The sequence below is a fragment of the Musa acuminata genome, chromosome BXJ1-10, assembly GCF_036884655.1.
Source record: "Musa acuminata AAA Group cultivar baxijiao chromosome BXJ1-10, Cavendish_Baxijiao_AAA, whole genome shotgun sequence".
Classification (NCBI taxonomy): domain Eukaryota; kingdom Viridiplantae; phylum Streptophyta; class Magnoliopsida; order Zingiberales; family Musaceae; genus Musa; species Musa acuminata.
Genome location: NC_088336.1, coordinates 16,650,371 through 16,722,459, shown reverse-complemented (window position 1 = coordinate 16,722,459; position 72,089 = coordinate 16,650,371). Strand labels below are relative to the sequence as shown.

The 72,089-nt window shown below is 39.6% G+C and overlaps 4 protein-coding genes and 1 non-coding gene across 6 annotated transcripts; 2 read left to right on the top strand and 3 right to left on the bottom strand.

Annotated features, from left to right (window-relative positions):
* Positions 1-45,848: 45,848 nt before the first annotated feature.
* Positions 45,849-47,384, top strand: LOC135595117 (protein PHYTOCHROME KINASE SUBSTRATE 4-like). The gene has a single exon (XM_065085639.1). The coding sequence runs from the start codon at positions 45,849-45,851 to the stop codon at positions 47,382-47,384; it is 1,536 nt and encodes a 511-aa protein (XP_064941711.1).
* A 1,696-nt stretch (positions 47,385-49,080) lies between these two features.
* Positions 49,081-51,996, bottom strand: LOC135594896 (uncharacterized). 2 transcript variants are annotated; one of them, XM_065085403.1, is made up of 6 exons: positions 51,859-51,996; positions 51,476-51,546; positions 51,215-51,391; positions 50,785-50,883; positions 50,454-50,696; positions 49,082-49,680 (listed from the first exon to the last, which is right to left on the bottom strand). In XM_065085403.1, the coding sequence occupies exons 2-6, from the start codon at positions 51,542-51,544 to the stop codon at positions 49,216-49,218; spliced, it is 1,053 nt and encodes a 350-aa protein (XP_064941475.1). In that variant the 5' UTR covers positions 51,545-51,546; positions 51,859-51,996; the 3' UTR covers positions 49,082-49,215. The 2 variants fall into 2 exon arrangements, with proteins under 2 accessions (XP_064941476.1, XP_064941475.1); XM_065085404.1 differs by lacking the exon at positions 51,859-51,996 and having other exon boundaries at positions 49,081-49,680; positions 51,476-51,544.
* Positions 51,997-53,163: 1,167 nt separating this feature from the next.
* LOC135586563 (non-specific lipid transfer protein GPI-anchored 11-like) lies at positions 53,164-54,154 on the bottom strand. The gene is made up of 3 exons (XM_065085909.1): positions 53,677-54,154; positions 53,537-53,593; positions 53,164-53,470 (listed from the first exon to the last, which is right to left on the bottom strand). The coding sequence occupies exons 1-3, from the start codon at positions 54,020-54,022 to the stop codon at positions 53,325-53,327; spliced, it is 549 nt and encodes a 182-aa protein (XP_064941981.1). The 5' UTR covers positions 54,023-54,154; the 3' UTR covers positions 53,164-53,324.
* A 333-nt stretch (positions 54,155-54,487) lies between these two features.
* LOC104000036 (mitochondrial import receptor subunit TOM40-1) lies at positions 54,488-66,277 on the bottom strand. The gene is made up of 11 exons (XM_009421975.3): positions 65,874-66,277; positions 64,781-64,862; positions 64,609-64,708; positions 64,422-64,517; positions 64,274-64,324; positions 58,819-58,884; positions 57,690-57,791; positions 56,542-56,610; positions 56,375-56,458; positions 55,085-55,180; positions 54,488-54,929 (listed from the first exon to the last, which is right to left on the bottom strand). Exons 1-11 carry the CDS (start codon positions 66,061-66,063, stop codon positions 54,873-54,875), a joined length of 993 nt encoding a protein of 330 aa, XP_009420250.1. The 5' UTR covers positions 66,064-66,277; the 3' UTR covers positions 54,488-54,872.
* Positions 66,278-66,420: 143 nt separating this feature from the next.
* On the top strand, positions 66,421-66,492 carry TRNAC-GCA (transfer RNA cysteine (anticodon GCA)). The gene has a single exon. It is a non-coding gene; the product is annotated as a tRNA-Cys (tRNA).
* The last annotated feature ends 5,597 nt before the right edge of the window (positions 66,493-72,089 follow it).

The window sequence follows — 72,089 nt, the reverse complement described above, 5'->3', positions numbered from 1 at the left end:
ACACCTTATCTGGGCAGGTCTTGGACACGAATCCCTCAGGTTGCATCATATACACCTCCTCCTCGAGGTTCCCATTGAGGAATGCAGTTTTCACATCCATCTGCCAGATCTCATAATCATAGTGTGCTGCAATAGCCAATAGAATTCTGATGGATTTTAGCATTGCTACGGGTGAGAAGGTTTCGTCGTAGTCAACACCTTGCCTTTGACGATACCCCTTAGCCACTAGCCTTACTTTATAGGTCTCTACCTTTCCATCTACTCCGATCTTTTTCTTAAAGATCCATTTGCAACCAATGGGTACAATACCTTCGGGCGCATCAACTAGGTTCCAAACCTTATTGGAGTACATAGAATCCATCTCAGAATTCATGGCTTCTTGCCACTTCCCGGAGTCTATACTCATAATAGCCTCCTCGTAGGTCTGAGGATCAATATCCTCAGCATCCTCTCCTCTAATATGTCCCACATATCTCTCAGGAGGATGAGATACTCTATCAGACCTGCGTAAAGTTGAAACTTATGTATTAGGTACCTGAACAGACTCGGGCTGTAGAGTGGTGCTTGAGCTTGGTTCTCTAACTTCGCTCAACTCTATCATTCTCCCACTGTCTCTGCCAAGAATGTGTTCCTTCTCAAGGAACACTGCTCTCTTAGCTACAAAGACCTTTTGGTCCTCAAGATGATAGAAGTAATACCCACAAGTTTCCTTGGGGTATCCCACAAATATGCATCGCTTTGTCCTTGATTCTAACTTATTGGGGTTGTGTCTTTTAACGTGGGCTGGGCAGCCCCAAATCTTAACAACCTTAAGATCAGGCTTCTTCCCTTTCCATATCTCATATGGAGTAGACACTACCGACTTAGTTGGAACTCTGTTCAGAAGGTAAGCTGCGGTTTCTAGGGCATATCCCCAGAATGAGATGGGTAGGTCAGCGAAACTCATCATGGACCGTACCATATCTAATAACGTACAATTTCTCCTTTCAGAGACACCATTGAGCTGAGGTGTGTAAGGAGGTGTCCATTGGGATAATATCCCATGGTCCTTGAGGAACTGAGTAAACTCTGTACTTAAGTACTCACCTCCTCGATCTGATCGAAGAGTTTTGATACTCTTTCCAGTCTGGTTCTCCACCTCATTCTTATACTCTCCGAATTTCTCAAAGGCCTCGAACTTGTACTTCATTAAGTACACATATCCATACCTTGAGAAATCATCAGTAAATGTAATGAAGTAGGAGTAACCTCCAATGGCATGAGTTGACATGGGTCCACATACATCACTATGTATGAGTTCCAACAACTCAGTGGCTCTCTCTCCAGTTCCACTGAATGGAGAGTTGGTCAATTTTCCACGAATGCAAGGCTCACAAGTTGCATAAGACATATAGTCGAATGGATCTAGATATCCATCATTTAATAACTTTTGAATCCTTCTTTCATGGATGTGACCTAGCCTACAATGCCACAGGTATGCACTGTTCACCTCATCTCGTTTCCTCTTAGACACATTTACATTCATGATATGTGGAGTGGTGTCTAACATAAATAAACAATTATGCAATGTTCCTTTCGTGATGATCTTATCATCTAATAATATCGAACAACCATTGTTCTCAAAAACAAATTTATATCCACTAACTGTTAAACATGAAATGGAGATAATGTTTTTGATAATAGAAGGAACAAAATAACATGCATCTAATGCAATAAAAGCTCCACTAGGCAGATGTAGGGCGACCTCGCCAACAGCTATTACAGCAACTTTTGCTCCATTACCCATCTTGAGGTCCATCTCGCCTCTCTCTAGTCTCCTAGGCCTTGCCAGAACCTGCAACGAATTGCATATATGATAAGCACTACCGGTATCCAATACCCATGTGTTATCATAAGAGTCTGACAAATGGAGACTGATCATGAATGTACCTGAAGCTTCATCAAGCTTTTGTTTCGCCCTTTCTGCAAGGTACTCTTTGCAGTTTCTCTTCCAATGCCCATCTTTACCACAGTGGAAGCACTGGCCTTTGTCCTTTGTCCTTTGCTGGGTCTTTCTTAGCAACCTTTGCTTTACCTTGTTTGCCCTTGCCCTTTCCCTTCTTAAGGGACCTTTCTGCTTTCCTTTTCTTTCTGGTCTCACCAGTGTAGAGAACTGGCTTCTCTTTCTTAATAGTACTCTCTGTCTCCCTCAACATATTGAGGAGCTCTGGGAGAGTCACAAGCTTGTTCATATTAAAATTCATTATGAACTGTGAAAAGGAATCTAGTAGGGACTGAAGCACAATGTCTACACACAAGTTATCCTCTAGGACCATTCCTAGACCTGTGAGTTTCTCTATCCACTCAATCATCTTTAGGACATGGTTCTGAACCGGTGTCCCCTCAGTCATCCTATCGCGGAAAAGGCTCCTGGATATCTCATATCGTTGAGTCCTTCCCTGTTCCTCAAACAATTTGCGGACATGTAGGAGAATGGATCTGGCATCCATCTTTTCATGTTGTCTCTGTAACTCTGGAGTCATAGAGCCTAACATATAGCACTGAGCAAGAGTTGAGTCATCAATGTACTTCACGTAGCGAGCGATCTCATCCTCGCTTGCCCCTTCTTCGGGCATAGGCATCACTGTATCAAGGACGTACACGATTTTCTCCGCTGTGAGAACAATTCTCAAGTTACGGAGCCAATCCGTATAATTTGGACCAGTGAGGCGGTTGACATCAAGTATGCCACGTAAGGGATTTGAAAGCGACATTTTATGAAAATAAAGATGTAGCAGAAATGAATAACATGCAGATTTTGCAAGAAATAAACTATCAAGATATGGACTTTTATCTTAATATGCTCCCACTATTTTACTAACGAGTCACGCGACACCCTCAGCACGTGAAACGGAAGTCTCCGGCAAACTTCTAATGGGGATCAGGATCCAATCAGCGTCTTAGTGTAACCTCGAGGGACTCGACCAATCACACTAAGCCTAAAAGGTAGGCAACTCTTGCCGATCACAACTCCTTGTGATTCCCGTCCTGTTCGGCCTCCGAATCACCATGGCCTCGAGGGACTCGACTAACCATGATGCTCGGTTAAGTCAACACCTTCGTTACAAGATGAGTCTGATTTGATGATATACCCTCGAGGGACTCGACCAAGCATACCATGCCCTCAGGTCACCGGTGACATCTCTATGTCGTAAGCAAGATAGCGAATCGCGATATAGGTGACTCTCGAGGGACTCGACCAACTCAATCTACACCGGGAATCGGTTCCTACTCATAACGATGGAAGGCCACGTGGGTCAATCTAATTGCCTCACGTTTACCGACTTAATATTATCGAGAGATGTTTCTATAATTTGGTCTCCTAATATGACATGTCACACATATACATATTTAATATATATCTACATCTCATGCAAATATATATACATATCTAGTATGTGTATAAGCAATCACACCAGATGATCATGGACCACAACCTAATATGATTAGGCCCGAGCCAGTAGGCCTAATCACTCACATCAAGATCTATGTGTGCAACGGTGCATCTCCATGCCCTGTGATCGTCCATCTCGTCCTCGTCGGTTTCGTCGATATCTTGATGCATCTCCATGCATCACGATCGTCCGTCTCGTGGGTCCCGCTATCGCATCCACGCTCCCGCTGCACCTCCTCATATGATTACAACTTAATCATAGGCACGCAGACCCGACAATAAACGAGAAATATAATGGAGGTTCGCAGACCTCAATAATAATAATCACAAGTACACACATCACACGGTCCATGATCATCCGTCCACATATCATACATCACATGTATAAATAATCATCATCATGTAGGACTACTAGATAATAATAAAAATAATAATCAACTAAATCTTTTAATTAATTAATATTTTCTGAAATCAGGGATATATAGGGAATTTCTCAATTCCTAAGGGTATTTTCGTAATTTTGACAAAGACAGAAACTGGAATTTCTCAAATTCACAGGGGCAAAACTGTCTTTTTGCCCAAAACCCTAATTCCCTCTTACTGCTGCCGCTGCCGCCGCCGCCGCCGCCACCCTGCTGGCGGCGGCCTGTGCGGCGGGGCGAGGGCGCTGCCCTCGCCTGCAGGCGGCACGCTCGCTGGCGGCGCTGCCGCTGCAGGTGGGCTTCCCCTTCGGGCGTCGCTGCCTCCGCAGGCGGTGCTGTCCCGCCGGGCGGCCGCCCCTGTGGGGGGGGGGGGTTTCGCCCGCGGGAGCAGCGGCGGCAGGCGCCGCTGCCCTGCGGCGCCTCTGCCCGTGGGCTGCCAGCCCCGCCAGCAGCAAGCCTGCTGCAAGCAGACCGCCGGCCGGCTGCTGCAGGCACAGCGCTTGCGCATGCGCCGGCGCTGTGCTGCCTGGCTGCGGCTGCGGCTGCCGCTGCAGGTGGCTGCAGGCATGCAGATCAAGGGCAGCAACTGTTGCTGCCCTTCCTCGCTTTTGCGTCAACGATTTTGACGTCAAAATTCTTCCTAAACACAATACACGTAATTCAAAACCAATCATTCGCACGAACAACCTGGCTCTGATACGACTATTGGGAAATCATGGGGCGACATCATATGCGCAGCGGAAGAACAAGAAAAACAAAATCCCCGATTCTCAAAAAGATGTTCGTCGTCGTACGAAGATTGGTGCGCAAAAATCCGCAAAACACAAAACTGCGTATAGAGATTGTGTTACCTAGGGAGATCGTATATCCCTGTTTCCTTGCAGATCCTTAGGAGAGGGTGAAGGAGGTCAAGCGTCCTCCTCTCTAGCGGTGATCCACACAGTAGGGTTGCGACGACGCTCCTCAAAACTCCAGGCCTGAGGCTGTGAATCCCTCCTATTTATAGAGATCCCGTGTCAAACCCTAATGGGTCCTTCCCTAGTGGGTATTGGATCTGCATCCAATAAGACAAGGGCTCCGTCGGATATCTCATATCCGAACCTCTACTCATCGCAATGCCTACCATATGTGTGTGACCCTCTAGGCCCAATATCGAGCTGGCCGTGAGTCATACCTGTCAGAACTCCTTCTAACTCAGTGAATTATTATCTCTGTAATAATTCACTCGACTCATCGACTACGGACGTACTAGGCCACTACGCCGTAGTCCCTAGACGATACAGGGGAATCCAATCCATTGGACCTGTCTGTCCTCAATTACCATGTACCTATAGTCCCTCATCCATCTAATATCCCAGAGACCGTATATCGAGCATGGTGCTGTCAGACCCATACGGTTTCTACTCGAGTCTCGCTCTAATCGGATTCTCCCGGAGAACTCTTTCTCTCTCAACCCGAATGACCCTGGTCAGGGATTTGTCTGAGCAAGAACACATAGGATATTCCTCTCATGACGCCGAGAGTGGATGATCCTCTATTGACACTCAATAGCCCTCGTAAGGTCGACTACCACTCCCAATGACCAGCTGTACTAGATCTGGGGACAACCAAACCTATAAGTCTGGTATCAAAGAGTGGAGCACTCATACAGGACATCCTTGGTGTCTCAAGTCTAAGGACCAGATACACCACTAGGACTACGGAATCACTGTCTGACAATAAGGCATCATCAACCATCCAGCATTCCGTAAGCGGATCAATCAGTGAACTCATTCTCCAATGAGCACCTGTACTGTATCCCTAGTGTCCCTACATGAGCAGCTATGAGACCAGCTACATCCATCATATGGACGGGTATACAGCACACCAGTCTATCCGGTTATCACGATGTCCCTCTCGAGTAACCTATGACCGGGATTATTTAGGATATGTGTTTAAAGGTGAATCGATCTCATTATCGTGATCTCATCACGATCCGATTCCCATTGCACAAATCCAAGGACATCACAATATATATATGCATTTATGCAATAGTTATAAAGTGATATACGCCAAAATATAATAAGCAAAAAAGATTCTGTATCAAGTCACACGTGCCATCACTCACGTGATTGGCTTACTGGGCACCTATGACTAGCAACAACCAACCTTACGAGGGCTTTTGAATATCGATAGAGGATCATCCGCTCTTAATATCATGAGAGGAATATCCTGCGTATTCTTGCTCAGACAAATCATTGGCTAAGCTCATTCGGATTGAGAGAGAAAGAGTTCTCTGAGAGAATCCGATTAAAGTGAGATTCGAGGAGAAACTATACGGGCCTAACAGCACCATGCCCGATATATGGTCTCTGGAATATTAGATGGTTGAGGGACTATGGTACATGGTAACTAAGGACAGATAGGTTCAAAGGATTGGATTCCCCTGTATCATTTGGGGACTGCGACGTAGTAGCCTAGTATGTCTGCAGTCGATGAGTTAAGTGAATTATTATGGAGATAATAATTCACTGAGCCAGAAGGAGTTCTGATAAGTATGACTCATGAACAACTCGATATTGGGCCTAGAGGGTCACATATGTTGAATCTCGTATTTTGATGATGAAATCACTTGATATATGTTTATGTTTTAATCTGCATTTTGAGTGACGCAGGATGCTTTAATCAGGATGAGACAATTAAAGCAGGAAAATCATGCTATGCCGGAAGAACATGTCAGAAGATTAGATGTCGGGCCGGTGGATCGGTTGATGTATCGACAGAAGGCTTCGGGCCGTGGACTCGGGCATCGGGCCAAGAAGAGCGGGTATTGTGCCAAGGATATCAGAGTTGTGGAGTCAACTGGCCGATTGGGCAATAGGCCGCAGGAGAGGACGATGCGCCGAAGAATCGGACGAAGCGTCGAGGGACCAATGACATGCCGGACAACTTGGTTAATTGCTTAGGATTAATTGTCTCGATCGAAGTTTTGTTTTACATATGCAGGATTAACTACGATGGAAGTAAGACATGCAGCAAGAGTTTGCCAGAAGTCCGCCGGAGCATCACCGAAGGTTCGTCGGATGTTCGTCGAAAGTTTGCCGGAAGCTCGCCGGTGGAAGTGATTGACACACCGGAGCAAGTTGTAGTAAATGTCTTAAGAAATATCGTAGTTAGCATGTAGATTAAGTTAGAAATGGGAGGTGATCCCATTAACTTAATCTGGGGGCAATTGGGCCCTTGACAGACCCAAATTGGTCCAAATGGATCAACCCATTCGGACCAGAATTCTTGCTAGGCGGTGGCACCACCAGGGTCGACGATGGCATTGCCCAGGAGAGGGTCTCCCAGCGAGACTGGGCGGTGCAACCGCCCTAGGCAGGCGGTGGCACTGCCTGGGCTTAGTCTCCGAGCGAGACTAGGCGGTGCAACCGCCCCTGTCAGGCGGTGGCACTGCCCAGAGGCTCAATCTCCGAGTTGCCAGGCGGTTGTACCGCCCCAGTCAGGCGGTGGTACCGCTAGGACCTCGGAAATCCAAGAAAAGACATTTTTGAGCTCCAAATTCAAACTAGTTTGGGGCCTATATATACTCCACCCTTTCCTGCATGAAAGGGCACTAAAAATCCAATCTTACTTTGTGATTTTTAGAGCTCAAAAGTGTTGTAAAGTCTAGAAGTTCTCCTCCATCTTTTTCCAAGTTTTGATCTTTCAAGAGAGGAGAGAAAAGTTTGTAAGGGTTGTCTCCTAAGCCCGTCAAAAGGAGTGAAACTGTAAAAGGGTAGTTGGCCTTCGCCTATTGAAGGAAGGCCTCTAGTGGACGTCGGTGACCTCGTTGGAGGAGGAAGCCGAAAGTGAATGTAGGTCACGTTTTACCGAACCACTCTAAATCTCGGTTTGCATTTACTTTGAGCATCTAATCTTTACTGCAAACCTCCTCAGTAGCTTACTGCCTTATGCTTATTTACGAACGTGTTTCATAGTTAAGTATTTTCTAAATTGGCGTTAAGACGAAAATCAGTTTTATCGTACGAATATCATATTTCAGTTTGCGCTTACATTCTGATTTCTATCTTAACTACAAACTTCCTTCCTTACTTTACTTCAAATACATTTCCGTAAGCTTTCAAAATTATTATCTGCACGAAACGACTTTTACGTCGGAATCGGATTTCAACGTACGAATGTAGTTTTAATCATCGAAAGTTTTTCGCTGCACTAATTCACCGTCCCCCCCCCTCTTAGTGCTCTTGATCCTAACAATTGGTATCAGAGCCCGGTTTTTCTTATTTCAGATTTACACCCGAGAGAAATGGCTCTTCATGGCTTTCAAGAGGGCTTATCGGTTGTTCGTCCACCTTTGTTTAACAGATTGAACTACACTTATTGGAAAACTCGAATGAGAGTTTTCTTGATTTCTATGAATTTGGATTTATGGAATATTGTTGAAAACGATTTTCAACTTCCCTCTAAACCGATGAACGAATGGTCGGATTTGGAGAAGAAGTATTTTTCTTTAAATGCAAAAGCCATGAATGCCTTATTTTACGCTTTGGACAAAAATGAGTTCAATCGGATTTCTACGTGCGAAATAACTTTTGATATTTGGCGAACACTTGAAATCATGCACGAGGGAACTAGTAGAGTCAAAGACTCGAAAGTTAACATTTTATTGCATGATTTTGAGCTTTTTCGAATGCAACCAAGCGAGACTATAGGCAACATGTACACCCGTTTCACGGATGTCATCAATAATCTAAGAGTCTAGATCCTGGGCCTTTGCCCCTACCAGCACAATCTCCGCTATGCACCGCTTCCTTCATGGCAACTTGAATGACAACACTGTGGCATATTCTTCAAGAGTACCCGCCTTCATGTCCTCTTACCCCGTGCTAAGGCTTTCTGAACCTAACTTCGCCTCCGCAAGTTGAGTCGCCTTAGTTCCTCCATCAAATGCTTCTCCGAGATAAGGTGCATGTGCCCAGAAGCTCCCTTTGTCTTTGGCACCATGCAAGATGAGTCCGCTCCGTCAGAATGAAGGACCCATGGAACAACATGATCCTGCTCTTGCCTTTGCAAGAGTTTATGTCCTTGACCTCTGTCCAAGGAAAGCACTGTGCCTCCGCTCCATATTTCATCTTCTATGCTGGCTCCCTTCATGTGGCTTGGGTATTTCGCCAAGTTACACCCAAGTTGCTCCACTTCTCATTTTTGCATTGAGTTGATGGTGGCTCTCGCGCCCACCATTCCATGGGTCAGCCCTCCCTTGAGTCCGATCTCCATATCGACTCCAAGTGTACCTTCATTTGTGTTGCTTTTGGTCGCTCCCCGACTTGAAATCTTTTTCGAATTTTGATCTCGTAAGCAAGATCTTAAGATCCCTTAAAAAATGTGGGATCGTAAAATAACCGCAATACAAGAAACAAAAGATTTAAATATTTTTCTACTTGAAGAACTAATTGGTTCGTTGATGACATATGAAATGGTGCAAAATGCACATGATGAACATGGTGAACAAAATCACCTTCCAAAGAACAGGAATGATTTGGAACTCCGGACAAATGAATACTACTTGAGCGATGATTCAAGTGATGAGGACAATGATGAACTTGAACTTCGAACACTAAATCTTAATAAGTTTATTAAACAAAAATCTAAAATAAATAATGAACTTGAATGGAGGAAGAGGCCAAAGAAGAGGAAGGCAACCAAGGATGAATAAAAAACTTCCAAACGTGAAACGACGAATTGGCCTTTGACGAGCTTCGACTATAAGGTAAGTAACTCAACTCTCCTGAATTATTTTGAAATTACTTAAAGTCTTTCATGAGTGCTTAATTTAGATAGTAGGAATAGGAAATAAAAAATTATTTTTTAAAAATTATATCATGTTTTTCTTTTTAGCATCTTTGAAAAATTAAAAATTTGATCATGAAAAGTATATTGCTAAGGTTTCATGCATGATATATTTTGAAATGTTGAATGATGTATGCAACATTAAGGATGATAATTATATGATATGTGATAGTGCTTAGGATTAATCCATGCATGTGTATCTCGATGATTTTACACTATGTTAATAACATGTTGGAAATTATGTATTTTGGATACAAAAATTTCCATGATCATGAGCATGTTTTATCTTCATGATTGAATTTGAAAATCTATAGCAAAACCATGTCCGAATGCATGAAAGTGTTAAATTTTATTTTCGGATTTTCTTGATCCTAACAATTCATTTTTTAGAATCTATTGATCTTGATGACGAAATTCATTTTTTGATCCTAAATGTTGATGCATGTTTTTATTTAACATAAATAAAAAAGCATGCTAACATGAAATCAATCACTTAAAATGAAATACTTAAAAAAAAGGAAAATATATTATCAATGAAATCATGAATCTACCTATGTTATGAATTTTGTGAACCATAAAAGTGATTTTGATGATTTGAATTTGAAATGAGTTTTATCAAATTCATGATATTGATTTCTTGGAATAACATGAGATTACCTTTGATGATCATTTTGATTTATGGAATTTTAGATTCATGACTTGGTCTTACATTTGTTTATGAGATGGTTGAAATCTTTGTACCTTTGAATTATTCCATTCTCCTTTCAATTTTTGAATTTATGCATGTTATATGTCAAACATTTGAAACCATGTTTTGGTATCATACATATCTAAGAAATGTTGATTTGACAAATTGAATGAGTTGAAAAAGAATGATGATTTTTCTCTTGAATATAACTTGTGATATTTTTTATATAAATCATCATTTTGATTTCTCGACATTCGATACATGAGATTTTATTACGAATCAAAATTTCTTGTTAATCGATCTCCAACGATTCTACTTGATATTTTCATAAGAGGAGATTTTCTAAATGAATCATGATTTTTCCTTGTGAGTTCTTGGATTTATTACTTGATTTTCTTTTAAAACAAGATCTCTTCTTTGTACTCCTATGATTTTTCTTGATATTTTATTTAAAGAAGATATTTACTATATGAATCATGTCTTTTGGTATTCAAATGATTTTATCCTTCATGACATGATTTCTTTGTATTTATATCTTGCATGGCTTGAAATGTTTTGGAATGATGCATGCAACACTATGATTTTTCCCTTAGATAAAAATGCATGCAACACTATGATTTTTCCCTTAGATAAAAAAGCATGCAACACTTTGATTTTTTTTTGAAATAATATAAAAATCAATAATTATCATTTTTTGATAGAATGATGATTTGGAATCATGCATGTAATGATGATGTTATATTTTATATACATGATGATTTGATATTATTCATGCAATACTTATGCCTTTTATTATGATGTATGTGATGTATTGCATATGATGTGAATCATGATTAAAATTACCTTAATTTGAATTCAAGGTTTATCTCAATTATGGAATTTAGAAATAATAATGATTACTCACCTTTGTCATGATTTAGAAATTGACGCAAAGGGTCTTCCCTTCTTTTTGACATTGACAAAGGGAGAGAAATATTGCTAGCTAATCTTGCAAAATTTAGAAACATGCACTTTACAAAGGAAGCAAATATTTGCTAGCTTAGATATTGCAAGGAAAAGAACTTGACATCTTGAACATCACAAAAATTTGCTACCTTGCATGATGTAAAATTTGCTAGAATCGCTAGCTTATGATTTAAAGAGAAGCAAAAAGTTGCTATCTCAAAAGAAGCAAATTGTACAATTCAAGAAGAAAGCAAAAATTACACTTCTCAAAAGAGAAGAAATTGCTATCTTGAACATCACCGAGAATTGCTAGCTTAAAATCTCAAGAAAATGCAAAAATGTACCATCGTGCCTATCTCAAGAAAAGCAAATATGCCAACTTGCATATCTTTGAATTTGCTAGCTTATAAAACTTGCATATTTCAAGAAGCAAGAGTTGCTTTCTTGAACATCTCTAAATTGCTAACTTGCATGTTCTAAAATGTTGTAACATTGCTAGCTTGCAAGATGTATAGCTTGCTATCTTGAACATCTTAAAAAACAAAAATTACAAAAGTGCTATCTTGCCTATCTCAAAAAGCAAAACATGCTAACTTACACATCTAGCAAAGTTGACAAAATTTACATATTTCAAGAAGCAAGAGTTGCCTTCTTGAACATCTCTAATTTACTAGCTTGCATGATGTAGAAGTTGCTATCTCAAAAGAAGCAAAAGTGCTATCTTGTATGTTGTAAAACTTGTATATCTAAAACTTGATAGCTTGAATGTTCTAAGCATGATGTAACACTTGCTAAATTTTCTAGCTTCAAAACTGCATGATGATAAAACCTGATATTATGTTTTTCATGCAATGAGTTGAACTTATATCACAAACACAAGAATAGTTGGACTTCTCCTTTTTGTTGATGACAAAGGGGGAGAAGTATGATGTTATGCATAAGTTTATGCATAAGTTCATGATGACGTGTTGCAAGTATTCATGATGAATATTGCAATGACTTGAATTTAGTTTGAATTCAAGGTTCTATCAATATGGCATATTGATAGGGGGAGTTTGTTTAAACTCCGGGAGTTAAGGTTAACTCTGTCATCAAGTGGTTGTCATCATCAAAAATGGGGAGATTATTGAATCTCGTATTTTGATGATGAAACCACTTGATATATGTTTATGTTTTAATCTGTGTTTTGAGTGACACAGGATGCTTCGATCAGGATAAGACAATTAAAGTAGGAAAATCATGTTGTGCCGGAGGAACATGTCAAAAGATTGGACGTCGGGCCGGTGGATCGGTCGACGTATCGACAGAAGGATTCGGGCCATGGACTCGGTTGATGTGCCAAACTTTTTGATAATGTCAAATTGGATTGTTAATTAGGTTGGAATAGAGATTAGAACTAATCATTACTTCGACAAAATTTTTGTTGAAGTAAAAGTTAATATAGTTTTAGGTAATTCATGAATATCTAAATAAGAATCAACATATGTGCATTAACTATCTTTTGAGCTTCACCAATGGATCTAGAGACATAGCCAGCCAATGACTCATCATCCCCATGACAAACTACTTGGAGAGTGGTAACGGATCGCTTAGGGCATTGATCACTAATGAAGTGCAGTTCAAATCATTTTACTAGTTAATCTTATTAGGATCTTAATGATACTAAGAGGGAGTGAATTAGTGCTTATAAAAATTTAACCAATTTATAAATTTAAACCAAGAAAATCAACTATAATATATTATGATAAGCAAGTCAGAGATAGACACACTGAGTTATAGTGGTTCAATCTTCCTGACCTATATTTACAATTAATTCCTCTATTCTTAATATCATCAGTTTTCACTAATAATCTTCCTCTCAACTATCCTTTTACAACATTTTAATTTTTATAGCTTAGGAGAAAACCTTACACCTAATCTTTTATAAGTCAATCTCACTTCCTATAACTTAGAATGATAACTTCAGTATGTAAAATAGTTTAAACAAGGTTCAATAAGAGAGTTGCACACTTTCACATCTAAGCTCAAATAAGATGTTTGTAGCCCCCACAAAAAGCCTCAAAAGTGTAGCCAAAATAGTGAAAGTGCCTTAATATCAGGATATTGGTGACACTACTACAGACTCGAGGTGATACTACCATAAGAATGATGTTGACACATGCTAACGTTTGATATAGGTGGTACTGCCATCGACGGTAGGTGGTACCTCCATTGGCCTAAATGATACCATCATCAGCTTAGGGATTATTATCATCAACAATGTTGACAAAGCATCGATAATATTGTCGACTGACTTAGTCATACCACTTATTGAGTTGGTAGAACCATCGCCGCCACATGTTTCACTTAGTAAAAGCTCAAGTTTGGCCCGGATTTAAGCCCATTGGTTATAATAAGTTGTCACGACAAGTGAGCTCTCTTCTAACCCAATTAACAATCCAATTTGACTTTGACAAAAAGTTTGGCACATCAACTACCCTTCTAATATGCCATTAAAACTTTTGTCATATCATCGACCACATCATCTAATCTTTTGGAATATCTAATTTCCTAACTTGATGATCTTTCAATATAATGATTGGTTCTACAACCATCCACACCTTTAATTGAAGTATATCATGTATCACCTAACAAACCATTAATTTTTAAATTTGAAGTATCTCCAAAATGTTGTCGCATGCTTTACAGGGTCGACATTGCTATCGAATGTCTCTATGTTTAATAGGTAGACCATTAGGGGATAAACTCTTCTTAAGTCTTCCGGATGAAAGGGGATTTGTCATGTGGGATAGCTCTATCACCTACCTTACTAAGCTAGAATTCCCAATGCATGTACTCCAAGTTGATCCATTTCCTAGATATGGGTGTGTGATGTATGGTTCAATTCATTAGTTGATTGCCCTTCTGATTCAAGTAGAACTGATTGGGAGCACCTTATCAAGGTGTTTTACTTTCACTTGATTTGTTTTCCCCTCACTTATTCCTTTGCCTTCCACTTGGATTTGCTTGTTATCTCTAAGCCTAACTTTCAACTTGTGAGTTTTATCAATATCTCTACATATTGATCTGCCTAATATCAAGGATTGAAATTTCGTAATGTACTAGAGTTTTGAGATTCGCTCGATACGATGCGGTATTGTATATTGAGCGGTAGTCGTTGATAACGCTGAGGCCTTATTGCCTCAAACGAGGAGAGAGAGCGATGTCAGATCTCTCGAGATTCTCCCTCTTTTTTCTTCTCTCTCCACTAATACCATCTGGTAACAGGCAGTGACGACCGATTTAGGGTGGTAACAAGGCGAAAATAGCCCCAGTCGACGATACCGCTTGTTACGGGTGGTATTATTCGAAATTAAAATCCTTGCCTTATATATGATTAGAACATCCACTATCCAAAAACTAAATATCATTTAAGATATCACTAACTTATGAACGAGTCATAAATAACTTACTACATTCTTCATTTTCCTCCACATAATTTGCTTGCTTTTCTTTTTCCTAGTAATTTACCTTCATGTGATCAAACTTTTTACAATTGTGATATTGAATTTCACTCCTGTAGTTTTTTATCATAATTTGATTGATTTTATTTATCATGCCCATCAAAGTGTCATCTTCCTCTCTTATTTTCTCTACCACAAAATCCTCCTTTAGCGCATCCTCTCTTATTGATTTTTTTTGTGTCTTCTTTCGAAGTAGAACTCTCCCTTAACTTGAAATATTTTTTCTTCACTTTTCTTAAGTGATATATTCAACCTTGCTTCATGTGCTTGCAAGAAACCTATTAATTCATAAAATGAAAAGGTAAAAAAATCTTTTAACTTCTCAATTGTGGCAATAACATGATCCAATTTTAGAATTAAGCTTCTTAAAACTTTTACAATAATTATATGATCAAGAAGATGTTCACTATAAGATTTCATTTGACTAATAATTCTAGTCACTTGGAAAAAAAAATCTTATACCGATTCATTATTTTTCATGAATAAAATTTTAAACTCTTGATGAAGGGTTTGAAGTTTTACCATAATCACCTTTAATGAGGCTTAAAATTTATTTTAAAATATCAATTAAGCTTGCTTTAGGTTGTAGTTGCTATAATTCTTGAGAAGATTATCTTATGTACAGCTTGTTGAATGAAGAACAATACATTTGAGTCATTCTCTTTATTCTTCTGATTTTTTTATTTGGATCTGCATATTAATTTTCTATTAAGTCTCAAAGATTTTGAGAATTAAATAGAGTCTTCATCTTGATACTCTAAAATTTAGAAAATTTATTCGAAAAGATAGGAATAACAGGTTAAGACATGAAATTACCATTGAAAGTTATAATGCTAGTTCAGATTGAACTTAGCTATGATACCACAAATGCTGGGAATGGAGAATCAAGGAAATGATAAAAAATAGAATACTATAATGTAATTAAAAGAAAATACTTTCAATCAAGAAAACTAAAATAGTATTAAATAAGAGGTAAAACTAAGAACACTTACAAAATATTACCGGTGCACACATCTTTACTTCATAAACTATGGTCCTATTTATAGGACCTGATGGTAACTATCTCATCCTATCATATCACCAATGATTAAATTAGATTTAGAAACTACTTTTATGATAGTAACTTTTTAGATTATGGGTCACTTGAGTAGAATTGCTTAGTCATCAACATAAGTAGAACTACCTAAACTACCTAAAACATGATAACTATCTAAGTTAATTATCTATAAATTAATTTTTAATATGAAATAGATTTTAGAGAGAAAGAATAAAAACATATCTTTTATCAAGTCGGCCACAAATTTTTTTATGAGATTTTTCTCCATAAGGAAGCCATAATCATGCTGGCATAACTATTAATAACAGAGAAGAAAGATCCAACAAATTTATCACCCAAAACAAGCTTTTCTCATCCAAGAACATGTCACGATAACTTGAGAAGCTTTAACAATATCATGTTTTTCTCATAAATTTTTTGAAAAATTTAGATTTTGAAGATACCAAGGAACTCGGTACAGGCCAGAATACATTTAACATAGAAGAGAGAAGAGGATTAGTTAGAAGACTAGAGGGTCTGAGTCACCCTTAAATCCCTTGGTCCTTAGTAGTGGGGGATTTAAGGAAGAGTTATCTATCTCTTTTCTCTCACAATCAAGATAAGTGTCTCCTCTAGAACAAACTCCAAAGGATCCCGATAGTAAAAAAACCTGAAGCCCGCCATAATGAGAGATGCCTCAAGAATTGTCATGATAGAATGAGCATTGAAACCCACCACAACACAATGAGCCATAAAATCTACCACATTAGAGTGAGGCTCTAAAGTCTGTCATGTTGGAGAGAAAGTGAAGACCTGCCACAATTGAGAGAAGGTGACATTTCGCTATGGTGGAGGAAAGGTTCAAAGACCCACCATGGTGGAAGCTCAAGATTCACTACGGTAGAGGAAAGAAGATGGAGGTTTGAGATCTACGATGGAGAAGGGAAGAAGTCCTCTATGACGGAGGGAAGATTCTGATGAAAATAATAGAAGATAAGAATAATTATTGAAGAAGCTTTATTGAAGAAGTGAAAAGGCTTAAATACATTAACATGACCCTCTCCTATTTATACAAATTAGGAGGAAGGATTTCCCTCAACAGAATAGATGATTTTCCTCAACATAATAGAGAGATTCCATCATATAATTGGGAAAATCTTATCTTCTATCATGCCCCCGCAAGATGGTGCTCCTATCAAGACTACCAATCTTGGATCGATGCAAAGAATGGTTTATGAGTGAGAGGCTTCATGAGTAGAGCAAGAGTAGATCATTGCTGTTGCTGTGAGGGCATAGGTGTTCCTTTCATTCCCCTTAAGTCTGCCCTTCGTTCTCCTTAAGTCCGCCGACTATTGGCAGATCAACGAAGACTATCATGATGAAGAAAATGAGGATTGGCCATGGAGCCTCTTAGGAATTTGACTACAGCGGCATTGGTCGCTGGCCGAAGGCAAGGGCGAAGCTTTGCTTTTCTCAACGATGTTGGTCGCTGGCTGAAGGTAAGAGCGAAGCTTCGCTTTTCTCACTGCTCTGATACCATGATAAAAATAATAGAAGATAAGAATAATTATTGAAGAAGCTTTATTGAAGAAGTGAAAAAGCTTAAATACATTAATATGTCCCTCTCCTATTTATACAAATTAGGAGGAAGGATTTCCCTCAAAGGATTTTCCTCAATAGAATAGAGAGATTTCCTCATATAATTGGGGAAATCTTATCTTCTATCTGAGGATTATGAAAGTTGCATGATAAGCAGATAAGATTTTCTCAAGAAATCTCTAAGCTTCCCTCTCCTCCGGTGCCGCTGCTTCCTGTTCCAGAGTCGGAGACTGCTCGGCCACCTCCTGCCCTCATAAGAACCTCGCTTACATTACCATGGTAGTCGTCGTCCTTGCAACTGCTCCCTAGCCAGCGACCTCTCCTCATCGTTCCCACATCTCACTCGAGTGAGAAGTGTTGCTGCCGCCATCCTTACCGCCACAGCCATCTACCTTCCTGCAGCAACAGGAACGATTGCAGTTTTTACAGCTTCCATCTGTAGCTGCTTCCCTCTACCACAGCAATTTCTCTACCACAGCAAGCTTTAGCAGTTGTAACTGCTGCAGATTTTTTTTTTCACCTAATCGCTGCAGATTTCTCGCTTATCTCTACAACTTCCTTGCCCATCGCTGCAGCCTCCTCTGCAGCTTCCTCACCCATCACTGTAGCTTCCTCGCCCATTGTTGTAGCCTCCTCTACAGTGCATCGCTGTAGCCTCCTCTACAGTTCATCGCTGCAGCCTCCTCTATAGCGCATCGATCTGTTTTTCTCCTCCTCCCTCCCTCCTATATCTTTACATCTTCTATAAAGATCACTTAAACTGCCATAAAATATCTGGGATGTCTTCATTTTCCTCTTCCGATATTCCTGTCCCTGTTTCTGTAAGGACTTTGAGCACTTCTCAAAGTATTATTACCTTCAATGCTACAGCACTCATTCCCTTCAAATTATCCAAAGGTGGCAACTACGCATCTTGGTGGGCACAACTTTCTAATCTTCTATTTGGCTATGATCTCCTAGGTTACGTTGATGGCCCTCTCCAGTGTCCACCTGAAATGATCAACATCCCAGGCGAACCTAGTCCAGTGCCAAATCTAGCCCACAAACTATGTCCTAGTCATAGGTGCCCAGCAAGCCAATCACGTGAGTGATGGCACGTGTGACTTGATACAGAATCTTTTTGCTTATTATATTTTGACGTATATCACTTTATATATATATATATATATATATATTGTGATGTCCTTGGATTTGTGCAATGGGAATCGGATCGTAATGAGATCACGATAATGAGATCGATTCACCATTAAACACATATCCTAAATAATCCCGGTCATAGGTTACTCGAGAGGGACATCGTGATAACCGGACAGACTAGTGTGCTGTATACCCATCCATATGATGGATGCAGCTGGTCTCATAGCTGCTCGTGTAGGGACACTAGTGATACAATACAGGTGCTCATTGGAGAATGAGTTCACTGATTGATCCGCTTACGGAATGCTGGATGGTTGATGATGCCTTATTGTCAGACAGTGATTCCATAGTCCTAGTGGTGTATCTGGTCCTTAGACTTGAGACACCAAGGATGTCCTGTATGAGTGCTCCACTCTTTGATACCAGACTTATAGGTTTGGCTGTCCCAGATCTAGTATAGCTGGTCATTGGGAGTGGTAGTCGACCTTACGAGGGCTATTGAGTGTCGATAGAGGATCATCCACTCTCGGCGTCATGAGAGGAATATTTCATGTGTTCTTGCTCAGACAAATCCCTGGCCAGTGTCATTCGGGTTGAGAGAGAAAGAGTTCTCCGGGAGAATCCGATTAGAGCCAGACTCGAGTAGAAACCGTATAGGTCTGACAGCACCATGCTCGATATACGGTCTCTGGGATATTAGATGGATGAGGGACTATAGGTACACGGTAACTGAGGACAGACAGGTCCAATGGATTGGATTCCCCTGTATCATCTGGGGACTATGGCGTAGTGGCCTAGTACATCCATAGTCGATGAGTCGAGTGAATTATTACAGAGATAATAATTCACTGAGTTAGAAGGAGTTCTGACAGGTATGACTCACGGCCAGCTCGATATTGGGCCTAGAGGGTCACACACATATGGTAGGCATTGCGATGAGTAGAGATTCAGATATGAGATATCCGACGGAGCCCTTGTCTTATTGGATGCAGATCCAATACCCACTAGGGGAGGATCCATTAGGGTTTGATAGGGGACCTCTATAAATAGGAGGGATTCAGAGCTTCATAGGCTAGAGCCTTTGCTTGCCTTTCCTATTCTCCTCTCCCTCTCCACCTCAGAGCAGGCCTGGAGTTTTGAGGAGCGTCGTCGCAACCCTGCTGTGTGGATCACCGCTAGAGAGGAGGACGCTTGACCTCCTTCACCCTCTCCTAAGGATCTGCAAGGAAACAAGGATATACGATCTCCCTAGGTAACACAATCTACTCTATACGTAGTTTTAAGTTTCGTGGACTTTGCGCACCAATCTTCGCACGACGACGAACATCTTTTTGGGAATCGGGGATTTTGTTTTCTTGTTCTTCCGCTGGGCATATGATGTCGCCCCCAAGATTTCCCAAGAGTGGTATCAGAGCCAGGTTGTTCGTGCGAATGATTGGTTTTGAACTGTGTGTTGTGTTTAGGAAGAATTTTGAACTGCGTGTGTTCGCGGACAGCACCGCCTGCGGGCGTTGCCCCACCGACAGAACCGCCCGCGGGGGCGCCCACCTGTAGCGGCAGCGCCGCCTACAGGCGAGGGTAGCGCCCTCGCCCCGCCGCACAGGCCACCGCCAGCAGGGTGGCTGCGGCGGCAGCAGTAAGAGGGAATTAGGGTTTTGGGCAAAAAGATAATTTTGCCCTTGTGAATTTGATAATTTTGCCCTTGTGATTATTATTTTTATTATTATCTAGTAGTCCTACATGATGATGATTATTTATACATGTGATGTATGATGTGTGGACGGATGATCATGGACCGTGTGATTTGTGTACTTGTGATTATTATTATTGAGGTATGCGTGCCTCCATTATATTTCTCGTTTATTGTCGGACCTGCGTGCCTATGATTAAGTTGTAATCACATGAAGAGGCACAACGGGAGCATGGATGCGATAGTGGGACCCACAAGACGGACGATCGTGATGCATGAAGATGCATCAAGATGTCGACGGAACCGACGAGGATGAGATGGATGATCACAGGGCATGGAGATGCATCGTTGCACACATAGATCTTGATGTGAGTGATTAGGCCTATTGGCTCAGTCCTAATCATATTAGGTTGTGGTCCATGATCATCTGGTGTGATTGCTTATACACATACTAGATATGTATATATATTTGCATGCGATGTAGATATATATTAAATATGTATATGTGTGACATGTCATATTAGGAGACCAAATCAAAGAAACATCTCTCGATAATATTAAGTCGATAAATGTGAGGCAATTAGATTGACCCACGTGGCCTTCCATCGTTATAAGTAGGAACCGATTCCCGGTGTAGGTTGAGTTGGTCAAGTCCCTCGAGACTCACCTATATCGCGATTCGCTATCTTGCTTATGACATAGAGATGTCACCGGTGACCTGAGGGCGTGATATGCTTGGTCGAGTCCCTCGAGGGTATATCATCAAATCAGACTCATCTTGTAACGAAGGTGTTGACTTAACCGAGCATCATGGTTGGTCGAGTCCCTCGAGACCATGGTGATTCGGAGGTCGAACAGGACGGGAATCATAAGGAGTTGTGATCGGCAAGAGTTGCCTACCTTTTAGGCTTAGTGTGATTGGTCGAGTCTCTCGAGGTTACACTAAGACGCTGATTGGATCCTGATCCCCACTAGAAGTCTGCCGGAGACTTCCATTTCACGTGCTGAGGGTGTCACGTGACTCGTTAGTAAAATAGTGGGAGCATATTAAGATAGAAGTCCATATCTTGATAGTTTATTTCTTGCAAAATCTGCATGTTATTCATTTCTGCTGCATCTTTATTTTCAGAAAATGTCGCTTTCAAATCCCTTACGTGGCATACTTGATGTCAACCGCCTCACTGGTCCAAATTATACGGATTGGCTCCGTAACTTGAGAATTGTTCTCACAACTGAGAAAATTGTGTACGTCCTTGATATAGTGATGCCTACGCCCGAAGAAGAGGCAAACAAGGATGAGATCGCTCGCTACGTGAAGTACATTGATGACTCCACTCTTGCTCAGTGCTATATGTTGGGCTCTATGACTCCTGAGTTACAGAGACAACATGAAAAGATGGATGCCAGATCCATTCTCCTACATGTCCGTAAATTGTTTGAGGAACAGGGAAGGACTCAGCGATATGAGATATCCAAGAGCCTCTTCCGTGCTAGGATGACTGAGGGGACACCGGTTCAGAACCATGTCCTAAAGATGATTGAGTGGATAGAGAAACTCACAGGTCTAGGAATGGTCCTAGAGGACAACTTGTGTGTGGACATTGTGCTTCAGTCCCTACCAGATTCCTTTTCACAGTTCATAATGAATTTTAATATGAACAAGCTTGAGGTGACTCTCCCAGAGCTCCTCAATATGTTGAGGGAGGCAGAGAGTTCTATTAAGAAAGAGAAGCCAGTTCTCTACACTAGTGAGACCAAAAAGAAAAGGAAAGCAGAAAGGTCCCTTAAGAAGGGAAAGGGCAAGGGCAAACCAGGTAAAGCAAAGGTTGCTAAGAAAGACCCAGCAAAGGACAAAGGCCAGTGCTACCACTGTGGTAAAGATGGGCACTGGAAGAGAAACTACAAAGAGTACCTTGCAAAAAGGGCGAAACAAAAGCTTGATGAAGCTTCAGGTACATTCATGATCAGTCTCCATTTGTCAGACTCTTATGATAACACATGGGTATTGGATACCGGTAGTGCTTATCATATATGCAATTCGTTGCAGGTTCTGGCAAGGCCTAAGAGACTAGAGAGAGGCGAGATGGACCTCAAGATGGGTAATGGATGCAAAAGTTGCTGTGGTAGCTGTTGGCGAGGTCGCCCTACATCTGCCTAGTGGAGCTTTTATTGCATTAGATGCATGTTATTTTGTTCCTTCTATTATCAAAAACATTATCTCCATTTCATGTTTAACAATTAGTGGATATAAATTTGTTTTTTAGAACAATGGTTATTCGATGTTATTAGATGATAAGATCATCGCGAAAGGAACATTGCATAATGGTTTATTTATGTTAGACACTACTCCACATATCATGAATGTAAATGTGTCCAAAAGAAAACGAGATGAGTTGAACAGTGCATACTTGTGGCATTGTAGGCTAGGTCACATCCATGAAAGAAGGATTCAAAAGTTACTAAATGATGGATATCTAGATTCATTTGACTATGTGTCATATGCAACTTGTGAGCCTTGCATTCGTGGAAAACTGACCAACTCTCTATTTAGTGGAACTAGAGAGAGAGCCACTGAGTTGTTGGAACTCATACATAGTGATGTATGTGGACCTATGTCAACTCATGCCATTGGAGGTTACTCCTACTTCATTACATTTACTGATGATTTCTCAAGGTATGGATATATGTACTTAATGAAGTACAAGTCCGAGGCCTTTGAGAAATTCAGAGAGTATAAGAATGAGGTGGAGAACCAGACTGGAAAGAGTATCAAAACTCTTCGATCAAATCGAGGAGGTGAGTACTTAAGTACAGAGTTTACTGAGTTCCTCAAGGACCATGGGATATTATCCCAATGGACACCTCCTTATACACCTCAGCTCAATGGTGTCTTTGAAAGGAGAAATCGTACGTTATTAGATATGGTACGGTCCATGATGAGTTTCGCTGACCTACCCATCTCATTCTGGGGATATGCCATAGAAACCATAGGTTACCTTCTGAACAGAGTTCCAACTAAGTCGGTAGTGTCTACACCATATGAGATATGGAAAGGGAAGAAGCCTGATCTTAAGATTGTTAAGATTTGGGGCTGTCCTGCCCATGTTAAAAGACACAACCCCGATAAGTTAGAATCAAGGACAAAGCGATGCAAATTTGTGGGATACCCCAAGGAAACTTGTGGGTATTATTTCTATCATCTCGAGGACCAAAAGGTCTTTGTAGCTAAGAGAGCAGTGTTCCTTGAGAAGGAACACATTCTTGGCGGAGACAGTAGGAGAATGATAGAGTTGAGCGAGGTTGGAGAACCAAGCTCAAGCACCACTCTACAACCCGAGTCTGTTCAGGTACCTAATACACAAGTTTCAACTTTACGCAGGTCTGATAGAGTATCCCATCCTCCTGAGAGATATGTGGGACATATTAGAGGAGAGGATGTTGAGATATTGATCCTCAGACCTACTAGGAGGCTATTATAAGTATAGACTCTGGGAAGTGGCAAAAAGTCATGAATTCTGAGATGGATTCTATGTACTCTAATAAGGTTTGGAACCTAGTTGATGCGCCCGAAGGTATTGTACCCATCGGTTGCAAGTGGATTTTTAAGAAAAAGATCGGAGTAGATGGAAAGGTAGAGACCTATAAAGCAAGGCTAGTGGCTAAGGGGTATCGTCAAAGGCAAGGTGTTGACTACGACGAAACCTTCTCACCCGTAGCAATGCTAAAATCCATCAGAATTCTATTGGCTATTGCAGCACACTATGATTATGAGATCTGGCAGATGGATGTGAAAACCACATTTCTCAATGGGAACCTCGAGGAGGAGGTGTATATGATGCAACCTGAGGGATTCGTGTCCAAGAACTGCCCAGATAAGGTGTGTAGGTTTCTTAGATCCATTTATGGACTAAAGCAAGCTTCCCAAAGTTGGAACATAAGATTTGATGAGGCAATCAGATCTTATGACTTCGTTAAGAACGAAGATGAGCCTTGTGTGTACAGGAAGGTAAGTGGGAGCGCTATCACCTTTTTGGTGTTATATGTGGATGACATCCTCATCATTGGGAACGATGTAGGAATGCTATCCACAGTAAAGGCTTGGTTATCTAGACACTTCTCCATGAAGGACTTAGGGGAAGCATCGTATACCTTGGGGATTAGAATCTATAGAGATAGATCCAAGAGGATGCTTGGCTTGTCCCAGTCCAAGTACATAGAAACTATTGTCAAATGGTTTGGCATGGAAAATTCTAAGAAAGGACGAATATGGATATGATACCTTATGCCTCAGCAATAGGGTCTATCATATATGTCATGCTATGTACTAGGCCTGATATAGCGCATGCTCTGAGTGTCACGAGCAGGTATCAGGCGGATCCAGGCTTGGAGCACTGGAAAGCAGTAAAGTGTATCCTTAAGTACTTGAGAAGGACTAAGGATCTTTTACTAGTATATGGAGGTAATAGCCTTAAGGTTGAAGGCTACACTGACTCAAGTTTTCAGTTTGATGTCGATGATAGCAAGTCGAATTCAGGATATGTGTACACCTTGAATGGAGGAGCAATGTGCTGGAAGAGTTCCAAGCAAGATACTACTGCTGACTCGACCACAGAAGCGGAGTACATTGCTGCATCAGATGCAGCAAAGGAGGGAGTCTGGTTGAAGAAGTTCATTACAGATTTGGGAGTCGTTCCGGATAGCGAGAAGTCGACTTCCTTATATTGCGACAACTATGGGGCGATTACTCAAATAAGGGAACCCGGGTCTCATCAGAAGTGTTCTGAGGAGGTTCCACCTTATCAGAGAGATCGTAACCCGAGGAGATGTAGTAGTGGAAAGAGTTCTATCCGAAGATAACATTGCAGGTCCACTAACAAAGCCATTGTCTCATATTGTCTTTGAGCATCACAGGGGTCTGATGGGGATCAGACACATAGGTGATTGGCTTTAGGTCAAGTGGAAGATTGCTAGTCATAGGTGCCCAGCACGCCAATCACGTGAGTGATGGCACGTGTGACTTGATACAGAATCTTTTTGCTTATTATATTTTGGCGTATATCACTTTATAACTATTGCATAAATGCATATATATATATATATATATATATATATATATATATATATATATATATATATATATATATTATGATGTCCTTGGATTTGTACAATGGGAATCGGATCGTGATGAGATCACGATAATGAGATCGATTCACCATTAAACACATATCCTAAATAATCCCGGTCATAGGTTACTCGAGAGGGACATCGTGATAACTGGACAGACTGGTGTGTTGTTTACCCGTCCATATGATGGATGCAGCTGGTCTCATAGCTGCTCGTGTAGGGACACTAGGGATACAATACAGGTGCTCATTGGAGAATGAGTTCACTAATTGATCCGCTTATGGAATGTTGGATGGTTGATGATGCCTTATTGTCAGACAGTGATTCCGTAGTTCTAGTGGTGTATCTGGTCCTTAGACTTGAGACACCAAGGATGTCCTGTATGAGTGCTCCACTCTTTGATACCAGACATATAAGTTTGGCTGTCCCAGATCTAGTACAACTGGTCATTGGGAGTGGTAGTCGACCTTACGAGGGCTATTGAGTGTCGATAGAGGATCATCCACTCTCGGCGTCATGAGAGGAATATCCCATGTGTTCTTGCTCAGACAAATCCCTGGCCAGGGTCATTCGGGTTGAGAGAGAAAGAGTTCTCCGGGAGAATCTGATTAGAGCGAGACTCGAGTAGAAACCGTATGGGTCTGACAGCACCATGCTCGATATACGGTCTCTAGGATATTAGATGGATGAGGGACTATAGGTACACGGTAACTGAGGACAGACAAGTCCAATGGATTGGATTCCCCTGTATCGTCTGGGGACTATGGCGTAGTGGCCTAGTACGTCCGTAGTCGATGAGTCGAGTGAATTATTACAGAGATAATAATTCACTGAGTTAGAAGGAGTTCTGACAGGTATGACTCACGGCCAGCTCGATATTGGGCCTAGAGGGTCACACACATATGGTAGGCATTGCGATGAGTAGAGGTTCAGATATGAGATATTCGACGGAGCCCTTGTCTTATTGGATGCAGATCCAATACCCACTAGGGGAGGACCCATTAGGGTTTGATAGGGGACCTCTATAAATAGGAGGGATTCAGAGCCTCATAGGCTAGAGCCTTTGCTTGCCTTTCTTATTCTCCTCTCCCTCTCCACCTCAGAGCAGGCCTGGAGTTTTGAGGAGCGTCGTCGCAACCCTACTGTGTGGATCACCGCTAGAGAGGAGGACGCTTGACCTCCTTCACCCTCTCCTAAGGATTTGCAAGGAAACAGGGATATACGATCTCCCTAGGTAACACAATCTACTCTATATGCAGTTTTAAGTTTCGCAGACTTTGCACACCAATCTTCGCACGACGACGAACATCTTTTTGGGAATCGGGGATTTTGTTTTCTTGTTCTTCCGCTGCGCATATGATGTCGCCCCCAAGATTTCCCAACACTATGGTTACATCAAGATCGCCTCATCCTCCAAGCTATTCAAACTTCCGTTGCTGGATTCATTGCCCCGTTGATATCCTCATGTACGATTGCTACAGAAGCATGGTGCAAGTTACAAACAACTTTGGCAAATCGCTCGCATACTCGCATGCTCGGACTTCTCTCCAATCTGATGAAAACAAAACAAGAGGGAAGTACTATTGCTGATTATCTACAAAATATCAAAGTTATCATCGATGACTTAGCTTTGATAGGTCATTCTCTCAGTGATGAAGAAGTCCTAATCCATACCCTCAATGGCCTAGGAGGCAAGTACAAAGAACTTACAACAGCACTTCGAGCATGCGACTCACCAATATCATTCGAAGAACTTTATGATAAGTTGATCGACTATGAGACGTACTTGAAGCGTGATGATAAGTTGCCCGGACCACCTATTACAGCTCAGGTCAATCAAAAATCGAAGAGGAAGAGCAACCGAGACAATAAGTACGTCAACAATGATTTGGCTAAGCTGCCTCCTAGCCCTATGGGGCCCAGACTAAACCCCCCTTATCCATATCAAGGTGGTAACTTTCATAATCCTCAGCCATCATGTCCTGACTTCACAAGCCACCAACGAGTCGTTTGCCAACTATGTGATAAAGTTGACACTCCGCGAAAGTCTGTCGGTCTCGCCCTAGACTCCCTGCTCCATCACAATGGCCTCAAGCGAATTTCATGGCTTCTCCAACTCCTACCCAACCTAATTGGATTGTGGACTCGGGCGCCTCTCATCACATCACCTCTGATCTTCAAAACTTGTCCATCCACAACAACTATGACAGAAATGAAGATATCATCATCGGTGATAGTAAAAGAATTCCTATTACTTATTCTGGTTCCTCAACGCTTAGTTCACTTACCACAACTTTTACACTCGATGATGTTCTGTGTGCACCTCACATTAAAAGAAACCTCATTTTCGTTTCTCAATTATGTAAACAAAATAATACCTCTATTGAATTATTTCCTAACTTTTTTTCTTATCAAGGATTTGAGCACGGGGGCATCTTTAATCCAGGGCCAGAACAAGGATAGTATTTATGAGTGGCCATCTGCTTTGCAAATTACCCTACCTACTGCTCACTCTTCAGTCGCAACTCCGGTTGATGTATGGCATCGTCGTCTTGGTCATCCCTCCCCTTTTATCCAACAAAAATTACTTTCTCGTTATTTTCTTCCTACCTTGAAAATCAATAGCACTGTCAATCATTGCAATAAAAGTCATAAACTGTCTTTTAGGACAACTTCTGTTTCTTGCTCTAAACTATTTGAAATTATTTATACCGACGTGTGGGGCCCTACCCAAATTCCTTCTTTTAACAAGTTTCACTTTTATGTCATTTTTGTAGACTATTGTACTAAGTACACATAGTTATATCCTCTCCACCATAAGTCTGATGTTTCCACAATATTTACCAACTTTCAAAAGTTGGTCGAGAATTTTTTTCAATCTTTCATTAAAATAGTTTACTCTGATGGCGGAGGCGAATATCAAGCCCTCACATCCTGTCTCTCCGCTTATGGTATATAATACCTCAAGTCACCCTCATATACTCCCTAATTGGTTGGCTCTGCTGAACGCAAACATCGACATATCGTTGAAACTGGTCTCTCCCTTCTACATCAAGCATCTATGCCACCATCTTTTTGGTCCGTAGCTTTTCAAACTATAGTTTATTTCATTAATCGTATGCTCACTCTAGTCTTACAATACCAGTCACAATTTGAAAAATTATTCCACAAGCTTCCAAACCTTCATAAACTCAAAATTTTTGGTTGTTTATGTTATCCATGGCTCCGTCCCTATGCCTCATATAAGCTAACACCACGATCTAAACCTTGCACTTTTATAGGTTACTCTCTTGAACATAATACTTTTCGATGCTATGAACCCCAAACTAAAAAAGTCTTTATATCACGTCATGTTATTTTTTAGGAGTTTGTCTTTCCTTTTCAAAACAATCCTACTATGCAAGCTACTCCGATAAACATACATCACTGGAATATCCCTCCGATCTCATCACATGAACCTCCAATGACTCTGTCCAGTCCTTACCCTCAAGATCCGCATACTACTATTACTCCAGTTCAACAGCTTCTCACTCCCTCTATTTCTCTACTCCCTTCCTCACAAGTTTCCCCTATTAGTGAAGTAATACCCTTAGCAATATTGCCACTAGCTTTACCTTCTCCTAGACCTAGTGACATTGTCATGCCGACGGTTGGCCCAGTCCATGACAATGACTCGCCCTCGGCTATACCACCAACACAATCTACCACTTCTATACCCCCTTGACATCCAATGACAACACGCTCCAAAAGTGATATTTTCAAACCACGTCAAGTCCTTGACTTACATGCTATAACAAGTTCCTCCACTGAAGCCAGTGAACCCACTACAATCACTCAAGCTCAAAAATCTTCTCACTGGTGTAAAGCGATGTGTGACGAATATGATGCTCTCCTCCATAACTCTACATGGACCTTAGTACCCTTTCATCACACACAAACTATCATCGGGTGTAAATGGGTCTTTCAAATTAAGCAGAACCCAGACGGATCCGTTGCCAGATATAAAGCACGTCTAGTCGCCAAATGGTTTCATCAACGACCTGGTGTCGACTTCATAGAGACATTTAGTCTCATTGTTGAACCCACAACAATCCGTCTTATCCTGAGTTTGACCATCTCAAGGGCTGGCACATACGACAATTGGATGTTAACAATGCCTTTTTATAGGGGTCACTTACTGAAGATGTCTTTGTTAGGATCGGGGGGTGAATTAGTGCAGCGGATTAAAACTTGTATGTTTGAAATGATTTCTTAAATACATAGATATTTCAATTCAACAATGAGTAGCTCGAGTAAACTAAGAAGATGAAAACCGAAAGCTTTGTTGCTATATAATAATGGTTTCAGAAAGATAAATACTCATACATTCAAGGGACACACCAACTTAAAGTGGTTCGATCAAAATGACCTATATCCACTTGCGAAGCCTTCTTCGATGAGGCTCCCAACTTCCACTAGCAAATCACTTTGAAGGGGAAGGACAAATACCCCTCTTACAACCTTTTACAAGTGGTTCACACTATTACAAATTTTCAAGGAGAAAGAAGGAGGTGAACACTCAAGCAATTGAAAACAAGACTTGCTAAAGACTTTGCTAAGGCTTTTTTCTCAATCTATTGCTTCTCAAAAGGTTGTGTTCTACTGAGAATTGAGGGGTATTTATAGACCCCAAGAGGATTCAAATTTGAGCTCCAAATTTGAATTCTCTTGGATTCCCGAAGCTGGCGGTGCCACCGCCTATCAATATTACATTGACCGTTAACTAGCGGTGCCACCACCCGACCTTTCGGGTGCTGGGCGGTGCCACCGCCCAGTCCGGCGGTACCACCGCCCGATCCTTGGGTTCTGGGCGGTGTCACCACCCAGTCCGGTAGTTCCACTACCCGGTCCTACGGGTCACTAGATGGGCTTCAAATCTGGCCCAAACTAGATAATATCGGGCCCAATTAGCCCCTAACCAGGATATAGGATTATCCCTTAATCCTAACCCTAATTACATGCAAACTATACAACTGAAAACATAGTCCTAAGCAAGTTTTCAACCGGCAAACGTCGAGTCTCCTTCTGACGAGCTTTCTGGCGATCTTCCGGCGGACTTCCGATACACCCTCGGATTTCTTCCGGCGGACTCCCAGCAGGCTCCCGATCTTGTGGCGAGTTCAGCGAGTAGTCGAGCCTTCTCGGTGTTCTCCATGAACCTCCAACGATCTCTTCGGCAGACTTCCGAAAACTTCGACAAGTCCCCGATTTCTTCTCGGTTGGTTCCGACAGCATCTCCGACGAATCTTCGGACTCTTGAACTCCCATCGAACTTGACTCCGATAGACTTTCTTTATGTCTTTAAGCTATCGTATTTAATCCTGCACATGTAAAACAAAAGTTCGATCTAGACAATTACTCCTAAGCAATTAATCAAGTTGTTCGGCATGTCATTGGTCCCTCGACGCTTCGTTCGATTCTTCGGCGCATCATCCTCTCTTGCGGCCTATTGCCCAATCGGCCAGTTGACTCTACAACTTCGATATCCTTAGCGCAATACCCGCTCTTCTTGGCTTGATGCCCGAATCCATGGCCCGAAGCCTTTTGTCGATACGTCGACCGATCCACCGGCCTGACGTCTAATCTTCTGACATGTTCCTTCGGCACAACAGGATTTTCCTGCTTTAATTATCTCATCCTGATCGAAGCATCCTACGTCACTCAAAACACAGATTAAATCATAAACACATATCAAGTGGTTTTATCATCAAAATATGAGATTCAATAGTCTTTATGCAGCAACCTCCTGGTTTCATTAATCCTCAGTATCCGAGGAATGTCTGTAAACTTCCAAAAGCTATTTATGAACTTCGTCAAGCTCCAAGGGCTTGGTATGCCAAGCTTGGCTCATTTTTGACCTCAATTGGCTTCATCAATTCCAAGTCTGATACATCGTTATTCATTTGCCAGCATAATGGAAGCACAATATATCTTTTAATATATGTGGATGATTTTATTATCACAGGAAATGATCCTTTAAAGACTCAGGCATTTTCAAAGCACTTGGCCGATCGATTCTCCCTCAAAGATCTAGGAACTTTAAGCTACTTTCTGGGAGTGGAAACAACATTTACATCTTCAGGTCTCTTCCTATCATAAAGAAAGTATATTCAATATTTATTATCAAAGACTAACATGCAGGATGCGAAAGAGGTTACAACTCCTCTCACTACCAGTGAATCACTTAAGTTATGTGATAGAAGTCTTGCTACAGATTCGACTCAATATCAACAAGTCCTTGGCTCCTTACAGTACTTGGCTCTCACCTGTCCAGATATCTCATTTGCCGTCAATAAATTATCACAATTCATGCATCGACCATCTACTACGCATTGGTCTGCTGTTGAATGAATTTTGCGGTATCTTAAAGGGACTCTTAATCATGGCATTTTTCTTCGCAAAAATACTTCACTCCATCTCCATGTCTTTGCTGATGTTGATTAGGCAGGGAACTTTGATGATAAAACATCTACGTTAGGGTACATTGTCTTCCTTGGAGCTACTCCAATCAGTTGGAGTTCTAAAAAACAAAAGACGGTTGCACGATCTACAACTAAAGCTGAATACCGTGCCATCACCATCGCCGCTGCTGAACTCAATGCTCAAGGAACTCAATGTCAACTCCATGGTTATTCCTACAATATATTATGATAATATTGGAGCTACCTACTTATATGCCAATCCAGTATTTCATTCCCGCATGAAACACATTGCTATCGACTTCCACTTCGTGCGAGATCCAGTTGTCAGACATCAACTCCGTGTTTCTCATGTACATACAATTGATCAACTAGCAGACTCACTCAAAAAGCCTCTCACCCGCAAACTATTTTCATCTCATCGGTCTAAGATTGGCACCCTTGATGGAAGCTCAATCTTGCAGGGGCATGATAAGCAGATAAGATTTCCTCAAGACAGTTGAGGAAATCTCTAAGCAGTTGAGAAAAATCCTCTCTGCTGAATGTGTATAACCTCCCTACTGATTGTGTATAAATAGCTATCAAGAGTTTACTATCAAAATGAACGAGGCAATTACATCTCTTGCATTTTATAGTTTCTTCTACAATTTCTATTTTTCTATCTTCTTTGTTTAATTCTTTACATGGTATCAGAGCTTTCTTCCTTGTGGATGTAGGCTGCTCTGCCGAAGCCTTCTGCTGCTCCTCTTTTCTGTTTAGTTGGAAAGGGCAGTGTTGTAAAATAGAGGATTTGCCTTGAGAAAATCTTATCTGCTTATCAGATTCAAGGCTCACCACAATGGAAGCTCAAGATCCACTACAGCAAAGAAGGGAAGAAGTTTGCTACAACTGTGAAAAGATTCAAGGCTCACCATGGTGGAATCCTGAAATCCACTACAGTGGAGGAGGGAAGAAGTCTGCTATAGCAAAGGGAAAATTCAAACCCCGTCACGGCAAAAGCCCGAGATCCAATATAGTGGAGAAGGGAGGACAAATCTATCATGGTAGAGACATTGGGCTATCTGTGCCCGAGGCATGTGAGTTGGGAAAATATAACCTGCACTAAGACATCCACCATGATGAAGACTCTAGGACAAATGTGCCCGAGGCATGTGAGTTGGAAAAATCTGACCTACACCAAGATATCCGCCATAACAGAGACCCCAAGCTAAATGTACCTGAGGCATATGAGCTAGGAAAAATCTAACCCATACCAAGATATTTGTCATAGTAAAAATCTCATGTCAAATGTGTTTGAAGCATATGAGTCAAGAAAATCTAACCCATGCTAAGACATCCACCACGATAAAGACCCCAGGCCAAATGTGCTCGAGGCATGTGAGTCGAAAAAAATTGACCCAAGCTAAGACGAATCTACCACGATGGAGACTTTGGGTCAGATATGCTCGAGACATATATGTCGAAAAAATTCGACCCATACTAAGGTGAATCCACCATGATAGAGACTCCAAGTCAAATGCACCCAAGGCAATGTGAGCTAGAAAAGCCCAACCCCTACCAAGAGAAATCTACTATGGTGGAAACATACTCTCAACGTACCTGAAACAAATTAGGAAAACTTGACCCATAAGATAAGATTTCAAATGCTCCTATGTCGAATGAACTAGACGATGTGCTTTGAACCCCTCTCTCAAGAGCCTCGAAGTATGTCTTTGAGGGAGACAAATGATAAAAAAAATTTTGGTAACTAATTCCATCTCACCAGCTAGTTGCCATAGAGGCACTAATGTGGAAGATGAGAGTCGAATCCACTATATTCCACTCCATTCCACTCGGTAATTAACGCTTTTATACTATATTCCATTCCAAAGCTAATTTGAGCATCGGAGGAGTTGGGTCGAAAAACTTCCTCTAACATTGATCTTTGTGCAAGAACCCACCAAAGAGCCAAATTCTACCTCGGCGTAACCTCGAGACCAACTCAGACACTCAAATTTTACTTGAGGACTACCTCAGAAGTGCCTTAGACACCTCTGTGCCCCATCAATCATCTCGTAAGATTGTCACATAGGTTTCTCAAATGCCTTTTTGCCTTTGGGTCTAGATGGAACCAAGCCAACTCACGATTTGGCTCATGATTGACAGTATTCTCTCCAAACAAAACTAAATGGCCAATTGTTTTGAAACCTTACACCCAATGACTATATTTGTGATTGTAAAGTTTGACATAGTTGCAATATCCAGGTTGTGGCAAAAGATTCCTAAATTTCCCAAGGAAAAACTTTCTTTATACATATCTCAATCCTTCTCATCATTTACTACAAAGTTTTTATCAGCGAAACATTTTGTTTTTGAGTTCCCATCTCCGAATCAAAGTTCTAATGCTGCTTTCCTGACAATGGATCATGATGCATCCATCATATGCTGTTTTACGTGTCATTTCAGTAGACAAAAGATCCTTGCAGACAGGCATTTTTTGAGATATGAATAATGTGATATAGTACTAACACATGGCTTGATCTCTGTCAGGAGGATCCTATCTGAAGACTGTAACAGGGTCCTACAAAGGCGAGGTCACGAAGAAAAGAAGGATAAGCTGACACGGAAAGAAATAGTTCAAGCTGATGTGCTTTTCTTGATATCACAAGGAAGAGCAGCCACGCTGTTCTGGATCATAGAGAGGTCCCCATGGTTGGGGTTTGATTAGAGGCATCAGACAAGGTTACTGCAACATGTGAAATCAATTTTGTGACTGTGAGTGATGTTAGGGCTTGAGGGCTTGATCTATGTCAGGAGGATCTTCATCACTTCCGTGAGGGAGATGATGCGGCCGCCAAACAGACCGGTAGGCATGAGTTCACGGCCTCCTTTGTCGATGACTTCGAGTGGAACAGCCATGGCAGGAGTGATTCGTGCCTAGACACGCCGATTGCATCCTCCGAGGCTAGCTGGAATAGCAAATCCGGCCTCCTCTACAAGTTGTCGGATTCTGCAACGGTCACCGTGAGAGCGTCTCCCGTAAGAGATCCGAGGAGGCCGCGGGCCTCCGACTCCCATTGGCTCTAATACCGATGTGATGCAGAATGAGGGGTATAGTCGAATAGAATTCGAAAGAAAACCGATAGTATAGTTTGTCGAATAGAAAAGGAGCGAACTAACGAAGCAACTTTGATAAAAATGAAAAGCGGCTCACCACCAAGTTTAAAATCACAATGGGATACAGAAAGTTCACCACCCAATGGAAATTAAACAAGGATATAGAGTTAGAGAATAAAAGACTCATCACTCGCGGACACACCCAAGAGATACATGGTTTATGGGAGCACTCCAAGAGAGCTTCTGCCAAAATATCATCAGTTTCTAAAGTCCTTTCTAAACCCTAAACACCAATATAAGTACTAGTACATAAAACAACCCTTTATGCATAGGAAATTTCAAAATTAAGTGTTCACAGCTATTAACCAACTCCTTTAATGCATTCCTTGGTCATGAACAAAAGCACCTTAAAACAGCTTGAAGAACTTTGTACAGAGAATATGCTGATAAGTTGTCATATTTGAGTGGGTTGAGTTAAAGATTATGAGGCATCATTGTTGGCTGAAAAAAATACTATATCATAATCAAGGTTCATATGATCAGATTGTAGTAAATTAGACACTCACATGTCAATCTTCCCTGGTTGAAAAAGACTTGTCCTCAAGTCCTTGTTTGATTCATCAACATGATTATAAAAAGGACTTAAATCAACCACATTAAATGTTCGGGATACTCCGTAATCTTCAGGTAGCTCAATCTCATAAGCATTTTTGTCAATTTTCTTAAGCAGCTTGAATGGACCATCAACCTTTGGTTTCAGTTATCCAAATTTTCTCGGTGGAAACCTCTCCTTCCTTAGATAAATCCAGACCAAATCACCTGAATTAAACTCCATATGTTTTCTGTGTTTGTTGGTAGCTTGCATGTACCTCTCATTTTGCTTCTCAATGGTTGCTTTCACACCCTTATGCAGCTTCTTTATCTGCTTAGCTCTTTCATCAGCATCTCCATTAAATTATTTTGTTGTAGAATGAGGGATTAAGTCCAAAGGACCAGCAAGAATAGCACCATAAACTATCTCAAAAGGACTCTTACCAATACTATAATTTATAGAATGATTATAGGCAAGCTCAATTTGTGGAAGAATGACATCCCACTGCTTAATATTCTTACCAGAGTAACTTCTAAGCAAATTTCTCAAGCTTCTGTTAGTTACCTCAGTTTGCCCATCGGTTTATGCATGATGCGAACTGCTAAAATTCAAAGAAATACCTAGTTTCCTCTAAAGAGTTCTCTAAAAATGACTAACAAAATTTGAATCTCGATTAGACACCATAGTTCTTGGAATACCATGCAATTTAACAATCTCCTTAAAATACAAATCAGCAATATGAGATGCATCATTAGATTATTACAAGGAACAAAGTGAGACTTTTTTTTGAAAATCTGTCAACAACAACCATGGTAGAATCCTTGTTCCTTTGAGTTCTTGGCAATCCCAAAACGAAATCAAGACTCACATCCTCTCATAGAGCATTTGGCACTGGCAATGGACTATACAAACTAAAATTTTGACTTCCTATTTTTGCCAAATGACACACTCGGCATTGCTTCACATATCTCTCCACATCTCTAAATATCTTAGTCCAATATAAATTTGATTGAATAAGAGCTAGAATCTTGTCCCTACCGAAATGTTCTCCCAAAACACCACCATGAGCTTCAGCTAGAATTACTTGTCTCAAAGAACAAGATAGAACACATAAGGCATTAGCTCAAAACCATCAAAGATAAAAAATTGTTAAAAGGAACCGGATTTACAATTCTACCATATTGAGCCAAAATCTATATTATTCTCATATAGATCTTTGAACGTCTCAAATCCAACAACTTTGACTTTCACTACTGATAATAAAAAATATTTTTTGCTTAATGCGTTAGCAACTACATTTTGAATACCATATTTATGCTTAATTATAAAGTTATAAGATTGCAAGAACTCCACCCAAGCTGCATGCCTCTTGTTTAGCTTATGCTGGTGATTTATGAACTTTAATACTTCATGATCTAAATATAGCACAAATGGCTTGGCAAGAAGGTACCGATTCCAATGAGATAAAGCTTAATATATGGCATAGAACTCCTTATCATAAATAGAATATTTCCTTCTTGTATCATTCAGCTTCTCACTAAAACAAGCAATGGGCTTTCCGTCTTGACTCAAAACAGCACCAATTCTCACATTAGATATATCACATTCAACCTCAAACACATTATCAGAATTTAGTAGAACTAAGATAGGAGCTTCGGTCACCTTTTTTTTTTAAAGCTCAAAACTATCATTAGCCTCACTAGTCCATTTGAATTTATCACATTTCAGACATTCGGTGATTAGAGCGATAATAGAGGTGAAACCCTTGATGAATCTTCTGTAAAAGGAAGTTAAGCCATGGAAACTCCTCACATCATGCAATGAAGTAGGTGTTGGCCAATTGAGAATAGCTTCTACCTTACTTTGATCCATCATGATTCCATCTTTTGAAACAATATACCCCAAAAACACAACGCTAAAAGTAAAGAAATCACACTTTTTTATATTAGCATAAAACTTTTACTATCTTAAAATAAGAAAGATCTCTTTCAGATGATTCATATGCTCCTCTTCGCTCTTGTTATACATCAATATATCATCAAAGTAAACTACAACAAATATTCCAATGCATGGCTTAAGTATATGATTCATAAATCTCATGAAAGTGCTAGGAGCATTAGATAGCCCAAATGACATAACCAACCATTTATATAAGCCTTCTGTAGTTTTAAATATTATTTTTCACTCATCTCCAGGCCTCATTCTTATTTGGTGATAGCCACTCCTCAAATCAATTTTAGAGAAAATAGAAGCACTACATAATTGATCAAGTAAATCATCTAACCTTAGAATGGGAAAACGATAATCCACTATGATTTTTGTTGATAGTGTGATTGTCCACACACATTCTCTAAGAACCATCCTTCTTAGGCACCAACAAGGCTGGAACCGCATAAGGACTCATGCTCTCCCGAATTAACCCCTTTTTCACCAATTCATCAACTTGCCTTTGAAGTTCTTCATGCTCCTTGGGACTCATTCTGTACATTGCCTTATTAAGTAGAACAGCCCTCGGAATAAGATCAATGTGATGTTGGATGTCTCTCAAAGGTGAAAGGCTATGTAGAATCTCTTCCGGTATAACATCTTGAAATTCCTCTAGGATTGGTTTCATGATTGTCGTTTTCTCCTTATATTGTTCGTTCTCCTCTACTACCATTAGGGCCAAAACATGACCACCCTTGTTTAATTCATATTTGCATTCACCATAAGACATAAAAACACTAACTTCCTTCTTTGGTGTACTGATTTCGGAATATTGTAATGGAGCTAAAATAATCTTCTTTTCATTCACTTTAAAAGAATAAGTATATTTATAGTCGTCATACAACACCCTTCTATCATAATGCCAAGGTCTTCCCAACAGCAAATGATAAGCGTTCATAGGAGTAACATCACACCATACTTCATCTTTATAATATTTGCCAATAGAAAACGAAACTAAACATCTTTTAGTTACGATATCATTTCCTTTTTGCAACCAACATAATTGGTACAGATTTGGATGAGGGATTGTATCCAACTTTAGCTTTTGTACTATCTCCAAAGATACCATATTCTCAAAGCTGCCGCTATCTATGATCACCAAGCACACCTTGCCAAGAGAAGTGCATTTAGTGTTAAACATATTTTTTCTCACCTAACTTTTATCCTCGGCCACATAAGACACTTATAAGCTACGTTGCAATACAATAGATAAACTATGATCTGCATAAGTAACCTCTTCCTCATCTTCATCATATTTTGGTTCATTGTCGGCTTCAAATTCTCCTCCATCACTATGATTTTCAACCAATGTTACAATCCTCCTATTTGGACAATCTGAAGCAATATGCCCAAAACCATGACATTTGAAGCATTTTCGGCCACTTGGGGTAGAAGAGTTAGGTGTTTTTTTACTGCTAGTAGATTCTTCACCCTTTTCTTGCACCTTCGAAGTCACCTTACTTTGGATAGTAGGCTTTGAACTCCTCCTTTTTTATATCCTTTTTTTGAACCATATCGAAAACTCTTTTCAAACTTCTGTTGTTTTTCAACTTTAAATGCTAGCTTGCTCACATCATTTAAAGACTAATATGGGTGCAATTGAACAACTTTAGCAATCTAATACTTCAGACCTCCTAAGTATCTTAAGTATCTTACAATTGTTTGCTCTCCCGATTCCACAAGCTCTTCTTTTAACATCAGATTATCGAATTCTGCAGTGTACTCCAGACTAAGATCTTTTTGCTTGAAATCATAGATTTTTAGAAAGATCTCTTGCTTATAATTGTGAGGTAAATATTTTCTTTTTAGCTCCTTTTTCATTTTTTTTTCCCATGTCATGATTTTACTCTTCCCTTCACGTTCTCTTTGTTTTTTCAGATTTTCCTACCAAAAATATGCATTCCGTCTGAGTTTGAGTGCCACAAGTTTGACCTTCTTTTGTTCTGGTAGTTCATGAAAATCAAAAATTCTTTCTACTATATTAAGTCAATCGATAAAGTCATTAACATTAATTTTATCTTCAAATTCTGAAATCTCCAATCTTGGGTTATATTTATTCTACCACTCATCTTGGACTTCATGTCTTGCATGAAATCTTCTCGACTCCCTTGGATGAGGAGGTGTATCATCATCAGAAGTAAATTCATGGATATCATTTTCATGCTGGTTGTGTCTACTTCGAAGTTCTTCAATTATTTCATTTTTTTCTTGCAGACTATGCAGCAATCTTCGTAGCTACAACCTCAATGATTTAGCATCATCTTCATGGTCACTACTTTTACCAACAATATCTTTTCCATTCCGCCTTGCTATGATCTATAGCCTTTAGCTTTAATACCAAATTGATATCGGTGTGATGCAGAATGGGGGGGGGGGTGTAGTAGAATAGAATTTGAAAGAAAATCGATAGTACAATTTGTCGAATAGAAAAGGAGCAAACTAACGAAGAAACTTTGATAAAAACGAAAAGCAGCTCACCACCAAGTTTAAAATCACAATGAGATACAAAAAATTCACCACCCAACGGAAATTAAACAAGGAAACAGAACTAGAAAATAAAAGACTCACCACTCAAGGATACATCCAAGAGATACAGAGTTTATGGGAGCACTCCAAGAGAGCTTCTGCCAAAATATCATCAGTTTCTAAAGTCCTTTCTAAGCCCTAAACACCAACATAAGTACTAGTATATGAAGCAACCCTTCATGCATAGGGAATTTTGAAATTAAGTGTTCACAGCTACTAACCAACTTCTTTAATGCATTCCTTGGTCATGAAGAAAAGTACCTTGAAACAGCTTTAACTTTATGCAGGGAATATGCTGATGAGCTATCATATTTGAGTGGGCTGAGTTGAAGATTATGAGGCATCATTGTTGGGTGAAAAAAATATCATATCATAATCAAGGTTCATATGATCAGATTGTAGTAAATTAGACACTCCCATGTCAGGCTCTTCCGTCGCAACTGCCCTTGCTTTGGGGAGAAGTCCGTCGACGAGGAGAGGCACTTCGAAACAAAGAGCCCAACTCGCTCATCTATGGAGTCGGATGCCCATTATAAGCGCGAAGAAACAAAGCTATCGAACAGGGGAGGTGCATCTCAGTAGCATCCCAGAAAGAGTGGCGGCCGAAGAACCCAAGAACGAATTCGATGTCGAGGAAGTGACGAAGGTGAAGATTACTCTGGGAAACTAGGGTAAAGATCGGAGTTTTTTCCACGTTGCGAATCCGTTTTCACCGGAAAAGACCATTCCGACCGAAATTAGCCACCGTATAATGAACCCCGGGAAGTCGTTGACTGACTCATCCGGCTTCTTCTTCTCGATCCTCTGTCCACCATCCTCGAACCCTGCCGAAGAGCCACCATGGGATTCATTGGAAGTCTTCCGACCAACTGATGAGTCAACGAAGATGACGAAGAAATCGTCGGAGTTCCAACGGCGTGCGATAGTGTTGCCGTTTCCTGCCGAGCGAGACAGCCCCAGCTTCACCTACCCGACGAGCCCAAAGCCTCAGCCGGAGGTTGACACAGCGAGCAATGAAAGCTCGGAACTTAATCTAATAAGAGTGCTCGAGTTTAAATTACCATCATTTTACACTAAATTTGATACGATGACTATTTTATCCGGACTATACTACTAAAATGATACTTGGATCCTAATTAGTTTGATTCGTATCAAAATAGACTAACCTCATCCGCCATCTCAACATCTAGCCTTTATTCAGAATATTCCATCAATTAAATGTGGCACAAAAAATCTTTCCTAACCATTTGCGACTGCAGTTTAACTCATCATAAATGAGCCTCCTACTTAGGTACCCAACAAGTTGTACACATCATCAAAGAGACTTTTTTTCGGGTACGCCACGCCACATGTATTAGTTTTGTACCAACTCTGCACCACTAAAATCCTTGAAAGATAAATCTGGTCGGATTAGACTTATTTCTTGAGTTCACAATCAAAATCAAAATTATGGAAAATTGCAGCATAAATATAAGACAAAACTCTGTAGAGTTGTGTTCTTTGTAGAAAATATCAGTAAGCATCTTGTCCTGTTCATGGCGTTCTAATATTGTGTCCCATGTCTGATCCAGAAGACATTGCTATCAAAAGAAAGCCAAGATTGCTTGCAAAACAGGGCCTCAACACATTTGCACGTTAAGCCAAAATGTTGGTGATAGAGACCCAATTGCTCACAACAACATCTATATCAAGACTTACGCCTATGTGAGCAACAATAAGATTATACGTATATAATACAACTCAAAATAGCACAAAGTTAAGCACTTATATATATTTAACCCAAAAAAGGAACATAAGTGAATTGGACGATTAAACCGGTCCGAACCGGTCTAATGTTTCTGAACCGGGCGGCCCAGACGTTCTTGCGCTCTCCCCATCTTGGTTACCCGCGGCACGACGTCCGGGTCGACCGGAGGCCGGATGCGAACCGGGCTTGGGCCGACGCTGACGGCTCTCTCGCTTCGGCAGTCCAGAAGCCCGTTACCTTTCCGCCGCGGTCCCGCGGGCTCGCCGCCCATCGCCGCCGCGAACCGGTTGTGCTCCTCCTCGATGAAGCGGAACTCGTCGTAGTTGGAGGCAGCGCTGGAGAAGTTTGCGGCGCTCGCGTGGTCGAACCCCTCGGCGGTCGTGACGCTCCACTCGACGCTCGCCTCGCTGGGCTGGTAGCACTCGCTCGGGGCGATGGATGGCGCTGCCGCCCCCTCGAGGCTCCGACGGAGCTGGAGGATCCCGGCCGCCGCGCCGCTGCCAACGAAGCGGCGTCCTTCGAGCTCGTCGAGGGAATCACGGCGGCGGTACGTCACATGTGAATAATTTGATAGAGTAGTAGTAACACATGGCTTGATGAGAATCCTATCTGAAGACTGTAACAGGGTCCTACAAAGGCGAGGTCACGAAGAAAAGAAGGATAAGCTGACACGGAAAGAAATAGTTCAAGCTGATGTGCTTTTCTTGATATCACAAGGAAGAGCAGCCACGCTGTTCTGGATCATAGAGAGGTCCCCATGGTTGGGGTTTGATTAGAGGCATCAGATAAGGTTACTGCAACATGTGAAATCAATTTTGTGGATGCGAGTGATGTTAGGGCTTCAGCTTCCTGTGTGGCAAATTGATGCCCATAGCTTTAGCCATAATTTAGGGAAGAAGATAAGATGGTACTATTCTGCACTGATTTCTTTCAAGGCTTTCCATGGGAAGAGACAGACATCTCTCTCCTCTTGTCATTGTTGTGTTTTGGGTGATGATATGTTAGCTGTTCTTTTATAGGGTGCTAGATATGAATGTGTAGGCCAATTAATGCACTTTTCCCAACCTAAAGTGCAGAAGAAGACACCAGGTTAGGGTGGTAGGGGACTCATATACGATAATGGATTGGAGGTGTTCCTTTGATCTCTCTTTTTTTTTTTTTTTTTAAGTTCTTTATTGTTTTATAAGGTTAGGTTCTTTCAAGAAAGAGGATTGACATATAGGTGATTTACATAAACATGGATGTGCTGAATAAAAATATAGGACATTTGAGGATTCTACTTGTTTATGGTATTATTATCTCATTTCTAAGATTTCATCTATAAATACATGTTAATGATGAATAAGTTTGAGGATAACAAGATACTTTTATATTAAAAAAACTAACAGTAGTCATGCAATTATCCTTTTAAATCTAAATTTAATATATAAGTAAATTTTTAAAAAAATTATCACTTTAAGAATTTTCAGCAGAGCAATTCAACTTTGAAAATACTTACAGAGCATCTTTGGTCATGTGAGAAAAAGACTATTTACTCATATCTTTGTTGAACTCATCATCACTTTCTCTCTATACCACCAATTTGCACTACCTACGCTACCTCCGCCACTACCCTTGCTCCCTTACCAACCCCCAACAATCACTTTCTATCCTTTCGCCTTCATCGATTTCATCACCCATAGCCTTTGTGTGAGGAAGAAGGGGGGCATCAGGGCCGATGGGGTCAATCAACAAAGGTAGTGGCAACCCTCGCTCCCCCACCTTCCTTGTGAGAGGGTTACAAGCAAAGTGCACAGGGGGAAGATCTATGGGGTTAGTGAAGGTAATGACAGTTCTCGTGCTTGTGCCTCATTCTTTCCAATGTGAAAGCTATGAACTATAGGTCTAACAGAGTAAAAGGGAAGGGAGGGGAGGGGAGACGAGTACTAGAGTCCAACAAGGACAAGGTCTCCACCACTAGTCGCCTACATGTGCAATCGTATGCACCACGAGAACTAGGTAACTGTTAGAGGAGGGTCGTGGACAAAGCGAAGGCACAATTAGGCGACTAAGAGCTTGGTGAAGGGTGACAGCCAACAAGGATTAAATGGTTATTTTAATAAAATTAATACTCTATCAGAATTTTTTGAAGTTGGGGTAAAATTTTATAAAAGTTAGTGATTTTTTTTTTATAATTTATCATATATATATATATATATATATATATATATATATATATATATATATATATATATATATATATATTATTCTTAGTTGATGATCAATGTAATGGTACTGAGATTCCAAATAAATTAGTTACCTATAAAAATATTATATATCCTAAATTACTTTTACGCTTATAATTTTAAATTGAAGTTTAGATATAGTAGTCAAATTGTCAATGACAATGGACATTTTAGGGATTTAAAATTTTATTTTAAATTTATTAGTAAGCATGATTATTTGTTATATATGAAGGATTATAATATTTGAAGGGATATTTAATATGCAAAATTTAAATTGCTACTATTTCCAAAATTTTAAAATTATATATGCGACTTCTCCAATGAATATTATGAATTGAACAGAAATATTATGAATTGTTCTCTTTGTTGCATTAGACATTTAACTATGATAACACACCACGATATGCAGCACCTCAAAGCCGAAATCGATTCCTCCTAACTAATCAACAATATCAACTCTATCAAAGTGACTCATTGAGGACTTTAAACCTATGTCTCATTTTGTCCATTTTAATCATTTTGAGATATCTATAAATCTTGTAGCTCATGATCACTCTAATTTTTATAGGACGAATATTTATGCCCATTTTTTGTCTATCTTTGAGGCCTCTTGACTCCTTTCTTTTTAGCTCTGGGTTAAGGTAATATAGCTTATTTCCTTTAAACAAAATATGATAACACATCAATTAAAATATTATCTAAACATTGTTAAATATAGCACTTAATTCCACCGTGGCACCAACCTAAAAATGCTTCATGACACAAAAGGATTTTGACTTGATTGAAATTCTCCCTCTCTTGGTATTTACTCTAAATTTAATTTTAGTTAATCTCCATTAGTAAATAAAAGCTGATTATTAGATGAAATTCTAATTATATTACTATCCCTTGAAAACTATCTCTGGTGGCAAAAATATTAGATATATCTGAAGTATTATATATTTTCTATGTATTATTTTGAAACTTTACAAGGATGTAATTGTAAAAACGCATAGCATTAGTAGGTAAATAGTATATGGTACGCACACATGCATGTATATGGATCAATTTTCTATGATTTTTTAAGAAAATAATCATATTTTAAATATTTTTTAATTTATACTTTTTTTTTGTAAATAGTACCCCCTAATTTGAAAGTACCTATAGATTATTTTTTTCATCTTTTACAATGTGTTTGTTTGTTATAGTATTTTTGGCTTATTAAAGTATTTTGATTTTCTGAATAAAAACACTATAAAATTTACTTTAAAGTATAATAAATGAGTCAAATAAAATTAAAATATAATAAAAATCATTTGATATATCATTCTACGATTAAATATGTATTTATAATGAATTAGGAACAATATTATCTAAGTAAAAAACTAAAAATTGACTTTTTATAATATTGTAGTCACCACAATAAAAATACCATAAATGAGCTAAATAAAAATACTATAATAGTTTATAATTAATAAAAATATATTAAAAAAATTAATGGAAAATTTTCTTGAGGGGTATTTTGAGTGTTTTCTAAATTAATAATATTTTTTGGAAAAAAAAATTAAAGAGGTAACGATTAAGAAAATAATCAAAATGTGAGTATTTTATAAGTAAATCGTTCTTTTTTTCTTAACCTTCGTTTTTAATCTTCTTTTGTACCTTCGTAATGATTGGAGACAAAGTGAGGACCACCGACCCATACTTGCCACTTATGAGGCGGGTAGGGATCAGTTTAGTTGCTCCATAAAACCCCGAAGCCGCAGATTCCCTGCAGAGGCGGAATCCAACCCTTACGTCTTCTTCAACTCCGAGACCGAAACAGCGAGCATGGAGAGGCGCAGCGGAAGAGCAAGCTTCAACGGCAGCCTCTACCCAATGACCCACCTCGGTGAGCCCCTCGCCTCCTCGTACCTCGGCCACGAAACTCCCCGCGCCACCCACGATCACCGCATCGGCCGCCGTGTCGATGGCACCGAGCTCAACGTCTTCGACGCGGAGCGGTACTTCCGCGAGGGAGACGATGCGGCCGCCAAACAGACCGGTAGGCATGAGTTCACGGCCTCCTCCGTCGACGGCTTCGAGCGAAACGGCCACGGCCGGAGTGATTCGTGCCTGGACACGCCGACCGCGTCCTCCGAGGCTAGCTGGAACAGCAAATCCGGCCTCCTCTACAAGCCGCAGGATTCTGCAGCGGTCACCTTGAGAGCGTCCCCCGTAAGAGATCCGAGGAGGCCGCGGGCCTCCGGCTCCCGCTGGCTCTTCTGTCGCAGCTGCCCCTGCTCCGGGGAGAAGTCCGTCGACGTCGAGGAGAGGCACTTCGAAACGAAGAGCCCGGCTCGCTCGTCTATGGAGTCGGATGCCACTATAACCGCGAAGAAACAGAGCTATCGAACAGGGGAGGTGCGTCTCAGTAGCATCCCAGAGAGAGTGGCGGCCGAAGAACCCAAGAACGAATTCGATGTCGAGGAAGTGACGAAGGTGAAGATTACTCCGGGAAACTGGGGTAAAGATCGGAGCTTTTTCCACGTTGCGAATCGGTTTTCGCCGGAAAAGACCATTCCGACCGAAATTGGCCACCGTATAATGAACCCCGGGAAGTCGTTAACTGACTCATCCGGCTTCTCCTTCCCGATCCTCAGTCCACCATCCTCGAACCTCGCCGAAGAGCCACCGCGGGATTCGCTGGAAGTCTTCCGACCAACCGATGAGTCGACGAAGATGACGAAGAAACCGTCGGAGTTCCAACGGCGTGCGACGGTGCTGCCGTTTCCTGCCGACCGAGACAGCCCCAGCTTCACCTACCCGGCGAGCCCAAAGCCTCAGCCGGAGGATGACGCGGCGAGCGACGAAAGCTCGGACCTTTTCGAGATCCAGAGCCTGTCGACCCAGATGACGTACCGCCACCGTGATTCCCTCGACGAGCTCGAAGGACGCCGCTTCGTTGGCAGCGGCGCGGCGGCCGGGATCCTCCAGCTCCGTCGGAGCCTCGAGGGGGCGGCAGCGCCATCCATCGCCCCGAGCGAGTGCTACCAGCCCAGCGAGGCGAGCGTCGAGTGGAGCGTCACGACCGCCGAGGGGTTCGACCACGCGAGCGCCGCAAACTTCTCCAGCGCTGCCTCCAACTACGACGAGTTCCGCTTCATCGAGGAGGAGCACAACCGGTTCGCGGCGGCGATGGGCGGCGAGCCCGCGGGACCGCGGCGGAAAGGGAACGGGCTTCTGGACTGCCGTAGCGAGAAAGCCGTCAGCGTCGGCCCAAGCCCGGTTCGCATCCGGCCTCCGGTCGACCCGGACGTCGTGCCGCGGGTAACCAAGATGGGGAGAGCGCAAGAACGTCCGGGCCGCCCGGTTCAGAAACATTAGACCGGTTCGTACCGGTTTAATCGTCCAAATCACTTATGTTCGTTTTTTGGGTTAAATATATATAAGTGCTTAACTTTGTGCTATTTTGAGTTGTATTATATACGTATAATCTTATTTTTGCTCACATAGGCTTAAGTCTTGATATAGATGTTGTTGTGAGCAATTGGGTCTCTATCACCAACATTTTGGCTTAACGTGCAAGCAATCTTGGCTTTCTTTTGATAGCAATGTCTTCTGGATCAGACATGGGACACAATATTAGAACGCCATGAACTGGACAAGATGCTTACTGATATTTTCTACAAAGAACACAACTCGACAGAGTTTTGTCTTATATTTATGCTGCAATTTTCCATAAGTTTGATTTTGATTGTGAACTCAAGAAATAAGTCTAATCCGACCAGACTCATCTTTCAAGGATTTTAGTGGTGCAGAGTTGGTACAAAACTAATACATGTGGCGTGGCGTACCCGAAAAATGTCTCTTTGATGATGTGTAGAACTTGTTGGGTACCTAAGTAGGAGGGGTTCATTTATGATGAGTTAAACTGCAGTCGCATATGGTTAGGAAAGATTTTTTGTGCCACATTTAATTGATGGAATATTCTGAATAAAGGCTAGATGTTGAGATGGTGGATGAGGTTAGTCTATTTTGATACGAATCAAACTAATTAGGATTCATGTATCATCTTACTAGTATAGTCCGGATAAAATAGTCATCGTATCAAATATAGTGTATGATGATAGTAATTTAAACTCGAGCACTCTTATTAGATTAAGTTTCCCCCTTGTTTTTTTTTGGGGGGGTGGGGGGGGGGGGAATGATAGTAGTGAAGACGAGATTTGATCGTAAGATTTTGTTATTAACAATCAAAATTTGTAAACCAGCTAAAATTCTCAGTTTGATATCATTCTAATTAAATAATAATAAATTACGACAAAAACTCGCTATGTAACAACTAAAACATATGTTAATAATTATATTTATATATATTCTTCTCAATTTATTCATGTCGGTGCATGCGAAGAAAAAAAAAAAAAAATTTATTTTGGTTTGAATCATGAATGGCACGAGTAAAGCTTGGATCGAAGTGAGACCATAATATTTTAGTGGCCTAAGGAGACATATATGAGGAAAATTAAATGTATCACCACTGACACCTTTAATTATGCAAGCATTTGTACAAAATTATCGTACTCTTTCTTGACTAATATCTTTAATAATATAAGTATCTCTCCCTCTATTGAAGATTCATCCAATCGTGTCATATTGATAGTTTAAAATCTCATTCGATAAATTTTGGAAGGTATTAGCCAGATTCTTGAATCGAATATTATATCTCTCCTTTTAAGTTTGCAAAAAAAATATATATATATATAATATAATGGTTCCAAAACCAGACATCAACCCATAACTTGCCCATCCATTTGCCAGCTCAATTTGAAGCCAATTGTTCTTCTGGTCCAGTCCCTACTATTGCATGAATGCCAAACTTAGCTACCTTTCTCATTGCATGCATATTTCATGACCATTACTTGTGACTCATTATTGTCCAAAAAGTTCTCAAAAGGGCTACAGGGCTTCACTGCTACATAGAAAAGGAATGATAGAGGAGAAGAATAAGATATGGATAACAAAAACTTTATTTATCATTTTTCAATGTCTCTTTTAATCTCTCATGTTACAAAGTCACATGCACCATGACCTAACTTGATTTATTGGGACTCCTGGTTATATCAGGAATCTCAAAGTCTAACTTCTAATCTAGATATAAAATTTAATTTAACATTGCAACAATTATCTCATGACGGAGAAAAGGTTTATGCATCAATTAAGCAGACTCCCTCATTTGAATCATCAGCTCGTGTTGAGCTTCTGATTTAGCAGCTCCACTGTCACTGCGGTTCACCTGCGGAGCAGTCAAATTTTGGTTTGAGTTTTTGACATGAAGTGACCTGGGAGATTCCTCATCACCCGAGGAAAACGAATCTGATGAGCCCTGTGACAGGGCTTCAGATGTCGAGGGCTCTGGTTTCTGGAGAATGGACAAAAGGGATGGTTCTTTGGAGAGCACAGAACCTCCTGAGTTGAGGAAATCAGACATCTTCTTGTCATCCTCTTTCATTTGTTCAGCATAACTGCTGATATCAAATCCATCTTGATTATGACCCCCAAACGCAGATTCCAGCTTATCGATGTCGAAGAGGTCTGTCATAATCTTCTGGCTTTCTGCATCATCCGAGTAAACAAATTTAACCTTTTTGTATGTCTTCTGGTCCACAAATGGCTTCACTACCTGCAAAAAATGGTAAGTTGATAAGGTGAAACTTCTCAACTCACATTGAGCTGAATCTTACTACAGATTTCTTGTTCATATCCAGTGACTTGTATAGAGAGCAAGTTGTTCATCTACATTATTCAAGATGCACATGACATGCTATTCACATGTTACTGATTCTGAAAGTTCATTGACACACACAACTTAGTGTCAGCATTTGGCATACAAAACTATCAGAGACATGATTATGCAGTTTAAACACCATGTATGAACATTAGAATTGGATCACCAAATAAATTCAGCATGATGTGTTGTTCTTGATGCAATTTCTTGTGTGACCAAGTAGAAGTATCAATCAATCTGGAACCTTATAAACAGATTTCTTGTTCAAGTCCAGTAACTTGTATGGTCAGCAAGTTGTTTATCTACATGATTCAAGATGCAAATGACATGCCTACTCACATATTCCTGATTCTGAAGTTCATTGGCACACACCAATTAGTGTCAGTATTTGGCACACAAAAAAACTCTTGTAGATGTTCAACGTATAATAGGCATGATTATGCATTTTAAACACCATGTATGAACACCAATACTGGATCAGTAAACAAATACAGCGTGATGTGTTGTTGATGCAATTTCTAGTGTGACCAAGGGGAATCAGCTGTTCTATCTTCATTTTGTCTATATGGATATCTCAAGTATCAGAATTGGTGAATGTATTGTTGGTGTCATGCAACCATCATCTTGAATTCATAGGAAAGGATCGGCATGTAAGATCAGATGGTTACCTTCGAAAAGGATTCGAAGATTCTTGGGGGGTTGTAGAGGATTCCTAGAGCCAGTCTTTCGGGGTAATAATCCTGCAACACACGAGCTGTTTCACGGGTCGCCTTCACCGATGTGCTTGCCATAGTCCAGCCCTGGAAATCAATAAGCCACACCATCTGTTCTTGATCTGCTGCCAAGTTCAAGATGGCATTCTCCATGCAGTACACCAGGTACTTGATCTGCCCTTTGGCTGAGCTAGTATTCTAATCAAACACATAGAGCAATTAGCAAAAGAACAAAACCATGAAAACCAAAAGGTAAAGAGCACATAGCATCTTCTATACGCCAAACCTGAAATCCAGGCCTCATTACAAGAACTGCTCTTCCATACTTATCAAGATAATTAGCTCTGTAGATTTTTCCTGTCTCAGCCTCATGGACAACATCTTCCTGAACAATGAAAACAAAGAAAATGCATCACAATCTGATTCTGACACAACAAAGCATATGTTTAATCACCGATTATGATATTGTCAGAGTAACAACTCATCAACCCACGGAGGCACGTTTACTTCCATATGTGTGCTGGCCATATTAATGTCAGAAACCAATGAGTAGACTCCAGATTACATATATAATATCTATCAAAATTTTATTTGATCAGGCATATTTGTTGTGTTTAGATATCTAGGAAATTGAACATAATGCTTTAATGTTAATTACAAGTAACTTGACTCGGACAAGATTTTGTGGAAATTGCTATAGAGATGACAGTGCATACCCAGCGGATGGTTTCCGGTTTACATTCCAATCTCCACTTTAGAGTTTCCTTCAGCATTTTACCTGACTTCTGAACATCCCAATTTCTTGCTCGGAGATACCGCAGTATTGAAGCATCTGAACAGAAATTTGGCAGCCTTTCTGCCAATTGACCCAAGAGACATCGGACTTCATTTATCTGAATGCCAAGGAACAAAAGTATCATTACACATATCAGACAGAGATTTAAGTGCATTTGTTGGCTTGATTCAGCATCTCCAACCTTTGTTTGCTGTTCTTGGTATGACAAGGCTTTCTCTGCACTGCTAGCTCTTGGTTTTCTTAGATACATCCCTACATAAATCAGGAAAGTCTAAGGGATTTGCAACTCAAGTAATCATAATATCTTAGTCAAAAATGGGTCTATAAATGCACGCAAACACATTGGATAACAACAACACGATTCTCCGATCTGTAACGAAGTGGAAATTTGATGAGTGATTTGATCTCCAAACCAAATCAAGAAAAGAACTCCTATAAAATCCCATGCATAGTTCACCTCATATAAAATGAGACAACCAGTTGTGAAATCGAAGGAGCAGCAGAAAGCAGGAACAGATTCTTACTTGGGATGTTGGGCAGGAAGTAGGGAATAATATTGCTTACCAGTTAGGACTTCTGCCTGAAGAATAAATCGTGAGATGCTGGCTTCTCACGGCCTTTAAAGAGAGCACAAACCCTGCGCCTGCAACCGGGAGATGTGGTGCGACAAGGGTTGATGAAAACAGCGGAGGAAGATGGAAGATTTGGTGGCCGAAGGCCGAGACTGCCGGGCGTGTCTGACCAGCTGTTGGCCTTCAATTCCTCGCAAGCAACAGCTTTTCCTCCATGACACTTGTTAAAATTAATTCAAATATTTAGGATATGAAAAAATAAAAAATTTAAATAAATAGATAAGGGTGAAAGATTTATTATGATATGATATTTTTTATTTTTTAAAAAATTAATTTTATCTTTTAATCAATATAAAGAAGTATTGTTAGATCAATCCAAAAATATTACAGAAAGTATATCGATTAAAAAAGAAGGTTCGTTAGTAGATTCAGCAAAAAAAAAAAAAAAAAAAAAAGAAGAAGAAGATAGTAGGCATTGGAGTAAGTATTTGTAATCTATTTTTTTCTATCTTTAAAGGTGATAATTGTTGAATCTCGAATTTTGATGATGAAACCAATTGATAATGTTATGATCTAATCTGTGTTTTGAGTAATGCTGGACTAGCTTCGATCAGAAGAGGCAAATTGATTAAAACAGGAGAAATCGGATGTTGGGCCGGAGTTGAACTATGTCAGAAGATTGGACGTCCCGGTCAAAGGATCGGTCAACATGTTGGCAGAAGGCTTCGTCCCGTGAATTCGGGGCATCAGTTCGAAGGATCGAACATTCCGCCAAGGAGATCGGAAGTTACGGGTATCAATATGCCGATTGGACAATACGTCGAAAGAGAGGATGATGCGTCGAAGGATCAAACGAAGCGTCAGAAGAACCAATGGCATGTCGGACAACAGATGATTCGTCCTTTGTAATAATTTATCTAGATCGAATTAGTTTAGGTCGTAATTGGATTGGTTTAGAATATAATTAAGTCAACTCAATTAGGGTCAACTTGAACAAAAGTGAGGTTTATATATATATATATATATATATATATATATATATATATATATATATATATATATATATATATATATATTTCGAGTAATTTGGGCGCCGTGAAGTGCTATCGTCGCAGCTAAAACGTCGTATATTTGGTGGGGAATAAAGTCGAATACATGGCAAACAATATGGCTCATAATTTTCTTGAGAATTTATAGGAATGCTTGCTTTTAAGCTTGTGGTATAAACAATTCGAGTAGAGAGAGAAGATACGAAGCTATGCGTCTTATCATGAAAGAGGATTAGAGAAGTCATCAATGAAGAGGATTAGAGGAGCCAGAAAAAATCCTTGGCAAAATAATACAAGTAGTTTTGGTTTCCGACACAACTTAATAGAAGATGCTTCAGAAGCAACAAGTGCAGTCCTGGGAATAAGCTTGTTATTGCTGATCTATCCCTGCAATATGTCAGGCTATCATCTACGCATGTAGACTTGCAAGGATCACATCAACAAAAGACAGAAGAATGAGAAACGCCAAACCGGTCGTCCCGTATCTCGAACTGCTGTTGTGGCTGTTCGGTGGTGCGGTGGCTGGCGTCTCTGTTTCCAGCGATGAACTGGATCCTGCTGGAGATTCTAACATAAACCCAAGTATGTCTACGTACAAGAAGAAGAAGACTTCAGCCATACCTGGTTCTTCTGGATCTCCACTTGATGGTGACGGACTTGCAATTGGAGCTCCAAGAACTGCAGATGGTACGCGCAAGGAGGAGTGAAGCTAACAGGCAGTAGGAGATGTATGGAACGTCGAGAGTATTGAGCATGCCGACCTGCGCACAGGGTCGCCGGCGGCGCGTCAACGCGGCAGGCAGTGGGGAGCGCGAGGGCCTTGGTAGTGTCGATCTCCACGCCGAACACATCGTTGTCACAGATCAGCTGGCAGAGGCAGACCGGCTCCGTGTCCACGACGCTGGCGAGGCCACGGCAGCACCCCTTGCCAGGGCGGGTCAGGTTGCTGCCGGCTTCCGCGTACGTCAAGCACGCCGACAAGTTCATCATGGCGCCGGTGCAGTCGGGCGCGGGCGGCGGGGCTGGTGCCGACCTCTGGGATAGCGGGCCATGGAGCAGAGAGAGGAACACCGAGAACGAGACCACGACCCATCGTGTGTTCGACATGCGTCGAGCCCTCCTCCGCAATCCCTTCTCCCTGCTCAACGTTAGCTGGTGTAGTCGGTGGCGTGCGAACGATCACAAAGTCATTTGAACGATTGCTCGTTCGATCTCGCACGAGCAAATCAATAGAGTCGCTGATTCAAACAGGGATTGATTCTAAAAGCTGTAATCACCTCTCTGATAAAACCGTGACAGCTACAAATTGTAAGAATACATTGTGTTTGCCAGAGAGATTGTTGCAGACTTGGAGCCGAAAGCATTAATGCCGTCGGGCAGAGCTGCTGTTCCTGGGAGGAGATCACATGAGTTCCGTGGGTGCGGGTTCTGAGGCGATCGCCGAGAGACCTGCCTCCGCTGACAGTCTTTACACATCTAAGAGATGCGTGTCAAGAACCTCATGAACTCCACATCATGCTTGCAGTAATTACACGATTCACAACCCATGAAGGCAACATGATCAAGCAGAAGTAGATGGTCAATTCTGGGTAGGATTAGACAAGTAAAGCATGAAAAATATCGAGTCACAGACGACAGCATGATCTTTGGCTTTCTAGCAGTATGGTCCTCGCATAATTGAGGTGACAGGGAATGCATTGTCTTGCAACCTGTTGAAGATCTTGCTCCATGAGTGAATAAATCATGACAACAGAATGACGCATCACCAAATGGCTACCGATGATGGAAATTGCTAAAAATCTAACTCATCAAACCATAAATAATGGAAGTTTCTCTCTATTGACTTCAGCATATATGCGCACAGCAGCCATAAACTGTGGAGCTTTTAATCACCAGAGGCCGAGGGAACCAAGAAAACCAGTTATTCCATCTTCTGAAGAAACTACACAAGAAAACTTCACTCTCCTACGGTCATGCCAAATCCAAATTTGTAATCCTTCTTTCGGTGATCAACCTGCAGAATGGCAAACGATTGATTAGGAACAATTATGGTACAGCAAATTCTTCTATCAGTTATTTCCTCTCCCACAATCCTTGTCAGAGACTAATTAAGGCAGAGAGAAAGCTTGAAGACTTTGAGAGACTATCGAGTGCAGAAGTTCTAATCACCTCTGCGGAAAGAATAAAATTAACACCCATATTCAGTCGCTCCTCCAGAAAAGCAGCAAACACACCATTGGAATCAATCTTTCCCCTCAAGCGACACTGCAAAAACATTTTATTTATACAAAAGGAAGAACAGAGGCTCAACATATCATGAGTTAGGTCTTTAAATATTAATAAATTAATAGCCAGCAATCTACCCACAATATTATGTAGAATAAACTCTAAGCACATATTGGAAGAAATCATATCTTCATTCTACAACAAAAGAATGGTTGTTGTTCAAGTACTATTGGAGATGAAGCAACATCGTCGATATACAACTATTTTATCCAAAGAAACTATAAAAGACAGCATCACGAATTGTTTTTCTTGTAGCTCAGCGCCAACAAGTGATCAAGCAATGAGCTTTGGATGAACACAAGATATTCTATGTGCGAATGCGATAGACCAGACAATGAATTTATAATAAAATTTACTTCATTTTTTTATAGTCCAAAAATGCTTCAAAGTTTTTGTTTGTATAGTTAGTTTGTTTTAGTTTGCATATAAGAAACTTAACCATTTGAGTATACTATAATGTCTAGTTTATAAAATCAATTTAATGTCACATATGCAACAAAAGAAAATTATGATAGATGTACTCTTAGCCAAAGTTACATAAAGCTATATTGCGTGCACATGCCCATGCCAGACACATGCACACTGGCATGCACACATACACAACATTTGCATTCACCAGTATTTTCCATGAAATCAAACACAATAGTATGTATGTGCATATAATAGTCCAAAAGGGCAGCTCAGGAACCTGAGGCTAACTTGGAAACTGCCCATATAATGTCACAGAATTGTCAAAACTCTTTAAATGCCTTAGTTGATTATTAAGACAATAATTATGAAGTTATGATATGCAAGTAAAAGTGTCATATACTCAATGGGAATCTGCCAAAGTTTCCAGCAAAAGTTAGATATAAAAATTCATAATAAGAGATCTACTAAGATAATTTCATAGCCTTTGAGGTTTTTCCTACCTTTTTTGTTTTGTTCCCTTTATTTTGTGTGCTCTTTTAGTTTACTAATTGAATCTTTTCATGCAACCAAAAACCAAGAAAGCAGGAATCATGATGCATAAAATCCTATTTCACGAAATCCAATGCCCCAATAAGTAGAAGTGTTTTTCTAGGATTACAGATAGCTGCAATTAGAATTATAAAGGGCATAAATTAGAGCAAGGTAATAGCTATTGAAGCCAATGGCCACATTGATAATTGAAAGAAGCAGGTAGGAAGTTACCTGCCGAAGGATGTAATCATACCCAAAACTTGAAGTAACATCTTGTGTTAAATGATTGTACATGAAATCAGATGCAAGAGAGACCTGCAAGAAGTGGTAAGATTTATTACAGCAAATAAATAGATACAGAATGAATAAAAATTTCCTGCAAATTTCAGATTCCTAACCTTCTCAGATACTTTCTGCACATAGCTAAGTGCAACTATACCAGTGCTTGCAACTTGCCCTGTTGCAACCTGCATAAATTATTCATCACACTGTCAGCAACTAACCAAAGCTAAGCACATTGACAATTTTAAAATGAACGGCTTCCAAGCATGTAGCTCTGAAATGGATTTTGACAAAGCCAATAGATTGAAAATTAGAAGAAAATTGAGAAAGAACACATGGTGAGCAGTACTGAGGCCACAAGGTGCCATGGCCCTCCCTGGCTTTTAGAGAACATTTACCTCCCGTGTTGCTATAGCGAAAACAGCAGGGGCACAATTTTTCCGCAAACGAGAAAGATCAGAAAAGTAAAAGTAAGAAAGGAGAAACTTACAGTATTAAGATTTTTAGAAACCTAATCCTATGCCCTTTGCTGCCAAGAAAAAAGAAACCAAAGCTATTACTATTTTCAGATATTCTGGTTATTGAAATCTCATGCCGCTTCCCTGAGGGAAAAAAGAAAAGAGAATAACCAGCCTAATGCCTTCTACATGACATTATCTCCAGACACTAGTGCCTCACTTATCATTTTTCCAAGAAGGTATGCAGGGCAATTAAAGGTTTTAAAACTTACAATATACCTTCACAGCATACTGCACTAGCAGATTGATTTTACAAATAGAAGGAATTGCCTTAGGTCACTGTCACTGTTCAGCATTATGGCCAATCTCATACATGTCTACCAAAACAATTGTGATTTAGTCAATAGGGCATCCTAAAAAACGAGATTCTAAAGAAGTGAGCATATGCAAACAAAGACAAGTTAATGAAGGACCCAACAGACATCCAATAGCAGGTGAACTTTAATGCAGGCACAGAATTCTTCCAGATCCTAGCCATTGAGGACAACTATGGTTGACACCAAAAGTTCTGCACCAGAACATTCAGAAAGCCAGTATCCAAAAAGTTGGCAAAAGAATAACATAGGACTAATTGACATAAACAGAAATATATCCTTCATATGGTAGGATACTAAGACAATTTTAACAAAAATGATGAAGCCAAACCTTTATTGCAATTATTTACCTTTTGGGAGGGTGTGTGTGTTTGTGTCTGTGAGAGAGAGAGAGAGAGAGAGAGAGAGAGAGAGAGAGAGAGAGAGATTTACCATATTATCAGTATTGTACCGAGCAGCAAAACCAATACCAGACTTCCTCTGATGACCAAGCCAAAATATTTCAGTGCCCAAGGATAAATGTGGTGAAATACTCTGCAGAATAAACAGAAAAGGGTTGGTGGAGAATACTAAATAAGTGTAACTGGAAGTTACATGATAAGAAGAGTGAAAACTATTTTTTCATGGACCATTGTGGTATTAATCAAACTTATGCCTTAAGATCCTCTCAGCTTCAACAGTTGCACCCAAATGAAAAAGAATTCGGATAAACATCTTATGTGAGTAGCAGGCAAATAATGAGATTTAATTTGTACAAGTTAGTGCATCTGCTCTCAACAATTCCACGGATTTAGAATTTCATAAAACAAGTGTTATAATCTCCACATTTGTTTATATGTCAAGACTAGAAACTTGAATTGTCGGTGATAAGAATGGATTATATCTTTAGAATGAAAATTGTATTTACAAATTATATAAAATCATGAAAACAACAAAGATCATCTTATTTCTAGTTCCACCCAAGAACTGAACAAGGATGAGACAATGTGGAAGTAACAGATTTTTATGAGGTAAGAAACATCAAATATTGATGGTTTGTTTCATATATAATGCAAAGTTACATGCATATGCAACATTTTCTGATAGGGAAACTTCAAAGAACCTTCAGGTTCCTTAAACCTATATAAAATTCATAGCTAATGATGCGAAGGTTTTTGCTTACTGAGGTTGCTAATATTTCACAGGCCTTTCAACAGCACTTCAAATGGGAAAAAAAAAAGTGCATTAACAAAGAGGGCTTACAAAGATATCAACCAGAATTCTAACTGTTACTTTATCAATCCTCGTACTTGAGAAAGGACTATCTCACACCAACAATTTAAGGTGCTAAGCAAAAACATGAAGCACTAAAATGAATATTCTTGATGTGAGATAAATAATGCCCAAGTCTTCCACACACCATTTGTCCTTGCCTCGGTTGACAGGCAACTCCATTTAGTATGGAGTCACTTGCACAATCTTATAATACTTTAGGTGAGAGGTCCAAGTAACAACAACTTATGGAACTCAACTCATTAAGCAATCAACCAAACCAAATCCAAAAACTACATAAATAACCTACCTGAATATAATTGCCACCATAGAATGCATTGTTCCCAATTTGAAGCTGACTCCTGAAGTCTGTTCCCTGTACATGCAGGAAGTATTCTGCATTAGAAGTTAAATAAAGGAAAGATTGACCCCAAAAAACTGTACAACAACAACAGGTAGCAGTCTCCATCTGCTTTATGTACTGTAAGAGTGCAGTTAAGTTAAAAAAAAGAAATAATTAACAAAATATCAGGTCTCCAAGGAACTAAAAGTATAGACTTGGCCTACTAGCACAAGATTGTGGAACAAATTGCATTCTCAAGATACACCTTTGTCCAGTGGGCCTAATAGTGCTCCACTGGATGATGAGCACGTGTGGCATCAGAAATTCTAATTCTTGTTATACATATGAAAGGGTATATGTAGTGCCCAAGTTTCACACACACACACAGCACACTTAACATGCCAATGGAAGCGCAAATAATATGCATATGTTACCATCACTTAAAGATATATTTTGTGATATCTATGCTTCAGAAACATGATATATGGCATGCTCATGTTATTGATTTTTAAAGTTGAAGTGTACGCTTTCAAAAATGCTATGCACAAAGTCCTTCCAAATGTTATTTGAAGTATATACAAGCATTAATGCATATTTAAGTATGTTTTATAGTAAACAGTAACGATCCTACAATGCAATAAGCCCAAGTGTACTAGCAAACTTGAGTATGAGTTAAGTCATGCCAATAAGTATGCACACGGTCATTAGAACAATTTTTTGCGAGTCTTAAGTGATTTTCATGGCTTGAATGAGTTTGATCATGTTTAAAGTAAGTTTGAGGTTTAAGCATTATATGTGTGGAGGATAGTAAATTGATTTACTTATACATGGATGAAGTAGTAGATAATTACATGGAGATGAAAATCTAAGAGAAATGTTACACTAAAAATATTAAGATGTATAAGTGAGATTAAATGATGCATTTAGAGCAAAACTTGTCATTTTTGTCAATCCAAAGTAGGATCAAATTAAGTTCCAACAACCCTAAAATTATGTAAAAAAAGAAAAAATTTGAGATGAGACCTAATGGGATTGAACTCAAGACCTCTTGGCTGCCTCTTAAGCAGCCCATACAACACCTTTACTCTATTTTGGCCTCATCCTTCTCACCAACCTAATAAGCCACGAAACCTTTTTCTCCTTCTTTAGCAATTCTTCCAGCTCTTCACCTTGTATTCATTGAGGTCAAAGACCCTGGTTCTAAGGAAGAACATGGTAAGAAATCATAACCTTTTCCTAGATATAACCCAGGGTTTTCAATTTAATAGATTATAGGCTGATACTTTCAGCTGCTTTTAAAGTAACCTAGAGTTTGATTTAATCTTTGATTTTTGGATAATGTTGTGTATGAATTTGTTATGATTCCAAGGCCTCTAGTATTACTTTAATCTGAGATTGGTATATAGAGTTATAGATGCTGCAATCTAAGATGCTCAAAATCCCTTGTTTTCTGTGAAAGGATTATGTTCAAGCTGATTTAACACCCTTATAGGCACGATTAGCTTCTGTTTGTTACTATGTCTTAAAAGGGTCACTTAGGGCTCTGTAGGTTTTGCAGTTGAGTAAATACCAACTCTATACACCAAGATATAAGCTTTAGAAATTAATATAGTCTCAATCCAGTTTCAGTAGAACTGAATAGGTGATGGTAGTTAAATTGAGAGAGTACTTTAGCCTCATAATGATTCTGCTTTAAGCTAAAATTTTATATATTTAGTTTTATAGGTCTCCTAAGCTCCTACAAAATTTTACGATAATCTAAGATGGTTTGATCGACAGTAATAGTGAAACAAGATTCCTTAGCAGAATCATATAATTGTTTGATTGGTAACAACAAGGTCATTTGATTATAGGTGGAATTGTTCATGAATTGGTGATGGAATTTAGGTAAATTTACAAATTGGGTATAATTTAATTAAAAGAGGATACTACCAGAATTTTGCTACAAATCATTGGTTATAATGGGAGTTATGAGTGATTTAAAATGAAAGGTTTTTAATTTGGGCATATCATGACATTGAGTTCCAATTTGATATATTTCAGCTCCCTAGCACACCCAATCACTGGGGACCATGGCTCTTTGATGGAAACTTCATTTTTAAGCTGAATCAATTATAAGCTTAACTTACTACAAAATAGTGGACATATGTGTTACGTGTATTCAAATGCAGTGATTTAAAAAGCGCTAGGCGCCAAAAGGCGCCAAGGTCCAAAAACGCCCGAGGCGCTAGGCGCTCGCTCGAGCGAAGCGAGATGCTAAAATATAAAAATATATAATATAATTAATAAATATAATTATTTAAAATTTTAAATAAAAATATGCTATTAAATTAAGAAAATCTATTAACAGTATTGAAAATTAATCATTTCAAATAAACTTAATATTAATAGTATACTGTATACTGAGCCTGCTGATTGAGAAACAAGGAAGCAACGGCGAGCGGCGAGCAACGACAACGGGAAAGGGAGCGGGAGGCGTGAGCGGCGACAGCGACAGTGTTTGCGAGCAGCGGCAGCAGGAGCAAGAGCGGCGAGCAGCGGGAGGCGCGAGCGGCGACAGAGGCAGCGTTTGCGAGCAGCGACAGCGGCAGCAGGAGCGACGAGCAGCGGGAGGTGTGAGCAGCGACAGCGGCGAGCAGCGACAGAGGCAGCGTTTGCGAGCAGAGACAGTGGCGAGCGGCGACAACGGCAGCGTTTGCGAGCAGCGACAACGGCGAGCAACGAGATCGGGATCGGGAGTGGCAGCGGCAGCAGGTTAGGGTTGGGTAAGGGTTATATCGATTTAGTTGGTTCGATTGAACCAGCTAACCAACCGAACCAGGACCGAACCAGACCTAAAATCCTAGTTCGGTCGCCTTGGTTTACCCAGGCGCTCGCCCGAAGCGCCCAGCGCCTGGGCTCGGGCGAGCGCCCAGGCGGCGCCTGTTTGAAGCGCGCCGCCTGGGAGATTAGCGAGGCGCTCGGGCCTCGCCTCGCCTCGCCCGAGCGCCTAGGCGAGCGCCCGAGCGCCTTTTCCAATCACTGTTCAAATGTATTTTTGAAAGCAGGCTTTGAATGAGATGGTTACGATGAGATAGCTACAAACATGATGTTAATGTATGCATTACATAAGATAAAAGATATGCATGTATATATTATGACGTGCGAGATAAGAATGTATGTATATGTTATCATGTGCGATATGAGAGTGCATGGACATGTTGTGATATACAATGTAGGGTGCACGCACATGTTATGATGTGCGATGTAGGAGTGCATGCATATGTTATGGTATGTGGTATAGGAGTACATGGATATATTATAACGTGCAATGTGGGAATGCACATATAAGTTATGACGTGCAATCACGGACTTGCGATATGCATCCGCAAAGGTTAGCCAGTTTAAAACCTCGCTCGGGTCCCGGAGGACCTATAAAAAGAGCAAGTTAATTAGTTCGAAAACGAGCGACGAATAAGTCCCGACGTCTTGCGAAGAGAGTAGCTTTACAAGCGATTTAGCAAACACTTTGAATACAAGAGAGAAAAGAGAGGAATGAGAAAACAATGACTTTAGAAGGCAAAACGAACAGTCGCAAGTCTACAGGCGACTGCTCATCGGGTGTCGGGCGCGATGGCAATTTCCCGTCAAGTTAACGTGCAAACTTGTGTAAACCGATCAACACCCAACACTACCCCAAAGCCTCATCCACCCCGTGCCACCCGAGAGGTTCCAGGGGTCTAAGATGGCTAACGTTTCGCGCGCAATTACGGTCTGCAGAAAACAGGCCATGGCAAGTGAAAACGAAGCCATTTTGGGGCAGTTTTGCCTGGCATGGCACACTGCAACGCTGCGAACTATTCTTACTTACATTTTTCAAGCAAAAACACACAAAACAAGACAAAACATGCTGTCATGCATATGTACAAGCATGCAAAAGCGACGGACAGTTCGTTGAACAAAGATGTTACGAGTGCGCGATGACCGTTCGTGACAGTGCAGTGTGAGAGTACATGTATATGTTATAAAGTGTGATGTAGAAGTTTATGAATGTTTTATGATTCCCTATTACATGTACTATGAATTATCCTTATATATATGTGTTTTAATTCACTTTAAATCAGAATTTTATCTCTCTATTAAGCATATGTCATGCTATAATACATCCATCATGAATGTTTTATGTGTTTGTATATACTATGGTATGCGATATAGGAGTGCTCGTATATGTTATCGAATGTCATATGAGATTCATAAATGTATTATGGTTTTTGATTGCATGCACTATGAATTATACTTGCACAAGTGTGTTGAGATTTACTTGAAATCAGAATTTTACCTCCTTGTTATGCATTTGTCATGTTATGATGCATCTGTTATGAAATATCTTATGCATTCATATATACAATGTGCAGTGCGGGAGTGCGTACATATTATAAAATATACTGTATAAGTTCATGGATGCTTTTGCACATGTGTGTTCTGAGTTACTCTAAATTAAAATTTTACCTCATTACTATGCAGATGTCCTATTACGAGATTAGATGTTGCTAAAGAGGCCATAATAAGATAAGTTTATCATGAAATGTTTTATGCACTCGTACATACGTGTAGTATGGAAGTGCACATATATGTGATGATATGTGTTGTGGACGAACATGGATGTATTATGATTTCATATTGTATGTACTATGACCTGCTCTTGCATAGATGTATTACGACTTAATTTTAATCAATGTTTTACCTCTTTATTACGCATCTTTCATGCTACGAGGTTATACGCTGCTAAAGAGGCTATAAGAAGGTGAGTTTACCATAAAATGTTTTATGCATTTAATTTTGAAAGGTTATATATATGACACAATACATGCTCACCTAAATAAGATTATCAAAGTTTATACTTATTGAGTTATCACTCATCGTAGACCCTATTTTATAGGTAAGGGAACTAGTACCCCACCTACGTGATGGACAGGGAGGTGAGCAGGTGCGGGCCCATGCCAACGCAAATATGGATGATGACGTGATCATTTTTGTGTACATAAATTTTAGACATGGTATGCATGTGTGATGCTTGAGTTTTATATGTTTATAACATATGTACAGCTGTCAAACACCAATGTATACAGGGAGAACCATGTCGTCCTGCTTGGCAAGTGAAATGTTTCAAACTTGCCCACTTTTCCGCTATGATGTTGATAGCTTAAGCAAATGGAAAGGTGACATCCTATGTATGGTATGAGTGGATTTAGGATTAAGGTATTACAGTCTAAGAATCTATTGCTGTAAATATTATTGGCCAATCAACAAATGAAAAAGTTTTGAACATTATATTAGTGCAATAGGGAGAATGTGCAACAAGGAGAAATTTTATATTAAATGGAATAACTGAACTGCTAGAAGAACAGAACCAATGAGTCTTTTTTTTGTTTGAAAGACTAACCTTATAATCAAAGTTAAACATTCCTTGGGAGAAATGTGGTTCATTCGTGAGCTGAAAAACATATCAGATATATAGTGAACAATCAATAAGGATGACAATAGAAGAAAAAAATTGGTTCTTCTCTGAATAATAGAGAACAATCAAGCACCTGAGCATTTATCTTCATAGTGAGGTTATCAGTCAGATCACATTTTACTCGTGCATTTAGTCTTCCATCAGTCAGTACCCTTCCAACAAGCATCAACTATATAATTGCAATGTAGATGTTCATTAAGAAACACAACTGGATGAAAAAAAACACTATGAAAGAAAATGAATAATTACAGAATGCAAACCTTTGGATCAAGAAAGTTGGCACCAAATTCATAATGTGCAGTAGGAACCTTCAACGTGTCAGAAGACTGTGATGGAACCTCCATGGATCCCATGAAAACACTGTAGGAGAGTCTTCAAGTTAAGAATCACGAAGATAACATCAACAAGATAATCAAATATTAATTAAACTACCTGTGGCTCAGTGAAAATCTCTGATTTAGCCCTTTTGTGAAGTCAAACCTCAATCCCTCAAAAAGCTCGGGCTTCAAGGACACTATATGACGCATAGAAAGGATATTTAGAACTTGAATTAGCAAAAAGAATCCCCACATAGAATCATTTTTGTTTTCACATTTCCTTTATTTGTATTAGAATCAGTCTCTTCTATTGGAAGTAGAAGAAATATAAGTATATGGTTCTTTATACTATGAGTACTAAATTGTAGTCATAGGTAGAACCAAGTGTAATGACCTAGCTTTATGAATTTTCTGTTGACCCCCTCTCATGCTCCTTTAATGTGCTTCTTCATGTTATGGCTTCAACCTTAATATGAACTCAACCAATCTTGACATTGTATGTGTTAGTAAGAGACTATGTTTTCACCAGTTTAAATGACAAACAAATTATTCTTTTTTTCTGAGAAAAAGTTAGTTTTATTTTTCAGAAAGAATTCTTTCTCTAAAAATGTAATAGTTTCAACAGCCAACAATTTTAATAGGTATTCATTCATAGTGGCCTATACGGTGTCCTTCTGTCATTCGTAAGTTTATAACATAATCACATTTATCAACTTCTTATTGGTCATATGATCTCATTTCACAATAATCATAATTCTTTTTCAACAAACAACCTCAAGGTTAATATTTTCAAGGTATGTTAAGATTCGACAGCAAAGATGCGCCTTTGACATTTCCCATTCGATATTTGGGATCAGGATCAACGTCCTGCAGGTGCATGTTAGACACAGAGTTAATGTTTTCAAAACAACCATGTGTGCCGACGCAAGAATTGATAAGGACTAACCCATCCATCTACAAGAGGGCAAAAGGAAGCTCCAAGATCTACTCTTCGGCTTAAGATCCCGAAATCACTCCGTGCACTAATATGCCGAAACTCAGACATCCATAAACATCGCAGCAGTGACAACCAAAACACCTATGCTTTATCCGTTAGCATTACACTTTCAATTAAACAGGTAACTGAGAATTTTTCAGCTACCAACAACAATGGCAACAAGAAAGCCAAATCAGAAGGCGAAGCGACAAAGATTGGTCAGGAGACTCACTCAATGCCTCTCGTTGGATCTCCTCGAAGGGAATGGGGCAGGGGAGATTCAGCCAGTCGACTTTCTCCGGCTCGGCCTTCTCATCCTGCTTCGGTGGTAGCGCCGCCGCGAGGCCGACTGAGGAAGGAGGCGGCGAAGGCGAAGGCAGAGGCGGTGGCGGCGCGGCGGCGTGGCTTACAGAGGATCCCATCGCGGAGAAAGCAAAGGAGCCGACCCCGTTCTGCTACCCTTCTGCTTGTGTGCGCGCGTTAGAGAAAGGGAAGGGTTTCGGGCTGGGGCTGCGGCTGCGGCTTACAGAGAGGTTTTGGGAGGGTTTTCTTTCGGCTCCGTGCGAGTCACTGCCTCGGTCACACATGGATGGCGCCTCGTGCCCGGACGCCGACCCGAATCCGAAGCTCCGCCTCGGATCACCCAGTCGCCCCTCTCGATCGTTCCTCAGCCGTCGGAATGATGAGATCGGATGTTCTAGCCCGCCTAGGATAAGATTACCCGTTACCAATTCTATAGAATAAATATAAAAGAAAAATGAGAGTAAATTTGACGTCAAGGGTCTATAGCTCAGTGGTAGAGCATTCGACTGCAGATCGAATGGTCACCGGTTCAAACCCGGTTGGGCCCTCTGAGTAAGTTAATTTTTGGCTACTTTGATAATTATTAAATTAAGGATATTATTTGAAACCCAATCAATCGTTATTTTGTTAGATAAAAATATTAACATAAACTCTGTATATAGATGAATACATTTCCTCTTCATTCTTCAAGTATTCATTTTGGCTAATCTGAAAATGAAGGATCTTATCATATACCTCAGATTTTTTTGGCTAATTTGATCATGAATTAGGCTTTATTATTCCATCCCGTTTTGAGTAGAGTATATTTATGTGTTTAGAAAGATTTATTATTCGAACCATCATATGTCAATCATTTTGTTAGACAAAATATTATCATAAATGAAGTTGTTTCTCTCTAAATTTACTGTCAATGGGAATTTAATATTTGGTATGGTAATTGGGCTCTTGACATCCTCATGCAAAGAGACTGTTTTTTAACAGAGAGTGAGATAAAGATAGAGCAGATAATTATTTGACCATTAATCTGTAAAAGTTGCCAAATGAATATTATCTCTACAGCTTCTGATAGAAAACCTAAACCTCTCAATCTTTGATGTTAGTCTCTCTCTTATATGAGAGGATTTTTTTTATTTTTTAATAATTGATGAATAGGAGAAGATATATTTTTTTCAAAAAAAAAATAAAGTGATGAAGACATGATTCAAATCCAAAATATATATTCAAACCCTCAACCTTAGTAAATAGATGTAGTATCTCACCATTAAATTAATATTATATATATATATATATATATATATATATATATATATATATATATATATATATAAGAGGATGTTTACAATAATTATAGTAAATAATTAATTTTATTTTAAAAAAAATATAAAGTAAATAATTAATTTCCTTTTATGGTAGAAAACTTGAGTAGAGATCCAACACACATGCTCTATCTTTATCTATCTTAGTTAATACTTAATCTAACATGCATAATTTTGTACTAATTATGTATTCCGAGAAGAAAATCAAAGTGGTTGACTCGATTTTGATGGATCTCCTTGTTTTGTTGGTAAATGACACTTTTAAAATAATAATAAACATTGAAAGATTGTGAAAGGAAAAATTTTACAAACACTAGTTTTCGTATTTAACCTCTTAAATTTGAGTTTAATATATATGCTTTGAATATGCTACAAGTGATGGTCTAAGTTTGACTGAGAGGTAGATATGTAACGGTATATATGCTATATTAAAATATAATAAGGGTAAAAATATTATTTTTAAAATATAAAAAAATATTGTTATCAGATAAATTCTCCAAAATAAAATCTATTGTTTTCACTTTGACCGATTAGTGCATCTTTTTTCATTTACTTGTGTAGAGCATCTTTTTTTATTTAAAAAAATAAAAATTATCCATTGTCGGCTCTCACCTTCACCCAACGTCTCTATCCTGTCGTCCTAGCCTCTCTTCTCTCTTTCATGATCACCCTTGTCTCTCCTCCTCTTTTCCTATATCCTCGTTATCGTCCTCGTTCATGGCCTCCTCGATCTCGTATAAAGTATCATGTTATATCTAGAAGTCAACGAGGTGAGTAATCTTGATACCAACTTTATATTTGATCTTTGTTCTATATGACACGGTTGGAGAAGGTGCAAATGAGGCAAGAGATGGCGAGGCGAATATGATGTAGGGTTATGTTGAAGAGATGGATAATTTTTAGGGTTATGTTGAAGAGGCGAATATGACACGGTTGGAGAAGGTGCAAATGAGGCAAGAGATGGCGAGGTCGAAGGAGATGGGAATAAAATCGATGTTGAAGATGTTGTAGTCCCAATTAACGACAACAACAATGATTAGGGTGAGGGTGTGGAAACATGGACAAATGAGAAGGCAAGGACATAGGTAAATATAATAATGATGTAGTTGCCACCACTCTATCACCTCTCCCTTCTTTATCCATGACTATTAACTTGATGGGGAGGTTGCGCAAATAGGTAGGAGAGATATGTTGAATATCGGATTATGATAATGAAATCAATTGGTGAATTAATAATCTAATATATATGTTGAGATAAGTAATGTAGGTTTAACTACAATCATGAGAAAGGCAATATGACTAAAGAAGAATCGAAGTTAGCTGAAGTCAATGATCAGGCATCGGGCTGAATGAATTAGGAGATAGACTGAAGGATCGGACGATATAGTGAAATCTCACCAGGAGTTCGTTGAAAGTTCATCGGAAGTTTGCCAAGAGTTCGCTGAAAGTTCACTGGAAGATCGTGGGAGTTCACCGAGAGTTCGGATGAACAATTGACGCGTCAAACAACTAAGATTACTTACATTGTAATTGTCTAACCTTAATTGTCGTAGTTAGAGTTTCAATTCGAGTTAATTTTGAAAAAATCCTACTAACTCAATTAGAGACCAACTGGGCCTTTAACAGGACTGAATTAGGCCGGTTGGATGGCCCATTCAACCACTTAGAGTCACGTTAGGCGGTGGCACCACCCAGACTAGGCGGTGGAACTGCTCAAGGCATATGGCAGTACCGTCGATAGTTAATGCTGTCAGGCGGTGGTACTGCTAAAGCCCGATCTCCGATGCTCTGTCAAGCGGTCGTACTGTCCAGACTAGGCGGTGATACCACATAGTGTTAGTCTGCAGGCGATGGTACCATCCAATAATGATAGTGGTATCACTAGTACCCCAGAAACCCATGATGAGATACTTTTTGGCTCTATTTCTGACGTTATTGGAGCCTATAAATACTCACTCTTTTCTGCATAAAAGAGAATGAAAGTGTGAACAAATATCTTTAGATTTTGAGTTGTAAAATTGCTAAGTGTCATCCTTCTCCCTTTCTAGTTTTATAATTATTCAAGAAGAGGTGTGAGGCTTGTAAGGGTTGTCTCCTAAACTCGTAAAAGGAGAAAGCATTGTAAGAGAATGATTGGTCTTCGCCCATTGAAAGAAGATTGTTAGTGGATGCTGATGGCCTCAACGGAGGAGGAATCGGGAGTGGATGTAGGTCATGACGATCGAACCACTATAAATTTAATGTGCACTCTCTTTTGCTCTTATCAATTCTGATACGGGTTTCATCGAATCAAACTTTTTAAAATCGTTGAAGTTTCTGAATCGATGAAATTTTTATCATAAGCACTAATTCACTCCCCACACCCCCCCCCCCCACCCCACCCCCTCTTAGTGCTGACTCGATCTTAACAATTGGTATCAAAGCGAGGTTTATCTCCTTTTGGTTTAATATCCATGAGAGATGGCTTTTGCTGGCAACTTTTGTTGGCAACTAAGAGAGTCTTTCTATCACTTATCCTCCTATGTTCAATGGAACGAACTACACGTATTGAAAAACTAAAATGAAAATCTTCTTACTTTCTATGGATTTCGATTTGTGAAACATTATTGAAAGTGGTTTTGAGAAGTTGTCCAAACCAATGAACGAATAGAATGATTTGGAAAAGAAAACTTTCTCTTTGAATGTTAAAGTGATGAACACTTTATTTTATGCTCTTGATAGGAACGAATTTAATCGGGTTCAATATGCGAAACTGTACATGAGATTTAGCACACACTTGAAGTCACACACGAACGCACAAGTAGGGTTAAAGAGTTAAAAATTAATCTTTTGGTTTATAACTATGAGTTGTTTCGTATGAAATCAAGCGAGACTATTTGAGATATATACACCCGTTTTACGATTGTCATCAATGGTCTAAAAGCACTTGGTAAAAGTTTTTCTAATTTTGAACTTGTTAATAAGATATTAAGATCTCTTCCAAAAAGTTAAGATCCTAAAATAATGACAAGACAAGAAGTAAAAGATCTTAATAACTTTTTGCTTGAAGAACTTATCGGGTCCTTGATGACCTATGAAATAACATGTATAGCACATGATGAACTTGAGAACAACCTTCGAAAGAACAGTAAAGATATGATACTTAGAACCAAAGAAAGCCACTTGGGTGAAAACTCAAGTGATGATGATGATAATAATGATGACTTGACACTTCTTACAATAAAGTTTAAAAAATTCTTAAAAATAAACAAACAAAACAAGACATTAAGAACAAAAGTGAACTAAAAAAGGACCAAGTAATTTGCTATGAATGCAAGAAGCAAGTGCACTTCAAAAATGAATGTCTCTAAGTGAAGAAGAAGAAGAAGTAATCAAATAAAAAGAAGGCGCTTAAAGCAACTTGGGATGATTCAAGTGCATCCGAAGACGATAAGCCAACCAACAAAGAAGAAGTTTCTAACTACGCGTGCTCAATGACAAGGTAAGTGACTCAATCAAATCTCATTTAGTTTATGATGATTTATTTATCGCTTTCAATGATCTATACGATGAATGTAAGTTAGTTGGTAAAAAATATAAGTTGTTAAAAAAAGGAGCATGCTTCTCTTGTTAGTGAATTTGATAAATTAAAAAATAGCATGATGATAGTATGCTAGCTTCTTGCACTAAGTGTGATGAGATATAACTTAAGAAAAAAAAATACTTTATTACAAGAAATGTTAGAAAATTTTAAAATAGGAAATAAATCTCTAAACATGATCCTTGCTAATAAGGGTTATGTTCATAGAAAGGAAAGAATTGGCTTTGTAAGTAACACTCTACAAAAGCCAATTATCTTTATTAAAAGACCTACATTACATGTCTCACCTAGAGAAAAATATAATTTTTATGGAAAATATAATCAATTTTCCTACAAATATCCATTTAAAAGATATAGTCCACACAAATTAGTTTCGGTTTTTTAAAGGAACCATAAATCACTCAATGATATGTAGATATATTTATGAGGAACCCAAGGTTAAATGAGTACCTAAAAGAAAACCCCCTTTTCTTGTAGATATGTCTACAATCACAAGTTAGGAGCAGGAGATGATAGCACATGATTGGAGATCCAACACACTTCTCTAAACTCACTAGCCAAGATGAAGGATTTGTCACATTCGGAGACAACAACAAAGGAAAAATTATTGGGAAAGGAAATATAGGTAACAAATCAAACCTTTTAATTGAAGATATGTTATTAGTAGATGGTTTAAAACATAATATACTAAGCATTAGTCAATTATATGATAAAGGATATATTATCAAATTTGAATCTATTGCTTGTATTATTGAAATACCATACAAAAATAGATTTATTATTGTCTTAAAAAATAATAATGTGTATACTATTGATATTGATGATTTTTACGATGAAACATGTTTTTCGGCTTTAGACAATGATACATAGCTTTAGCATAGGAGATTAAGTTATGCTAGCATAAAACTAATCTCTCAAATTTCAACTAGAAACCTATATGAGGAATGCCTAGCATCAAGTTTGTCAAAGACAAAGTTTATGATGCATGTCAATTAGAAAAATAAATAAAAAATAGTTTCAAATCAAAGAATTAAATGAGCATCTCTAAACCACTACAATTGATCCATATGGATTTATTTGGATCATATTGATACAACAAGCCAGGAGGTAGTAAATATGCCTTTATAATTATTGACGATTTTAGTATATACACTTGGATATACTTCTTCGCTCACAAAAATAATTATTTTAAATATTTTTATAAATTTTATAAACTTGTTCAAAATGAAAAAGGTTTTATGATTTCATC

Excerpts from the sequence above, each read along its gene's own strand:
- LOC135595117 (XM_065085639.1), top strand. The coding sequence starts at position 45,849 with ATGGAGAGGCGCAGCGGAAGAGCAAGCTTCAACGGCAGCCTCTACCCA.
- LOC135594896 (XM_065085403.1), bottom strand. The coding sequence starts at position 51,544 with ATGTATCTAAGAAAACCAAGAGCTAGCAGTGCAGAGAAAGCCTTGTCA. Across the intron at positions 51,392-51,475 it reads ACCAAGAACAGCAAACAAAG|ATAAATGAAGTCCGATGTCT; the intron begins GTTGGAGATGCT and ends CTTGGCATTCAG. Across the intron at positions 50,884-51,214 it reads AACCGGAAACCATCCGCTGG|GAAGATGTTGTCCATGAGGC; the intron begins GTATGCACTGTC and ends TTCATTGTTCAG.
- LOC135586563 (XM_065085909.1), bottom strand. The coding sequence starts at position 54,022 with ATGTCGAACACACGATGGGTCGTGGTCTCGTTCTCGGTGTTCCTCTCT. Across the intron at positions 53,594-53,676 it reads GCCGGCGACCCTGTGCGCAG|TTCTTGGAGCTCCAATTGCA; the intron begins GTCGGCATGCTC and ends TACCATCTGCAG. Across the intron at positions 53,471-53,536 it reads TGGAGATCCAGAAGAACCAG|GATCCAGTTCATCGCTGGAA; the intron begins GTATGGCTGAAG and ends AATCTCCAGCAG.
- LOC104000036 (XM_009421975.3), bottom strand. The coding sequence starts at position 66,063 with ATGGGATCCTCTGTAAGCCACGCCGCCGCGCCGCCACCGCCTCTGCCT. Across the intron at positions 64,518-64,608 it reads CCAACTTTCTTGATCCAAAG|TTGATGCTTGTTGGAAGGGT; the intron begins GTTTGCATTCTG and ends GCAATTATATAG. Across the intron at positions 56,611-57,689 it reads GGTACAATACTGATAATATG|GTTGCAACAGGGCAAGTTGC; the intron begins GTAAATCTCTCT and ends TAATTTATGCAG.